We start from the raw sequence: 60,864 nt of genomic DNA on the forward strand, positions 1-60,864 counted from the left end.
TATGCCTCCCCGAAGCACGTATCTAGTGGACAAGCAAAGTCAAACGCATGAATAATTCAAACAGAAAACAATTAGTCCAATATTAAACACAAGGTTCAGACTGCCCCTACGGTTCAAAGGAGAAATGACTGGGCAGGTGTCAGAGAGGGGCAACTGGGAAGAATCAGAGGGAACAAAATCTCAGACCATGCACAGGTAAAGGGAACAGCATATTCAAGGTGTGAAAGTAGGAACAAGGAGGGCAAGTTCAAGTGGCTTTGCTTTGGCAGACACATGTGGTGCACACAGGATGTTACAGATGAGTACAGCAGAGCATAAGAAAAAACGCAGAAATTCACATAGCTTGAACACCAGTGAGGGCTTGTCCACAGGGAGCCATTGAAGGAAGTTAGAGTGGGAGGGGTGATGCAGGACCACTTGTTCCGAGAGAGAGAGAGAGAGAGAGAGAGAGAGAGAGAGAGAGAGAGAGAGAGACTTTCTTAGGCTCCAGTTCTCCAGTTCCTTTGATTGGCCCTGTCCAGCACACCCTGGTGTAAAACTTCCACCCAGGAATCAAACTTGGCAATCTCCTGAGGAGCCCCCAGGGCTGTTCTCCTGAGAGAGCTGTTTAAGACTCTCATGCTCTACCGACTGAGCTAGCCGGGCCCTGAGAGAGCTGTTTAAAACAGGACAGATACCAGGGCCCTGGATCCTAGTCATTGTGCACTCACTGTGTGCACTGAGCCAGAATGTTACAGCGAGGGTGTTCAAGGGGCAGGTGACCAAGAGGAGGTCTTGGTGGAGTGAGTGATGACTCCCTAGGGGAATCACTGTTCAGAGAAAAAAAGATGGTGGCAGTTAGTCAACTGCAAGTGACCAAGTCAGGAAATGGGCCTTGGCTTTCGAGGCAGCCCAAGACGAAAATCGGAGCTGGTTGTGCAAAGACCAGGGAACCTCAAACAGAGGAGTAGTGTGAAGCCACCCACCAGTCCCCCAAACCTCTATTCCTCCAGGCACAACGTGGAGAGGACCGCAGACTGCTGAGACGAACCTGGGGGAGCTGTGCATGTGTTTAAAGATGTTGATGTGGTCTGTGACTTCGAAGTCATTGGAGGTAACCAAGAGGGGAGAGAGAAGTAACCCAGGCATGGGTAGACATTGCAGGTCTGAATCAGCCGGCCCCTGCTGGGGATCAGTAAAGGAGGGCCAGCAAAGTCTCGGCTTTGTGCTGTCACCAGGCTGTGGAAGACCGGAGCATGATTCCACCGGAGGCCTAGGACCACTGAGGGGCACTGAGGAGCGCCGGCACCCGCGCGGCGCACGGCCTTCCCGGGGCGGGCAGGGTGGAGCCTCGGCCTTGGGGCCGGGCGGCCGCGGGAGCTCGGGTCGCTCTTCCCGTTTGTAGGTGCGCGTGCTGGCAAAGGCAGGAAGAGGAGGGAGGCGCCCGCCATGCAGGGCCCGCTGCTCCCCGCCTCGGCCTCCCGCCCGCCGCCCCCGCGGCACGGCCAGCCGCAGCCCCTGTGAGGAGGAAGAGGCGGCAGCGACGGCGGTGAACGAGGCGCCGCCCCCTCGGCGAGCTCGGCGACCTGGCGGCCCCGGCAGGACCCATGGCGGATCCCACGGCCGCACCGTCCCTGCGGGAAGGCGGCTCCCGCGCGCCGCGGGCCTCGGCGCCCTCGCCGCCGCCACCGCCGCGTTCGCGCTCGGGCTCCGAGTCGGAGGAGGCCGAGCTATCGCTGAGCCTGGCCCGCACCAAGACCCGCTCGTACGGCAGCACGGCCAGCGTGCGGGCGCCGCTGGGCGCCGGCGTCCTCGAGCGCCTCGTGGAACACCGGGTTCGCGCCGGTGACACGCTGCAGGGCATCGCGCTCAAGTACGGAGTCACGGTGAGCAGGGTGCGAGGGCGGCTCCGGGGCGGGGGCGGTCCCCGGGGTGTCCGGGCAGCTGTCCGGCTGTGGTTGCTCGGGCCCCAAGCGCTGGCTCTGTGCGCCCGGGTCCTCCCGCAACCAGAGAGCTGGGCCGCCAGGGCTCGCTTCCCAGGTAGCGCTGCCCTGCTACAGCTCAGACTTGCATCTGTGACAGGGAGGGAGGCCAGAGAGCACGAGGCAACCCCTGTATTCCCACCCTCACCTACCTGGTTTGCTGTCCCTACCACAGCATCGTGCATTTACTCAGAGCCAAAGGGCGGCTGATTGTATTCTTTTTGGAAGCAAGCTATGTGACAAGTCAGGAAGGGCACCGCTGCCCCCCTAGTCGATGGTCTGGTGCCATCAATTCGACGTCTTCATTTAGAAGTGAAATTACACCCGTGAATGTGACACCTGTCGCTAAGCAGCAGCCAGGAACTGTGTTCTAGGTGAGCTGGAAGGCCGTGTTCATTACAAATTGATAAGTGTCTGGGTCTTGGGCCTATTCTCTTTCACCTCTGGGAAGGGCATGGAAACCCGGAGGAATAAAATTGTTGCGTTAAAATGACTTATAATTAACTCTGAGCTGTGGGATGGCCTTCTTAAAGCTGGAGCTGTGGATCAATTATTAGGGTTCTTTCCCGAAGCACCTGAGTCTGCAATGGGAAGAAAGATGATCTTATCCACATCTTACTGTTAAAGTGAAACTCCTGCTGGCGCTTTACCCGAGAGGAGAGCAAGTGCAAGCTGTTTTGCATACTGAGCAGGTCCACATTTACCCCTCTCTGGCTGTTTGATCATGTAAGCATTTTGAGAGCAAAGGCAGCTGTCAGGCCCCCTTCCCTTTTGAGTGACTCTGTGACCCTCAGTTCTCCCTGTGTGCCTGCGGGGTGAGGAGTGGGCGGAAAGCAGGCTTGGGCTGGAGCTCAGGAGAGCAGACTGGGAACTATCCCCAGCTCCCCTCTGCCGAGTGCCAGGTGCTGCCATGGTCCCTTCCCACTTCATCTTCTCTGATGTGACTTTCACAGTTAACCTGGGAGTCGGGTGTCATGAATCTCCTTGTTACAGATGAGAGAGGTCAGAACACTTCCCAAGAATGATGAGTATTCGTTGAGACCAGCATGAATCAGCACAGCAATAAAATGTTTGCGTTTCTCTACAGGTTACTTACAATACCCTTTTTTTGAGGTTAGTCTTCTCAAGAGCCCTTCCAGCATCCTAGCTACTGCAGAAGGAAGGCGTTTTGCTACCTGGCTCCTATGCACCTGACGTCCTGGCTGAGGAGTCTGTGGTATCCAGGGGAGTGTTCCTGCTCCAGGGCTCTTGCCATAGCAGTCTCTCTGTATGTGGCTCATTGCCCACTGCATGTCTGATATCTGGCCTGATCCTCATAACATTATCATCGTTTTCCTTTAAGTGCCAGTAAGTGTGTTCAGGAGTGTATTTTACAACTTTTGATTTAAAGGTGTTCACTTGAGCCTGGCGCAGTAGCCTAATGCCTTGGGTCCTCACCTTGCACGCACTGGGATCCTAAATGAACGCTGGTTCATGTCCTGGCATCTCCACTTCCTATCCAGCTCCCTGCTTGTGGCCTGGGAAGGCAGTTGAGGACAGCCCAAAGGCTTGGGACCTTGCACATGCATGGGAGACCTGGAGAAAGCTCCAGGCTCCTGGCTTCAGGTCGGCTCAGCTCCGACCATTGCGGCCGCTTGGGGAGTGATCCAGTGGATGGAAGATCTTCCTCTCTGTCTCTTCTTTGCTCTGTATATCCGACTTTCCAATAAAAACAAGTGAATCTTAAAAAAAAAAGATGTCCACTGAATTATGATAAATGGGGCATCAGAGTCTGTAATGACCGGGGTCTCTCACTGATGGTGTCACAAAGAGGCTCATTCTTGGCTGTGGGAAGTTGCCCTGTGCCTTGGAGCATCTCTGATCTCTGCTGCTTTCAGGCATTGCCACGAGTGCCTCAACGGCAAACTCACCGCTGGCCAGGAACCACTGGGTTATTGCATGCATGTGTCATTGCTTGGGGTCCTGGACTGGAGTTTATGGAATTGTTGGACACTCCTCCATCAGTTACATACAGCTGGGGAAAGTGAGACTACTGGAGCAATGAAGTGATATTGATGTTTTAGCTAGTATCTGTAGGTATGAATTGGTTTTACTCATCGTAAATGAGATTTTAGGTAGACATAAAAAAGGCAGGAAAGTGTTTTTTTCCATGACTGAACAAAGAAGTTGAGCAAGTTAAGATTTTCAGATCCATAGCCAAGATCATTTACAACACCTTTTGGAATGATTTTTTTAAAAAAAAATTATTTATTTTTATTTGAAAGGCAGATTTACAGAGAGGGAGATGAGAGAGAGATATGGAGAATATTTCCCATCCACTGCTTCATTTCCCAAATGGCTGCAGTAGCTTGAGCTGGGTCAGTGCAAAGCCAGGCGCCTGAAGCTTCCTCTAGGTCCCCTACATGGGTGCATGGGCCCAAACATTGGACCATCCTCTACTGCTTTCCTAAGCACATTAGCAGGGAAGATTGGAAGCGGAGCAGCTGGGATTCAAATTGGTGCCCATATGGCATGCTGGCACTGCAGACAGAGGCTTAACCTATGCCGCAGTGCAGGGCACAACATCTTTAAATAGATTCGATGAGATGTTGAAAGGGCATAGAGACCTAAGGCAGCACACCTGAAAATTAAGTCCATGCCAGTGAGCAGTTGGTCTTATCCTTTTGTACTGGCATGAAGAGCACAGCTCTGCAGTCAGCTTGGAGGGACCCTTCTGCTGATGGCCACTCCTTAGCCACACAGCTGGGAGACCAGGTGGGACTCAGGCCCCCGCATTGGGAGCCTGGGAATTGCTGGTAGTACTTGAGGTTTTTACACCCTTTAACAAGGGTTGGAGATAGAGAACCGATGGCCAGGTAGGGTTACCAAGACCATGGGTTGGAAATCAGCACCGCTCAGGGGCTGGTATCAATATGCATCTTGGGTTGTGGAAATATATGAGTGTTTCTCAAACTTGCCTTTACAAGAGAGGAAGGATGTGGGGCAGACTCTGGATGATCGAAGATCCCAGCTGGCTTTGTGCTCATGGGAACAAAGTCCCCAGAAAAGGAGTACTGAGATCTCTGTTTTTAACAAGCATGGTCACTTGGCTCGCTCCCAGAGCCTTGTTCCACATACATGCAAGCTCACGCACATGCGTGTATGTATGTGTGTGTGTGATGTGTTGGTGTAATGCTTTCTTGTTTGCTTGGTGTAATGATTGCTTGCTGTCAATCATTGCTGAAGAAGTACCCTGCAGTTTCATTTTTTTCCTAGGGCCCCAGGCAAATGATAAAGGGCTAGTCATGGCTTTGTCTGCTGCCCCACCCTCCCCTACCCTAGTCCCTTGCCTCCAGGTCTTTGCTCTTGTGTCTCCTCTGAGGTCTTTTCTGAGTTGGTATGTCACGTTGCATCCTGTCACCATCCCCAGCACTCCTCCCCAGCTGTCTCAGTCATTCCTGCAGTTTTTTCTGTTTTCTGGCTCTGCCTTTCAGGTGCTATATTAGTGAGTCAGTAAGAATCTATGCCCTTCCATGTCAATTCCATAATGTTACAAATTGCTGTTAATGTTATATTGGGACTCTTAATTGACTGGGATGATATTCTACCAGCTCTAACTTTGGACCAGAAATGGTCTCCCCAAGAAACTGTTCAACCCATCTGGACAATAAGTAGCTGGACTCTATGTTTGGTATATGTTTGCAAGGAAAGAATCTTGATTGAATTTGAACTGTAATACTGCACCAAGGTGGAGGAATCCACCGGGGGGGGAGGGGCGTGGGATTCCCAGAGCCTATGAAACTGTCACATAATGCATAATAATTAATAAAAAAAAAGTAAAAAAAAAAAAAGAATCTATGCCCTTGGGGGATTGTATTTTAGTGGAGGCAGCCAGTCAACAAATATATCAAATATTGATAAAGGGAATGAAAAAAAGAAATTAAGCCAGGAAGGACGATAGGGAAGAAGGGGAGAGTTGACTATAGTTATAAAAAGTGTGGCCAGGCCAGGCTTCCCTGAGAAGGAGTGGGCGAGCACTGTGCAGACATCCTGGTGGCAGATCGGCCCGTGCTGCAGAGGCCCAGAGTGGAAGCGTCAGCAAGGCCTTCCAGGAGGAGTACGGCTGGTGCGTAGCATATGGTGGGGTATGGCAGAACAGGATCATTTAGGGCTTTGAAGGCTGTTGTAAGAACTTGGGCTTTTTTTTTTCCTGATTTGGAACACGCTGGAGGGGTTTGAGTGACAGGGTGTACATGATCTGACTCATGCATTAGAAAGGTTCACTCCAGGGAGGGGTGTTTGGCCTAGTGATGACGAGACCTGTGTCCCACATCAGAATGCCTGAGTTCAATTCCCAGCTCTGGCCCCTTGCCTCAGCCCCCATGCTAATGCAGACCTCTGGGAAGCAGCAAAGATGGCTCAAGTGAGTGGGTTCTTGCCACGCAGGTGGGACACCTAGATTGAGGAGCTGGCTCCTGCATCTGGTCCTGGCCTCATCCTGGCGATTGCAGGTATTTGGGGGAATGAATCAGATGAGAACTCTCTTTCTCTCTAGAATATATAATATAAAACAAGAGCTCAGTCTGTCTGCTGGTTTAGGAGTAGGCTGTAGGAGGGCAGGGAAAACAGCCCAGCCTTCTGCAGTAATATAGATGAGAAGGGAGAGCTGCTTGGACCAGTGGAGGAGAGAGAAGGAAGTGAGGAGGAGTGGCTGGGTCCTAGGTGGTATCTAGGTAGGCTGTTCATATTGTTTGTTTCAGGGTCTCTCTGTCCCTTGAGTTGGGCCTTGGGATACAGGAAGTTCCTTTATAGGAAAGAAAAATGTGGAGGTTCAGGAACTTGACCAGGTTGACATGTGGTTAGCCTTCCTTCTTCTGCCAGTCACTTGGAACATAGCTTTATGACCCTTCCCCACATGAAAAACAATAGTTGGTGTTCAATATTTGTGTGCCTGCTTTGATTGATACCTGGTTTGTTTGAGATGCTGGGGCTGCAGCTAGCTGGGACTGTCCTCTTGTTAATGAATGTTTAGCTACATGAGAGGCCAGGGACCTTTACCTTCCATGCCTGGCCTGGTGTCTGGTGGGTCCTTCACCAACGTGTGGGTCAAATTCATAAGAAAGTGTGACTGATTTGAAACCATATGCCTTGGAATTAAGCATATCCTGGCACATGGGGCCCAGGGAAGGGCTGAGAGAGGAGGTACAGCCTACTAAAGACTTGACCTTCAAGAAGGGCCTTGTGCTGCCCTTGCTGGAGCTTGGTGTTGCTTTTCTCTCCTCCGCCAGTAGTGGGGTCCTCACTGAGCACATGCAAATCTAGCTCCCCCAGAGTGCAAGGCATTTGAGGAAGTGAGTCTGGGAAACTGAAACTATTTGAGTTGGGTTGAGAAATTATTAAACAAATATGGTTCAGACCTCAGACATAAACCTGTTTGGGCTGAAATTTCCCTGACGTGTTTCCCTGGGTGTGTTTATTATGCCCCTTGAGACTTGGAGGCCCTGTCCCTAACCCTGAACTCCAGATTTGGCTGCTGCTTTTTCAGGACCCTGGCTCCTCCCAGTTGGAGTCAGTCCTCTGCAGGAAATGGACCTGGCTTGTTTGCATTGTTTGGCATCCCTTGAAAAACCTACAGGAGAACAATGTGGAAACTGAAAGTGGGAAGGAGACAGTATGCCTGGCCCATTTTTTTTTTTTTTGCATAAACTTTTTTCTCTGTTGTTGGTAGCATTTTCCTTAATAGGCCTTACCTCCCTTAGAAGAGGAGTGAGATGATTGTCTTGTTAGTAGTGAAGCTTGTTGACCTTGCTGATCCAAAGCTGGGGAACTGTGTAAATAGTGACACTGCTGGTGAAAACAATTATTTGAGAAGCGGAAAGGGAGACACATACATACGCTTGTGTGCGCATGCATGTTCTCCCCCCACCCCCGCCCACCCACACACATACCACTCTCCCATCCTCTGGTACAGTCTGCCCATAATGGCCAGGACTGGCCTAGGGCAAAGCCAGGAGCTGAGAATGCAATCCAGGTGTCCCACATGGGTAGCAGAACCCCAAATCACCTAAGCCATCATTTGTTGTTTCCCAAGATTCCAATTGGCAGGAAGCTGGAATCAAGTTCAGAGTTGGGAGTCAGACCCAGGCACTGCGCAGTGAGATGCAGGCATCTTAACTGTCCATCCCAATTGGTGTGTATGTGTGTTTTAAGATTTATTCATTTATTAAATATTTATTTATTTATATATATTTGAAAGACAGTTTACAGAGAGGAAAGATAGAGAAGGTCTACCATCCACTGGTTTATTCTCCAGATGGCTGCAACGGCTAAAGCTGAGCTGATCTGAAGCCAGGAACCAGGAACTTCTGGATCTCCTACATGGGTGCAAGATCCCAAGGACTTGGGCCGTCCTCCTTTGCTTTCCCAGGCCGTAAACAGGGAGCTGGATGGGAGGTGAAACACCTGGGATATGAACCTTATGGGATGCTGTCACCACAGGGCAGAGGATTAGTGTGCTATGCCATTGCAGTGGTCCCTTTGTTTTTACTTGGAAGTCAGAATTACGGAATAAGAGAGGTAAGAGAGATCTCCCATCCCCAATTGGCTGCAGTGGCCAGAGCTGGGCCAGACTGAAGAAGGCCATCCTGGCCTCCCACACCCCTGCACTTGGGCCATCATTCACTGCTTTCCTAGGCACATTAGCAAGGAACTGGATCCAAAGTGGAGCAGCTGGGATTGGAGGCTGGGTCCTGCAGGTAGGAACTTACAGATCCCTTCTGGCACCTATCGCAGGCCCCTGGTGGGTTTTCCAGTGCTTCCAACCAGGGTTTCTACAATGCCCTCCTTGGGTTCTGTTGATTTGCCTGAACAGCTCCCAGAATTCAAAGACACACTTAACGTTTCCCAGTTGATCAAAAAGGATGTTACAAGGAGTACAGGTGAAAAGAGGCATAAGACGAGGTCTAGGGACAGGGCATGGAGCTGGCATACCCTCTGCAAACTGGCTGCCCTTCAGGAACCTGCACATATGCAGCCAGCCAGAAGCTCCCAGCTGGTTCCTTTGGGTTTCTCTGGGGAGCCTTCGTTACACGAGGGAGACCAAAGCAGGAGCAAGCCCACAGATGAGGACTGAATGCTATTAAGCTGGGGCAACCCAGCAAAGCCTGTCTGTTCAGATTCTTCCTGGTCCCTCCCACATCAGCAATGGGGCCCTTTGAATTGGTCTTCAGATCTACTGTCAGGTCAGATCTTCTTTAGGACAAGCTCCAAGACAGGGGGAATAAAAAGGTTACATACCTTGCCTTAGGGAAGAAAAATTCTGTAGTCTCTGGCTTGTGTTGGTGGAGCAAGTTGCGGGCTGGGAACCAAGGGACAATACCCAAAAGTATGTGCCCTATAATATCACACATAGATTCTCATTTGTTTTTTTAAAGATGGCTTTATTGAGGGATAATTCCATGCCACCAAACCATCCACCTGAAGTGTACAATTCAGTGACATTTAGGAAATTTCCAGAGTTGTGCAGCCGTCACCATGATTTCAGAACAGCTCCGTCACCCTAACACCCGAGATCCTGGCATCACCCATACCCATTCCACTCCTTCACCATCCCCTGTGTCACCAGCCCACAACAACCGCTAGTCCATTCTCACATCTAGAAGCTTGCCTTTTAAAAATGATGTGTTTATTTGGAGAAAGTTGGGAGGGGGGAGCTTTCATTCCCTGATTTTCCTTAAATAGCCACAATGGCCAGTGCTGGGACAGGCTGACCCCAGGAGCCAGGTGATTCCAGGCCTCCCGGGTGGGTGGCAGGGGCCCATGGCCATCCTCGACTGCTTTTCCCAGCAGAGTGTTGAGTTGGAAGTGAAGCAACTGGGACGTGAACTGGTGCCCATACGGGATGCCAGCGTTTCAGGTAGTGGCCACACCACGAATACCGGCCCCAAATTTGCCTTTTTTGAACTATTTCTGTAATGGAATCTCGTGTACTATTCTGAGACCCTTTTTTTTTCCATCAGCTCATGGCAGTGGAAGGTCTAGCTGCCACCAACACCTACAGCATAACAGGAAATAGAGGCAGGGGTGAATCTTGGGAGAATCATTTAACATTTAAGTCTGTTTTCTGTAAAATGATAATCAAATGCAAATTTTACATACATATAGGGATCTTTTGGAAGACACACAGTGCTATATAAATAACAGTTATTGTATATCCTGAAAGGTTTTTGGAATGGATCTTTTTTTTTTTTTTTTTTTGGTTTGTTTGTTTTGTTTTTAAGGAAGAGAGATCCAGGAAAATGAACTTTGGTCTCTGATGTCCACTGTTAGTTAGGTAAACTGATGCTATGGGCTCAGTGTTTTTTTGGACAGAGTTCCTGGCCATAGCTACCAGCAGGAAGTGAAGGTGCCCTGTGGAGGAAGTTTTGTGATTTCCCTCTGAAGTAAATTCATTTTGATAAGCTGTTTTAAAGATACTGATGACTCTTTCTCTCTTATTTATTTATTTGAAAGGCAGAATTACACAGAGAGAGAGAGACAGAGGAAGAGAGAGACCAAGAGAGACAGATGTTCCATTCACTGGTTCACTCCCAAAGTGGCTCGAAGCAGCAGGGCAGGGTCAGGTAAAAGCCAGGAGTCAGGCACTCCACCTGGGTCTCACATATGGGTGGCGGGGACCCAAGCTCTTGGGCCATCTTCCGCTGCTTTCTGCTTTCCCAGACATATTCGCAGGGACCTGGATCAGAAGAAGAGCAGTTGGGACTCCATACAACGCTCCCATGCAGGTGGTAGCTTAACCAGCTGTGCCACAGCACTGGGCCCTATTGATGACTCTCGTCCACCTAGTTTCACTGTGATCCAACCTGTGGCTATCTGATTAGTTCTTTCCTTATTCTGTAACCTGTTCCTTCGTGGCCAGAGAGTGAATGTGTGTGTCATGGAGTCATGCTGGGACATCCTGCTGAAGAGAAATAGAAGAACGGTGAGGCGGTGCCATTGCCCCGGGCAAGGTCCCACTCTGGTTAGCATTGATGGGGCGTCAGGAAGCATGGAGGCGAGGTCAGGTGGGAGAGCTGTGGTGTCTCCTGGGAGTGCGGCATGCCTTGGCTTAGTTTTGTGTGAGGTGGCATTCCCAGGACAGGAGACCTTCTGGGCTCAGGTGCGAGCTCAAGGCCTTCCTTGTGGGTGAGCCTCGCTTTCCTGAAGGTGCAGCTGCAGCCGTCTCCCTAGCTGGACGTCCTGCTGCCACTGCGGCCTGTCTTGTCAGTCCCCTTTGCCGTCGCTTCTCCCTTCCCTGCTACTTGTCCCTGCTTCTCCCTCTTGCGCCTCTGGCTCTTGGTGTGGCTGTTTTCACACCTTAATTTTTACTCAGCCTTTGCTTTTCACAAAGACCAAAGTTAAGATCAAATTCATTCTCTTGTTAACTTCTTGAAAAATTTATTTGGGAGGCGGAGTGGGGAGGAAAGCCAGCAGCTGAGTAAGACAGTTCTCATTTGCTGGTTGGCACCCTGCGTGCTCTCAATAGCTGGCCCTCCACCTGGGTCTCTCACATGATGTTCGGGGCCCGTGTACGTGAGCCATCATCAGCTGCCTCCTAGGGTCAGTTATGGCAGGGATTCAAAAACTGGAGCCATTGTTTGCTGCTTCCCAGGCACCTTAGCAAGATGCTGGACTGAAAGTAGGGTAGCTGGGGCTCGTACCAGAATTCCAGTAACATTCATAGGTGTCCCAAATGGCAGAGCAAAGGTTCGCTAATAACAGATTTTCAAAAGGTTTTTTTTAAAAAAACACTAATTTAAAATATAATGAATTTGGGGCCCAGTGCGGTAGCCTAGTGGCTAAAGTCCTTTGCATGCACTGAGATCCCATATGGGCACCCATTCATGTCCTGGTGGCCCCGCTTCCCATCCAGCTCCCTGCTTATGGCCTGTAAAAGCAGTCGAAGACGGCCCAAAGCCTTGGGACCCTGAACCCGTACGGAAGACCCAGAAGAGGCTCTGGGCTCCTGGATTCAGGTCAGCTCAGCTCTGTCTGTTGCAGCCACTTGGGGAGTGAATCAGCAGATGGAAGATCTTCCTCTCTGTCTCTTCTCCTCTCTGTGTATTTGACTTTCCAATAAAAATAAATAAATCTTTAAATATATATATGTGTGTGTGTGCATATCTATATATATGTATATGTGTGTGTGTGTGTATAATGAATTTGAACTGGGCATTTGGCCTAGTGATTAGAATTCTGGTTAACACACATTCCACACGGGAGTAGCTGGTTTGACTCCCAGCTGCAGCTCCCAGTTAATGTAGGCTACCGCTAGGCTACTGCGCCAGGCCCAGAAGTGAACATATTTTTAAAAAGGAGGATATTACTACTTTCTTTCTTCTCATTTTGCTAAGTACATGTTAGAATATGTCTTTATTAATGACTTTCTTGCTCTTAGCTAAATTTAATAATAATGGTTGCTAATATTTTACAGTGCTTACTCTATGCAGGTATTATTTTAAATATAGAAATTGATCTCTATTTAATCCTTGGAACACTCATGTTCTGTGGGATAAATGATTGCAGTATACATGCAGATCAGAAAGCAGACGTGGGACCTACTGGCTAAAGTCCTCACCTTGTGCATGCCAAGATCCCATATAGGTGCTGGTTCTACTCCCAGCAACCCCACTTCCCATCCAGCTCCCTGCTTGTGGCCTGGGAAAGCAGTCGAGGACGGCCCAAAGCCTTGGGACCCCGCACGCACATGGGAGGAAGCTCCTGGCTCCTGGCTACGGATCGGCTCATCTCTGGCCATTGTGGCCACTTGGGGAGTGAATCTTTGGACGGAAGATCTTTCTCTTTGTCTCTGTTCCTCTCTCTATATCTACCTTTCCAATATAAATAAATAAAAAGAAAGCGGATGTGGAGAAGGCTGAGGGAGTGTGGCCTCAGAGCCCGTGGTTCTAATGACTACCAGCTATGACATGCATCTGTTTCCACCTTCAGACTTAAGTCCGCCCCGTCCCAGGCTGACCCGCTCAATGCTTATGATGTCTGCTTTCCCCCACGTTGGCGACACTGGCGTGCTCTGGGTCATCTCAGAGTGTGGACTGTAAGTGTCGGCAAACACCTTCATACATATGTGTATCAGCATACTGGTAGCAGTGCTGGCTGCTGATAACAAGATGGGGAGGGTGCAGCCATGCAGGAAGCTCATAGCCCAGTTAGAGATGTAATTCAGTACACTGATCAATTATGTAGCAGCGTGTCCAGGAGCCAGGGACCCTGCCCTTCCCCGCCTGCAGCCTCCCACTGCACCCAGCCTCTGATGTGGTTCCCTTGTCTCATGCTCTCCTCTGTCACAGGCCCCAGCCTGGCCTATATGACCTGTCTTCCTCTGCACGGTATGTGGATCAGCCAGGGTCCTGGTGGCACACAGATAGCATGCTCCTAGAGTATGATTCGACAGAGTTCGCTGAAGGCACAGCAGTAGAGTATGGGCAAGGCTGGGAGAACCTGGAAGTCCTGGGGAAGCATTCAGAGAGAAGCAACAGCGGGGAGAATTACCCCTAACTCTCCAGCCTGGAGGTCCAGGAAAGGGTGGACAGCACAGGAGCTTCAGAAGTGAGGCGTCCTGGTGGGGCCTGGGCAGAGGGGAGTGCAGCCTCGGAGGCTGGGTGAGGTCCATGCTGGTGCAAGCTAAGCCACCACTTGCAGTGCTGGCATCCCATATAGGCCTTGGTTAGAGTTCCTGCTGTTTCACTTCCAACCCAGCTTGCTGCTAATGGCCTCAGAAAGCAATGGAAGAGGACTGAAGTGTGTCGGTCTCTGCTGCCTACATGGGAGACCCCAGAGGAAGCTCCTAGCATCAGTGTGGCCTAACTCCTGCCATTACAGTCAACTGGGAAGTGAACCAATAGATGGAGGATGTCTTTCTCCCCTTCTCCATTTCTCCCTTTTTATGTGTCACTCTGAATTTCAAATATATAAATAAAAAATTTTTGAAGTATTCATTTATTTGAAAGATTTATATGTAGAGAAGGAGAGACAGAGATCTGGCATTTTCAGGTTCACCCTTTAAATGGCCGTAACAGCTCAGGCTGGGCGAGGGCAAAACCAGGAGCCATGAAGTCCCTCTAGGTCTCCCTCTTCGTTTCAGGGGTCCTAGCACTTGGGCCATCTTCAGCTGCTTCTTCTAGGTGCGTTAGCAGGAAGCTGGCTCAGAAATGAAGCAGCTGACTTGAACCAACATTCAAGATGCTTGTGTTACAAGTGGTGATTAATCCAGCCCAGGTCATATACTTCTTAAAAGGCCCACTTCCCAGGGTTGAGAACAGACTCAAGAAGAGTAGAGATTGGGAGGAAAGTGTAAGTTTAAAAGAATAACCCACGGAGGATAGCTTCCTGCCATTTGCGGTTACTTGCACAGTTTGTCTTGTGTACCTGTTCCCTTGACTTGTGTTAATTCATGCATCCATCCTAGAGTGACAGGAAGCTGAAACTGGCCTCAGGGGAAAATAAACCAGAGCAGAACTGGGCAGTGAGGGGCTGGCGGAGCTAGAGGTCGGGGATGCTTTGGCTTCAGGTGGAGATTCAGCCTCCCCCAGGTGGGTTTGTTGTCTGCTTCCACCAGGTGGCAGGATGGCTACCTGCTGCCCCACTAGGAAAATGTAGCCTCCTTTCCCCCTTGCAGTCTTTGCTTGTCTGCAAAGTTCTGAAGTAGGATCCAGATCAGCCACCTGTAATCTTCCAAGGGGCAGGGATGAGGTACGAGGAGGGCTCAGGGGTCCTGGAATCCTGTGTTTTGAGAGACACCATGAGCTGGATGGTGGGCAGCAAAAGGCAAGGAGGACAAACCTGAGCTTGCCAGAGATGGTATCCTCAAGGCGTTTAGCTCTCCTATGTCTACATATAAACTAGACCAGGGATCCTTGGGATTTATGTATCTTCATTTTGTCTCTAAAATGCACCTGCCTATGTTCACACTCTCTCTCTCTTGTCCTGGCCTGCTTTCCTTAAATTGGAAAGTAGGACACAAAGAGACAATTCATCTGTCTCTATGAACACGGTGTCTTTTTAGAAAATATATGCTTTATTATTTGAAATGTAGAGCAACAGAGATAGGGGTAGAGAAAGAAAGAGAGAGAGAAAGTGAGAGAAATTTTTCATCTACTGATTCATTCTCCAAATGGCCTCAGCAGTCATGCCTGAGCTAGGTTGAAGCCAGGACCAGCGACTGCATTGTGGGTGGGCAACTTCTTGTGGGTGGCAGGAGCCCAGTAGTTCTGCTGCCTTCTGAGGTACATTAGCAAGAAGGTGGATTGAAAGCAGGGCAGTCAGGACTGGAATCGATACTCTATTATGGGATGCTGGTGTCATAAGCGGCAGCTTAACTTGCTATATCACAGTGCCAGCCCCTAACGTGGTATCTTTTTTATTTTTGATATTTATTTATTGGAAAGGCAGAGTTGCAGCAAGAGACAGAGAGGAATAAAGAGAAGATTTCTGCCATTCACAAATTCATTTTTAGGTTAGACTGAAGTCAGGAGCCTGTAACTCCATGTCGGTCTCCCACATGAGTGCAGGGCTCCAAGTATGTGGGCCATCTTCCACGGTGCTCTCAGGCACATTAACAGGGAGCTGGATTGGAGGTGGAACAACCAGTATTTGAACCAACACCCATGTGGATGGGATGCCAGTCTCACGGTTGCCCACTGAACTTGCTACATCGCCATGTTTCTTTTCTTTTTTTTTTCCCTAAGGTTTATTTATTGTTATAAGAAAGGCAGGTGTATAGAGAGAAGGAGATACAGAGAGAAAGATCTTCCGTCTGCTGATTTTCATTTTCTGCAAGGCAGCAATGGCCAGAGCTGAGCTAGTCCAAAGCCAGGAGTCAAGAGTTTCCTCCAGGTCTCCTACACAGGTGCAGGTTCCTCAGGCTTTGGGCTGTCCTGGACTGCTTTTCCAGGCCACAAGCAGGGAGCAGGATGAGAAGTGGACCATCCAGAACATGAGTCGATGCCTAAAAAGGATGCTACATTTGGAGATGGCAGATTAGCCAGCTGAACCAACATGCCAGCCTCACTTTTTTCTCTTCCATCCCTCTTCTTCCTCCCTCCCTCCCTCCCTTTTTCTTCCTTCTTTCTTTCTCTCTTTCTTTCTTTCTTTCTTTCTTTCTTTCTTTCTTTCTTTCTTTCTTTCTTTCTTTCTTTCTTTCTTATCTAATTTATTCATTTGAAAGGCAGAATTACAGAGACAGAAGGGGAAAGAGAAACATCTTCTGTTACTCCCCAAACGACCATAAGAGCCAGGGCTGGGCCAGGAGCCAGGGCTGGGCCACGAGCCAGGGCCAAGATCAACATCCAGGTCTCCCACATGGGTACAGAGGCCTAAGGATGTGGGCTATCTTCTGCTGCTTTCCCAGTCACATTATCAGGGAACTGTATTGGAAGTGGTCTTATCCACTATCCTGTAGCCTTTGACCCTTTGTGCCCTAATCAACTATGTAAAGATTATCAAAATAAAATAATAATTTGAAATGTAAAAAAAAAAATAAGGTACTGCTTTTGTGGATCCAGCTGCCAAAGGAAAACAGGAGGAACTGATTTGTTTTTGGAGACTCTTTGAAGTGGGAATATAGTTTTGACCCAGAATCAATTTGGCATTAAAGGCTCCCCATAATTTGCTTTCATTACTTATGCATTTTAATCTGAACCTTGTGGGGACAATAGAGTGAGCCAGAAATTCCTGTTGGAACATCGCTGGAGCTGTAGGCACTTGTTTAAATCAGTTGTCTCTGATGCACTTTAAATTTTTCATTGCAAAGTGGAGAGGAGTCAGTACCATCTGCTACCAGGCACTTCACGATCAATCTCTCTCCATGCCCCCTTCTCTCCCTTTCCTTCTTCCTATATAGTGTCTATGTAGCATTTAAAAACTATATGTTCTCCATATAGCTCCTGTGTGTCTCACTAAGCTCGATCGAATCTTTTTCCCACAAAGGGCAGATGATTCCTGTTTTAGCTGCTAAGTGACAAGCTCATGATCATACAGGTCCTGTTGATGCCACTGGGATTTGAACCAGGTCTGTGAGGTCCAGAGGTCTGTATATTTAAGTCACTGCACAAAACTGTCTCTGTTAGATACTTCACAAGCAGAAGTGGTCAGAATGAGATGCCATGGTGCCTGTAACACACCGAGTGTGGTACGGGTCCCCAGGCTAGGAGAGCGGGGAAGTCTGCAGACACATTTACACACAGCATGCTAAGCTGGGAGTTGGCTTTTCTGTAACACACTTAGTGCTAGCGTAGAGTGAATCCTGTCTGCCCTTAGCAGTGTGTGGACTTAACATGTCACTCAGTGCTCTGGAACCTCCAGTTCCACACTTGTGACAAGGTGCTGGCCATCTCTAGATTGCAGAACTGTTGTGAAGGTTTACTGAGAATGTATGTCCGCCCTGCTCCTGTGTTGTATCCCAGCATCTTTACCACCCCCTGCCCCCAGCTGTAAGAGTCCATGGGCTATGATATGCATGAACTTTTGTTTCTTTCATTTGTACATCTTCCTGTACTCCATGGTGTGGAAAGAATGAGACTGCATGAAAAGTCTCCCCCGCCTCCTTTCCTTACCCATCCAATGTGTACCCATCCTTCAGGGCCCCCTCTGTAATCAAAGGAACCAGAATCAGAACGTACTGCTTGATGGGGGCTTTCTTCACGGGTTTTCCCCCGCCCTACACTATTCTTCCCAAGCCTGGTTGTCATTCTGTCTCCACCCAGGGAGGGTTATGCTCACAAAGCACAATTCTAGATGTCTATGCCACAATTCTAGAGGTCTGTGCCACAATTCTAGACGTCTGTGCCACAATTCTAGACGCCTGTGCCACAAGTCTTGATACCTTTGCAAGAGTAGCAAAACTAAGAATCCCCCCAAAGAAAACAGGTAATAGATATTTTAAAACAAAATGTGATCTAGTAAATATGTGCTAAAGATTCTATGGTGGTTTTTCCCTTAGGAGACTCAAGGCTGCTGATGTTAGAAGCTGACTTATAGTGGAAATAATATCGTGTGTGTGTTGCACTGGGCATGTAGTGGGAAGGAACGTTTCCTGACTTCCCTTCAGGTGCATAGAGGGATGAACCTGGAGGTGGCCGAACCCCTGGGAGGACCTTGAGGCTCAAGGAAGCACAGTGCACACCCTGCACAGGAATGCCTGCAGATCTGTGCTGTGAAATACAGTCTCCGTCACACCTGCCACATGTAACTCCTTATTTCCTCTTTTGTATTCTAGATGGAGCAGATAAAAAGAGCCAATAAACTGTTTACCAATGACTGTATATTTCTGAAGAAAACTTTGAACATCCCAATTATATCAGAGAAGCCTTTGGTGTTTAATGGCCTTAACTCCATTGATTCTCCGGAAAATGAAACTGTTGATAGCAGTTTTGCTCCGGAGGAGCTGCCAGTGGGGGTGGAGGAAGACTTCCCTCCTCCCAGTCCCCAAGAGCCCGACGTTCAGCCTGGGGAGCCCGAAGACGTGACCGCCAGGGATTTCCTGCGGAGACTTGACCAGCAGATTAAGTTATCGACACAGGCAGCCAAGAAACTAAAAGAAGAAAGCAGGTAAAAATACCCTGGGACGTACAACAGAGGCTGAAAGCTTTGTTCTTGGGATGTCTTCTGGTGGCTGTATCTCTTCTTTTTAGCTTAAAAACTGTGTTTTCATTGTAGGAAGCCAAGAAATCTAAACAGATAACTATGTGCTGCACAAAGTTTGACATGCAGCACTGCTTCTGTCTCTTCTTGAACTTTATTTTTATTCTATTTATTTGAAAGGCAGAGTGACAGATTCCATCTTCTGGTTCCCTGGAGCATGCTCATGCTAAAGCCAGGAACCTGGGACTCAGAGAAGGGAGAGGCAGAGAGGTCCTCCTGCTGGCTCACTTCCCAAATGGCTGCAGTGACCAGAGCTGGGCCAGGTTGAAGCCAGGAGCTTCATCCAAGTCTCCCAGGGGGTGTAACAACCCAGGCACTTGGACCATCTTCTGCTGCTTTTTTTCAGGCAAGCTGGACTGGAAAAGGAGTAGCCAGGACTCAAACCTGGTGCCCGTAACTTTGCTGTGCTGCTTGTGTAACATCCTTGTTCAGCTGGGGATCCCTTCCGCACACAGCAGGCATGGAAGGAGCTTCTCCTTGCGTATTCCTTTAAAATCTCTCTGGGATATCTGTCTGGGAATATCACTGCTACTTTTCCATTATTCACTGAAATTTCATGTGAACTTTTATCTTTGTTTTTTAGTTTGGCTCTGGAGCAAACTTTTTTTCTATTGAACTGGTTTCCTTCTTCCTTTTATGTTTTCTTTTTTTATTTTTTTAAAGATTTATTTATTTTTATTACAAAGTCAGATATACAGAGAGGAGGAGAGAGAGAGGAAGACCTTTTATGATTTCAAGAAGGTACAGCCTAATGTATTTCCTTTTGCCCTAATGGGAAATTAACCATTAAAATCAATGCCCAGATTTAAAGAACATTTCTTTTTTAATGATTTATTTGTTTTTATTGGAAAGGCAAATTCATAAAGAGAAGGAGATACAGAGAGAAAGATCTTCCATCTGCTGGTTCACTCCCCAAATGGCTACAATAGCCAGAGCTAAACTGATCTGAAGCCAGGAGCCAGGAGTCAGGAGCTTCTTCTGGGTCTCCCATGTGCATGCAGGATCCCAAGCCTTTAGACCATCCTTTGTTGCTTTTCCAGGCCATAAGCAGGGAGCTGGATGAAAAGTGGAGCAGCTGGTATACAAACTGGCGCTCTTATGGGATCCGGCGCTTGCAGGGGGAGGATCGGCTAATTGAGCCATCACACTGTGCCCCAGACAATATTTCTTAAGGCTAACATATTGTCTCTCTCTTCCTTCCATAGTCCTTTCTTTTTATTCCTGTTTTATTCATCTTGTTGCCCTTTGTTAGAGGCATCACAAATCCTTTTGAGAATGAGATATAACATAGCAAATTTTTTTTAAAGATTTATTCATTTTATTACAGCCAGATATACAGAGAGGAGGAGAGACAGAGAGGAAGATCCTCCGTCCGATGATTCACTCCCCAAGTGAGCCGCAATGGGCCGGTACGCGCCTATCCGATGCCGGGAACCAGGAACCTCCTCCAGGTCTCCCATATGGGTGCAGGGTCCCAATGCATTGGGCCGTCCTCAACCGCTTTCCCAGGCCACAAGCAGGGAGCTGGATGGGAAGTGGAGCTGCCGGGACCAGAACCGGCGCCCATATGGGATCCCGGGGCTCTCAAGGCGAGGACTTTAGCCGCTAGGCCACGCCGCTGGACCCAACATAGCAAATTTAAGCAAATACTAAGTAATGTTTAGTATCAGCTTAATATATTAAGATATAATCTCAGGGAAAACCTTTGATCCACAGGCTAAATTGCTACTTGGGATCCCACAGCCACTCTTGGGGTACCTGGCAGGTCAGGGCTCCTGCGCATCTGATCCAGCTTCATGCTCTGATGTGTACTGCACATCAGGGCCAAGTGTTTGGGTCTCTGCTATGCAAATGGAGACCTGGCTGGAGTTCCAAATTTCTCACTAGGCCTGGTGCAGCCCTGGATGTGCAGGCATTTCGGGAGTAGAAGATATATTTTTCAAATAAAAATGAAAATTGATAAATAAAAAATCAAATATAATCTAAATAAAGGTAAGTATATAAACAAATATCATTTATTCCAAGTTACTGAGTTAGCAGTTAGATGGAGACATAGAGGTACATATTAATAAATATCTGTGTTTTGTTTTGTTTTGTTTTTTAAATTTATTCATTAATTACATTGTATCATATGACACAGTTTCATAGGTACTGGGATTCTCCCCACCCATCCCCAAACCCTCCCCCCATGGTGGATTCCTCCACCTTGTTGCATAACCACAGTTCAAGTTCAGTTGGGATTCCCTCATTGCAAGCATATACCAAACATAGAGTCCAGCATCTTATTGTCCAGTCAAGTTCAACAGCTTCTTAGGTAGACCCTCTCTGGTTTGAAGACAGAGCCAGCGGAGTATCATCCCGATCAATTAAAAGCTGGATCCAACATACCATCAGCAAAAATTTAAAAATATGGAACGCTTCACGAATTTGCGTGTCATCCTTGCGCAGGGGCCATGCTAATCTTGTCTGTATCACTCCAATTTTAGTATATGTGCTGCCGAAGCGAGCACAATATCTGTGTTTTTTTTTAAGATTTATTTGTTTATTGCTTGAAAGGCAGAGTTACAGAGAAAGAAGAGACAAAGAGAGAGAGAGAGAGAGATCTTCCACCCAATGGTTCATTTCCCAAATGGCTGCTCTGGCCAGAACTGGGCTGGTTCAAAACTGGGAGCTAGGAGTTTCTGAGTTGCCTACGTAAGTGCAGGGACCCAAGGGCTCGGGCCATCTTCCACTGCTTTCCCAGGCACATTAGCAGGGAGTGTGACTGGAAGTGGGGTAGCCTGGTTTTGAACTGGAGCCTATGTGGGATGCTGGCATTTCACTGGAGTATTAGCATGCTGTGCCACTGTGCTGGCTTCTAAATGTTTTTATTTTACACAACTTTTTAAAAAGATTTATTATTTTTTTATTGGAAAAGCAGACAGAGAAAAGGAGATACAAAGAGAAAAATCTTTTGTCTGCTGGCTCACTCCCCATGTGGCCACAGCATCCAGAGCTGAAGTGATCTAAAGCCAGAAACTGGGAGCTCCTTCTGGGTCTCCCATGCAGGTGCAGGGTCCCAAGGCTATGGCCCATCCTCTCTTGCTTTCCCAGGCCACAAGTAGGGAGTTGGATGGGAAGTGGAGCAGCTGGTATACGAATTGGCAGTGGGTGCAAAGCAAGAATTTAGCCACTAGGCTACCACGTCAGACCCTTTACACAACTTTCTTCTTTTCTTTTTTTCCAAGATATTATTTGTTTTTATAAGAAAGGCAGGTGTACAGAGAGAAAGATCTTCTGTCGCTGATTCTCATTCTCCAGTGGCCATAATGGCCAGAGCTGAGCTGGTCCGAAGCCAGGAGCCAGAAGCTTTCTCTGACTCTCCCACACAGGTGTAGGGTCCCAGGCTTTGGGCTGACCTCTAGTACTTTCCCAGGGCACAAACCAGGGAGCTGGATGGGAAGTGGCGCCGCCAGGACATGAAGTAGCACCTGTATGGGACCCTGGCACATGCAAGGCAAGGACCTTAGTCACTAGGATCCCACGCCAGGTCCCCTTTATACAACTTTTGAGGCATACACAAAGCATTGTGAGTTGATATATTCCTGTCCTTCTTTAGCAAATGCATATGTATATTTTAAAGTTTATTTAGCACAGCGACAGAGAGACCTCCCATCTGGTAGCTCACTCTCCATATGCCCCAACCAGCTGGAGCTGAGGTGAGATGAAGCCAGAAGCCTGGAGTCAGCCCAGGCTTCACATGTGGGTGGCAGAGATCCAACTGAGCCAGCACCTGCTGCCGTCCAGAGTACGCACCTGCTGCCGTCCAGAGTACACACCAGCAGGGCATGGCATGTGAAGTGCAGCTGAGACCAGATCTCAGGCACAGCATGGGCTGTGGGCCTCTCAACTGGCACCTTACTAACAGAACCTAGTGCCTACCCTGCGAGCGGACATGCAGCTGTATGATATGTGTGTGTTTCAATGTTCAGAATATGGCTTTAGCAATGATTTACACTGTTTCTTTTTGTTCAGAGATGAAGACAGTCCCTATGCAAGTTCTCATTATCACAGTTAGGTGGCGAGGGCCAGCGCTGTCCCCTGGATTAAGCGATGGTTGGACCACAAGGAACCCAACAGCTGAAGAGTCCGACTCGTCCGTTTGGATTCCCTTGGTCTGCGAAGTTGCTCCGCCTTCTGCAGTTACGCTCATGTAGTGCCCTCTGGCTTTCCACACGTTGATGTGTTCTTTAGAGCATGATCGCAGTTGTATCCTCCAGCTCATCACTTCTGCAGGGGTGCTAGTTCTAGACGAGCTTTTGTAGGTACCGGTTGATATAAAGCATCAAAGACTATGCATATCATATATATAAGTGTGTGTGTGCATGTACACACACACACATATATATATAGCAATGTTTATCTCCTCATGAAATTCTAATTTTGTGAAAAACTTGGTGGCTGTTTTACGTGATGCTGAATCTGCTGCGTGTTTATAACTTAAGTGCTATATATGTATATTTCCATATGTATTAACATATTCTATACTAATACCAAGAACCAAATTTTGTCTATTTTGTAAAAAAATAATAAACTATAAAATTCTGAATGAGAAAATAAACTATGTTTGCATATTTGACTACTCATTTATTGCAACAAATGGGAAAATAAGATAGATTTTAAAAAGATTTTGTCTATTTGCCAGAAGCAGAGGCAGCGAGACACATAGATCGATTAGGGTTTGCCTCCAGCATGCCCTAAAGCTGGGGTTACGCCGGGCCAAAGCCAAGAGCAAGGAATTCCATCCAAGGACCCAGGAGCTTGAGCCGTGAGCCACTGTGTCCCAGGTGAGGTGCCTCAGAAGGGAGTTGGGTTGGAAGTGGTATAGCTGGGAATCAAATTGGCACTCCAGTGTAGGTTGCAGAGGCAAGCAGAGGCACAAACTCCTTATGCCCTAATGCCAACCTCCAAATTGTGCTTTTAAATTTGCTTTTGAAATAACTTCCCCCCTCCTTTAATGTTTTTGGTATTTTGAGTGCAATCTTGAAAATAAAAAGCTTCAATAAAAGGAAATAATTACAGATACTGGTAACCTTCTGGATTTCCCACGTGGGTGCAGGGGCCCGAGGCTTTGGGCCATCCTCCACTGCTTTTCCAGGCCACAAGCAGGGAGCTGGATCAGAAGTTGAGCAGCCAAGACTCAAACTGGTTCCATATGGGATGCTGGAAGCACACATGGAGAATTAGCCTGCCACTGCACCAGCCCCAATCTTTGCATTTTTGTTGACATATTTCAGACTTGGTGAAAGTATTTAATATAACTAAGAGGACAATTAAACCATACCACAATCTGAAACTTTGCTGACATTTGGATTTCATTGTTATGTCATCTTATTATAGGACATTGTGTAGTCACTGAAAGCATTTGAATTGATTTGGATTTATATCCACATAATTGTGATCTTACTGTAATGCTGTGTATAGGTTATTGTAGTAAACTTCAAGTATCATATCATATACAGTTAAGTTTTTTTTTTTTATTACAAAGTCAGATGTACAGAGAGCAGGAGAGACAGAGAGGAAGATCTTCCGTCCAGTGATTCACTCCCCAAGTGACCACAACAGTCGGTGCTGCGCCGATCCAAAGCCGGGAACCAGGAACCTCTTCCGGGTCTCATACGTGGGTACAGGGTCCAAAAGCCTTGGGCTGTCCTCCACTGCTTTCCCAGGCCACAGGCAGGGAGCTGGATGGGAAGTGGAGCTGCTGGGATTAGAACTGGCGCTCATATGGGATCCTGGGGCGTTCAAGGCGAGGACTTTAGCCGCTAGGCCACGCCGCCGGGCCCAGTTAAATTTTTTTTTGTTTTTTTGGTCTCCATTTCTATTGTACTAACATGTTAAATACACCCTTAGGCTTTCACAAAAGTTTTCTTCACTTACTGTCCCAAATATCCACATGGAGTTTGCTATTTGTAGAGCAAAATGACTTTCTGATTCCTTGTTTTCACTTTCCCTTTTTTCATTCATTTATATATGATCCTTTGGGGTGTTTTTCTTTTTTTTTTTTAAAGATTTATTTTTACGGCCCGGCATAAAAAAAAAAAATTCATGTGGTGGCTCTCCTTAAGGCATAGAGACTATGGAAATCGAGAATTTATTTCATTTGCCAAGTGGGAACTGCAGGTGGAAATGAACTCTGGGAATAGACACCTTTCACGGGCCCGGCGGCGTGGCCTAGCGGCTAAAGTCCTCGCCTTGAAAGCCCCGGGATCCCATATACGCACCGGTTCTAATCCCGGCAGCTCCACTTCCCATCCAGCTCCCTGCTTGTGGCCTGGGAAAGCAGTCAAGGATGGCCCAATGCATTGGGACACTGCACCCGCGTGGGAGACCCAGAAGAGGTTCCAGGTTTCCGGCTTCAGATCGGCGCGCACCGGCCCACTTGGGGAGTGAATCATCGGACGGAAGATCTTCCTCTCTGTCTCTCCTCTGTGTATATCTGGCTGTAATAAAATGAATAAATCTTTTAAAAAAAAAAAAGACACCTTTCACAAGGTGCTTCGATCCCAGCAGGGCTTGAAGACAGCCCTTCCATTCCTCAGGGTCTGTTCCTGTGTGAGACAGTAGGGAGGATTACTTATCAGTTCAGTCCTTTAAAGGCTTTTCCAGGGCAAGTTATCTGGTTCTAAAATGTGAATCTATGAAGAAATAAGGATTCTAGATACAAAATCTCAGCTTACATACAACTTTACTTCTCAGATTTAATGGCAAGAAAGCTACATATTAACCACTTTAAGAATAGGTTAATTATGGTAAATTAAGCACTTTCTAATATTTCTTGGGTCAAAGCAACTTGAATCACGAGTTAGGAGTGTCTTCAGTTCTGCTGTGTTTTCTCAAACAGTTGACAGAAACCCGGGGCCTTCGTCACCTCTACAGGCTGCTATAAATGCGCTTGATGGCCTTGGCTTCTTCCTGGTCAAGGATGCCTTTCTCCACATATGCGTCGGCTTGGTGGCTGATGAAGTCCCTCATCTTGGAAAGGTCATAATCTGGAAAACATGATTAGGAGTATTACGAGCAAGTATCAGGAAAGACCCATTCCATTACAGCGAGGAGCATTAACCAGGAAGAGTTTGGCCACCACTCCCCATCAAATGGGGAGGCATGTTCATTCTTGGCATTTGTGCAGCAACTGATGGCTTAAAGGAATGTTTACGTGTATGCTGTCTTATCTCACTCTTCATCACAAAGAACCAGCACATTTCATCCAATAGGGAACTGGTTCACAGATCAGGGCTTAGCAGATTTTAATGTATACAACAATCACCTTGGGCTCTTGAAGAAATGCGGGGTCTTTATTCAGTAAATCTGGGATGGGAACCCAGAATTTGTGGGATTTTAAAAATAAGATTTATTTTAATTTTTTTTATTGGAAAGGCAGATTTACTGAGAGAAGGAAATACAGAGAGAAAGATCTTCTATTTACTGGTTCACTCTCCAGATGGTTGCAACGGTCAGAGTTGAGCCAGTCTGAGGCCAGAAGCCAGAAGCTTCTTCCAGATCTCCCAGGTGGGTGCAAGGTCCCAATGATTTGGGCGATCTTCTACAGCTTTCCCAGGCCACCAGAAGGAAGCCTGATGGGAAGTGGAGCAGCTTGGACATGAACTGGCACCCAGATGGGATCCTGGTGCTTGAATGGGAGAGGATTAGCCAACTGAGCCACTTTGCCAGGACCCAGAATTTGTGTTTTAAACAAGTTCTAAGGTGATGCCCTTGTTCCTGTGCCAGAAACCATGCTTGGAGTACTTGCAGCTTAAGTGCCTTATTTAAAATCACAGAGCTGGAAAAAGTTATGGTTGTTGTGCTGCAACAGACATGGGCGTGCAGGGATCTGCCATGTTCGTTTCATTTCCTTTGGACATATGCCCAGAAATGGGGTAACTACATTAGATGGTAGTTCTAGCTACTGTTTTTTAAGGAACCCCCACACAGGTCTCTGTAACGGGTGCATTAGTTTACATCCTCAGCCACATTGTCTGAGAATTCCTCTGCACTCTCCTCAATGTTTCTGCTTTTTGAAAATAGCTCTTCTGCCTGGGGTAGGAGTCAAGCATATTTGTGCATATGGATATTCCAGTTTCCCCACACCATTTATTGCAAGAATCGCTCTCTGTCCATTCTGTTTTTGGTGCCTTTGTCAAAATGTAAGCTGGCTATAGATAGGCCCTGGCTTTGCTTCTGAGATCTCGAATCTGCTCACTGGTGTATGTGTCTGTTTTTAAGATTTATTTATTTTTATTGGAAAGGCAGATACATATAGTGAGGAGGAGAGACAGAGAGAAATATCTTCCGTCCGATGATTCACTCCCTAAGTGACCTCAATGACTGGTGCTGAGCCAATCCGAAGCCAGGAGCCAGGAGCCAGGAGCTTCCTCCGGGTATCTCACGTGGGTGCAGGGTCCCAACACTTTGTGCCGCCCTCCACTGCTTTCTCAGGCCACAAGCAGGGAGCTGGATGGGAAGCAGGGCCACTGGGATTAGGACCAGCACATATGGGATCCCGTTTTGTTCAAGGTGAGGACTTTAGCCGCTAGGCCATGGTGCCGGGCCCTAGGTGTCTGTTTTTATACCACAGCTCTTTCTGTCTGGGTTATCACAGTTCTGCAGTATTGAAATCAGGTGTTGCAATGCTCCCTGATTCCTTCTTTCTTGCTTAAGATTGTGTTAGCTATTTGGGAGTCTTTCGTGCTTCCATATGCATTTTAGGATTGTTTTTATAGTTCTATAAAGAATGCCACTAAAATTGTAATGGGAATTGCCCTGAATCTGTAAATTTCAGGTAGTATGAATATTTTAACAATAGTAGTTCTTTCAGTTCATGAACATGGGGAGGGGTTTCTATCTTTTTGTGTCTTTTTCAATTTCTTTCACCAGTATTTTGTAATTTTCTTTGTAAAAGTCTTTTGCTTCCTTGGTTAAATGTATTCCAAGGTTTCTCTCATTCTTTCTCTTTCTCATTGCTACTGTGAATAGGATTGCTTTCTTGATTTATTTTTCAGCTAGTTCATTAATGGTATATGAAATTACTAATGGCATTTGTATGTCAACTTCCTTATTCTGCAATGTTACTAAATTTGTTGATCAGCTCAGTATTTTGGTGGAGCCTTTGGGTTTTCCAGATATAGAAGCATACTGTCTGCAGACTTCTGGCAGCATCTTTCTGAAGTCCCCAAACCCCACATCTTTCCATGATTCTTTAAGTGTTACACATTATAATTGTAAATGAGCAGATTAGAACCCTGCCTGCTGTCAGGCTATAAAGAGCAGAGAGAGAAGAGATGGGGAGTATAGAAGTGCAGAGTGCTCCATGGCCATCCTTGGCCCGCCTGAACATGGTCTGAAGCTGGACCACTTCTCTCCAAGCCCCTGTGTCAAAGGGAAAGGATTCGTGAAGATCTCTACAGGCACTGTTGACTACAGCAAGGTAAGCTCATTTCCTCTGTGTCAGGAGGGGCATTTCCTCTCCTCCTTAGGACACAGCCATAGGGATATAAAGAGAGAATTCGAATGGAGCATTTCACTCCTCCATCTTACTTGCTCCTCCCCAAGCCCCAGGAAATAAGATTACCATCCCCGTTTTAGAGAACTGGACAGTGAAAGTCATCTGGTCAGGTAGTAGCAGAGTCAAGTTCTGACCCGGATCTGTCTGGTGTCAGGGCTTCGACCATTGCACAGCCGTGAAATACTGACAATAATGCATCTGTTGGTTGCCCAGCCAAGTTCACTAAATGTTTGCTTTTGATGTTCTTTTTTAAAATTTTCCCTTTGTCCCAGTAATGAATGAGACAATAACACTGAACACAGTTTGTGTGTATGTCCTGAGATGATTCCTTGACTCCTGACTGAAAGGGCTCATCACTGATACTCAGAGTTAGGTGCAGTGCCAACATCTAATGGAACAAAAGGCACACTCCCACGGACAACTGTGAAAACAGCATGGGGCGAGGGAAAAGGCCCTGGGAATTTCATCTCTGTCCTATGTGGCTGATAGAGTACACGGGCCAGCAGTCAACCTTGCTAACCTAAAACGAGGTTTGTAGTTCATAGGACTTAAAGAAGAAAAAGATTTAACAGTTCAACTCACAATAGTTAAGATATAGAATCAACCTAGATGTCTATCGAGTGATGATCTGAGAAAGAAATTGTGATGTATTCATGCTATGGACTACTACTCATCCATAAAAAAAAAAGAATGGAATTGTTTTTTTGCAACAAAATAGGTGCAAATGGAAACCATTGAAGTAAGCCAGTTAACAAATATTGTATGTTTTGTGGTAACAGAGTACAAGAAGTGGAATGCACATGAGTGAGATTGACCTCTGAGTATTGCTTACTACTTCCTCTTAGGAATAGTGTTTTTCCTACCCATTATTTGATGAAATTTTAAGTGAGTGGAAGGATCACCTTGTGATTATAAAGTAAACTGAAAGTATGTCATTGTAAAAATTAAAAAGGAAGATCAGACAGGAAGGAGAAGGGAGGGCAGGAAGAGAGGAGGGGGAGATGAAAAGCATCGGTATGCTCTTCACACTGTATATATGAAGACAATCTGTTCCCTTTGATATAAATACTAAAGTTTTAAAAATAGAAAAGGATTCACTTCTTTAAAAGACACTGTGTAAGATTTTGTCCTCTTCACTATCACTGCATTCACCCCTTCCTTTCCTAGGCTTGTGTAAGGGATTCAGGTCACTTGGGGCCCTGCCAAGCACAGGTCATCAGCAGTGGCTAAAAGAGGCCAAGGGTGGGCCTTTAGTACAGTCGTTAAGATGCTGCTCGGGACACCTCAATCCTGCATTGGAAAATAATGATGGAATCTTAGCTTTACTTCAAATTCTAGCTTCCTACTAATGTACACCCCTGAAGGCAGTGGCGATTTCTCAAGTAGTAGGGTCTTTGCATCCCATTTGGGGGATCTGGATTGAATTCCTAGCTCCTAATTTTAGCCTGGCCCCATCCCAGCTGTTAGCAGCATTTGGGGGAGTGAACCAGTAGATGGGAGCTCTTTCTGACTGCCTCTCAAATAAGCAGAAAACAAACAAATTAATTAATAAATGAATAAAATAAACCAAAGGTCAGAACCAACAGTAAGCTTCTTGCTCATAGCCGCAGCCACTGAGTAGATCCCTCCAGACTTGAGAAAGGACCAAAATTAAGCAGGACACATACAGGAATGAGGGCACTGGAGAGTGAGCCCTCTCTGTCTTTCATAGCATATTCCGGGACAAGCTCTTGGTACAGCAGACAAGCCATTACTTGGGATGCCTGTCTCTTATATTGGAATGCTTGATTTGAGTCCTGGTTCCTCTACTTCTGAACCAGTTTCCTGCTAAAGCACATCATGAGAGATGGCAGTTGATGGTTCAAGTGCTTGTGTCCCTGCAACTCAAATGGCAGCCTGACGGAGATGCAAGGTGCTTGGATTGGCGGGCCCAGCCCTGGATGCTGCAGGCATCTGGGGAGTGAACAAGTGGGTAGAGCTCTGTCTCTGAGTGTCCCTCTGTTTTTTCTAATGAAAGGCAAATTTTGAAAAAGAGTGAGCATATTCCATAGGGGCCTCACTTTTTAGAGCCAAAAGAGATTATTCAGCAAAACTTCATCATTGTAAAGTTTGCTCTAAGAGCTTTCTGTTTGCAAGGACCTTTAAGGTTCCACACTTCATTATATCCGTTATTTTAGCAACAGGAAGATTGAACTTTGGGATGTTTTTGGTTATGACAGTGGTGTGATTCATATGCTAATCAGCAAAGTCAGTAACATCAATATTCCACATCAGTGTACCACACAATTTATACTCCCTACGGGCTGACTTATATTGATTTGTAAGATGAACTTTAAACACTGCAGTCGTGGATGGCCTATTGTGACTTAGTTAGCTGCATTCTTTTCTGCCTTCATGGTACATTAAACTCAGTGTATCTTCAGTTGGTGATAGATGTGCCAAAATATGGTTCCTGTGATTTTAATAGATATGACAACCTGGGAACTCACACTATTTTGAGCCAAATAAAATGTGCAAATACTTGAAAACTGTCTCCATCTCACTCAATTTAGAAGCTCACCAGCTAACAGGGTGCTGAAAACACAGTGTCTTCCTGCCCGATATTTGTCAACTGCCTATTTTCCCGCCCGCAGACCTCGGTATTCCTGGACAAACGAATGGCTGTGGTGCCTTGAACATACCCTTCTCTTCTATCTCTTTGTGTCTCAGGGCCCTGTGTTTCCTTGGCCTCCATCTCTAAGCACTTGGCAGATCCTTCCTTACTTTTCCAGAGAAGGCTTTCCTGGTCCCCTTGTCCTGACTCTGTCTCAGTAAGAAGACCCACCGCCTCCTCCCACCTCCTTGAGCTATTGCACCTGTCAGGATCTAGGCTAACACTGAGCATGTGTTGTTGATGCTGGGAGCCCTCTGAGGGATGGGGGGGCTGCGTCTCACAGTCCTTCACACATCTGCACCTCAGAACAGGACTTGGTTCTGTGTTTGTATTACTCCACTCCGAGTGGGAGTGCTGGAGTGATTCCAATGCACCTAATACTCATGTATGCTTAGAAAAATGCCCTCGTTGAAAATACTCCAAGGGAAGAGTGGCTAACACAACATTGGCAAATGCTCATCACTATGAGAGGTGGGTGACAGGCACATAGGTATTCATTACAGTTTTTACTCTACTTTTGCTTGGGTTTTTTCCCTAATAAAAACACAAAGGAAAAAAATGCCTTCGTGTGAAAGACTGATAAAAGAGTAATGATAATAATAATCAAAGAAGTAGAAGTTTTGTCCCAAGGCACCTGTGGGGTGTCTGGAGTCTATGGAGTTGTGAGAAGTGTCAGCCCAGGCAAAACAAATGTGGGCTTTATATTACACCCTTCACAGATGGGGGAAGAGTGTAATGTGCAACCAAGAGCCATACCTTCTTTATTTCCTTTTTTCTCATGTTTCTTCAGCCACTCGATATTTTTTCTGATGGCTTCCAAATAGGCTTCTGTTTTGCCTAGAAAAAGCAGGAGAACCACATCAGATAGTCCCAAGATTTCACCATCTTAAAGATCCCACTTAATGTGCGAGATCGTAATACTAGACCTGTGGAACACTCAGGTTGTGCCCCAGAGTGGGCAGTGTGCATGCCATATATATGAGGACATGGGGGAGGGGCCGAGGAAACGGGTGGCACAAGATCCCAGGAGACAAGCTGGTAATTGTCAAGGGGCACTAGTGCCATGCAGAAACAAAGTACAGTTCTGTATCTGGGCAGAGGAGTGGATTGGCTCAGTTTACCATACAGTGGGTTCCTATGGTTGTTAGCTTGGGTCATTCCTGGTTAGGGATGATTCTTTGCACCTGAGGAGCTTCCTCAGGCCAAGGACTAAATCACAGGCAAATACGGAAAGACTCGGTCACCTTCAAAAACAGTCCTGCAAGCATTTCAAGTGCTTCCTGAGGTCACCTGCTAGTTACACTGCTTCACTCCAAACCCTTCTATCAGGATCGGCCTTGGAGGGAAGTCAGTGTAAAACGATTCAACACCAATGTCTCAGGGCAGGCTTTGTGGCTCAATGGGTTAAGCCACTGTATGGGATACCCACATCTCATATCAGAATGCCAGTTCCAGCTATTCCACCTCTGCATCAGCTTCCTGTGAAAGCATCTGAGGGGGCAGTGATTGACAACTCGAGTACATGGAACCCTGTCACCAGATACAGTTCTGGGCTCCTGGCTCCAGCCTGATCCACCCCGGCTGTCTCTGTCTCTGTCCCTCTCCCCTGCCTGCACACACACCCCTCTCTGTCTCTCTGCCTTTCAGATATAAATAAACAAGCAAATAAAGAAAGAAATGATAAAAACCTGTTTAAAAAAAAAGGAGTCTCAGCATTACCTTACTAGGCTGTGCTTCACTCAGAAAGTAATTATCCATAGAAATGGCATGGAACGTCTGAAAATATGACAATACTAGTTTCATTCATATCTTGACATTACCCATTCACATCACAGAATGAGTTTGCTACAGGTTAGAAACAAGACTGGGGGCTGGTTTTGTGGCGCAATGGGTTAAGCAACAGAAGATGACCCACGCGAGAGAGCTGGAAGAAGCTCCAGGCTCCTGGCTTTGGATCCAACTCCAGCTATTGGGATCATCTGGGGTGTGAAACAGCAGATGAAAGATCTTTCTTTTTGTTTCTCTTTCTCTCTGTAAATCTGTCTTTCCGCTAACAAGAAATAAATTTTTAAAGAAATTTTTGAGAGCCAAAAAGAGAGAGGAGGAGGGAGGGGATTCCTATTAATTGGTTCACACCCTCCCCCCCCCCGAAAAAAATGTCATCAATGGTTTGAGTGGCTGAAGGTGGAAGCCAAGAATTCAATCCAGGTCCACCCACGCAGGTGGGAGGAGGCGGCTGCGTGAGCCATCACCATTGCCTTGCACGGGCTGCGCTGGCAGGAAGCTGTAGTGAAGAGGACGGGGCAGATACGCAATGCAGACACTCTGATACGTAACACAAAAATCCTAATAGAGTCTCAACGGCTTGGCCGAATGCCCGCCCACCCCACCTCTCTCTCTGTCTCTGTCTCTCTCTCTCAATGAAAATGAAGTCTCTGCTTGAAAGACTTAAAATTTAATGAATTCTGGGTTCAAATGATAGGTATATGAGAAACAAGTGAAAACACGAATGTGCTAGCCAGGCCATATTCTTACAAAACGTGATCTGTAGAGAACTCTAGGAAACCAGTATCATTCCTGGGTTTACTGACAAGGAAACTCGGGCTTGGAGAAGCTACATGGCGTAAGCAAGGGGACACGACTGAGCAAGGGCTGGAGCCAGAATGAACCTGGAGCTGCTAAGGAGACCCGGGTCCCATTCATCTTTTAGACTAGAAGGATTTTTCTTTTCTTTTTTTTTAAATTTCATAAATGTTTATTATCTGGAGAAGCTACATTATTCCACCCAAATTTTCCAGAAATTCATAAATAGTGATAGAATCAGCTTTTCCATTTTAAAAGGCCAAAGAGCATATCTGAAATGATAAAAAACGATTTCCGCAAACTTTAGTCCAACTTCTAAAAGGTGTAGGGAAATCCTCAGGCAGCCCAGGTTCCAGCAGTGGTCATGCTGTGTCATCATGCAGAACTTCTAGACTCAATAATCCTAGTGTTGTGGTCCAAGGACAAACTGGGCCTAAATTACGCTCCTGGGCGGACTCAACTTCACGTGACTGTGAGCACTTCTGTCCCACTGGTCTTTTGCATTGATAGCTATTATCATCTCTCCTTTTCATCACCAAGGTTATTGGAAACTTACTTTCACTATAACATGATACGAGGATGTGGGCAATACAATCTATCTATCAGCACCTTTGTGATTGAAGTTTCAGTAATAGCTAATAGATATTGGTACACGTTGATGACAGAAGTCTGTCTTTTTATATATACAAGGAAGCCATTTCCTAGGTGCTGTTCATCTGAACAGACTTGTAGGTTATTACAGGTGTTTGTCTAATTGTAACATGGAGCCAGGAGGCAGTAAGAGGTTACAGACAATTCAGCAGAAACTATGAATAGCTTTCAAAAGCATGAGGAGCCCTCCCAGCATGCCGGAGATCTTCATCGTTGCTTCAGGTCTCCGCCCATCTAGTCAGACCCCTCTTTTCCTACGGAGGTACCTTAGGAAAAACAGAGGTTGGACTAGATGGAGTTAGTACCAAGTGTTGTCACTGGCAGTGGTCCTCCAGCATCTGCACATTCAAATTGGTTGCCAAGCTCTGGCTCCAGCTTCCTGTTACTGTAGACTGCAGGAGGCAACAGTGCTGACTCTGCAACTGGGTTCCTGACCCCCTCCCCCCATGGGAACCTTGTTTGTATTCCTGGCTCACAGCTTTGGCCCATTCTGTCCCAGTTACTGTGGCAACTTGAGGAGTGAACCAGCAGATGGGAGAGCTCTTTCTTTTCTTCTCTTTCTCTCTCTCCCTTCCCCTGCCCCCGGCCTCTCAAATTAAGCAAACGACTTAAAAAATTATTTAACAGAGCTTTTTTTTTCCTTTTTTTTTTAAGATTTATTTATTTTTATTGCAAAGTCAGATATACAGAGAGAAGAGACAGAGAGGGAGATCTTCCGTCCGATGATTCACTCCCCAAGTGACCGCAACGGCCAGTGCTACGCTAATCTGAAGCCAGGAGCCAGGAGCTCTTGCGGGTCTCCTACACAGGTGCAGGGTCCCAAGACTTTGTGCCGTCCTCGACTGCTTTCCCAGGCCACAAGCAGGGAGCTGGATGGGAAGTGGAGCTGCCGGGATTTGAACCGGCGCCCATTTGGGATCCGGCATGTTCAAGGCGAGGACTTTAGCCACTAGGCCACACCGCCGGGTCCAAACTTTTTCTTTTGTTTTGTTTTTAAGGATCTGTTTATTTATTTGAAAGTCAGAGTTATAGAAACAGAGTTCACTTCTCAAATGGCCGCCAACGGCCAGGCCTGGGCCAGGTTGATGTCAGGAAACTTGAACTCTTTCAGTTTCCCATGGGGGTGTCAGGGACCTGGCACTTATACAGGATGCTGGTGGGAGCCTAACGCACTGTGCTACAATACTGGCCCCTAGCAGTGCTTTTAAATTCCCAAGCCCAGGTCACTTCTCTCAACAACTTAGCATTTCTAGGAGCAGGGACCAAGCTTGTGTCAGTATTTTCTAACCACCCGAGACAATTCCAGGCGAAACAGTGTGGGAACCCCTGCCGCTGGTGCTGGGGGCTACGGACAGAGCCTGGAGCACTGGGCAGGGTGAACACCGGGCTACCACCAGGTGCTCTCTGTTCCCAGGGAAGCAGCTGCCTTCTGTTTACACGTTCATTTCCTGGGAGCTTGCAGAGCCCATCTTTTATTTACACAGCGTGTGCTGAAAGCCTACGAGAGTCCCCTTGGGAAAGCGGGACTACTTTTCCCCCATTTATGTCAGCTTCCTTTGGAAAAAAATAGCTCATTGCTGAGGTAATGTGGCACAAGCCTTAAAACATATGCTCAGGCAGATGGGAAGAGGGCCAGAGTCAAGATGTAGCCCAGCGTTCCCAGCTGTTTCCATTTTCAACACTGCATGAGAAATCTCTTTGTGCATACATGAATCTGTCCTGACTGCTCCTCCCTCCACAAAAGTATGGAGACGCGCACCATTCATCTCTTAATGATGGCATCTCCTGAAAATATCCACTCTGTCAAAAGGGGTTTAGACTCATGGGCCGGATGACTACAACTTTGGACTTCAAGACAAAGTAAATGAGACTGGTAGCAAGAATGGTCCAGGAAATGCAGATGGAAGAGCACTGGATTGGGTGTCAGGAGACACAAGTTCAAGGCCCAGCTCTTCCACTCCATCTTTGCTAAGTTACTCCCTTTTCTGGAAGATTGCTTTACTAATCTGTAAATTAAAGGGTGAATTCTGGGCCTGGCTAAATCCTCAATTTGTATGTGCCAGGATCCCATACAGATGCCAGTTTGTGTCCTGGCTGCTCCACTTCCCATCCAGGTCCCTGGTTAGGGCCTGGGAAAGCAGTGGAGGATGACCCAAAGCCTTGGGACCCTGCACCCATGTCAGAGACCCAGAAGAAGCGCCTGGATCCTTGTCCATCTGGGGAGTGAACCAGAGGATGGAAGATCTTTCTGTCTGTCTCTTGTTCTCGTGGTAAATCTGATCTGCCTTTCCAATAATAAATAAATTCTTTTTTAAAAGGTGAATTTTAAAAGGGTGAATTCTAAAAAAAAGACTCATGGCTTCTACATATGGCAAGAATTTTTCCTTGGCTATCCGTGAAAGACCCACGTTGATATGTAAGTCTCCTGGGCACATGCTAAGTTTCTGACTCATTTTGCCAACTCAGAGAGGAGAAAATTACACTCAGAACTGTTAAGACATTTCTAGAAGAATGGCTTGGGACCTGGATGCAGGCACAAACTGTCCCCTCTCTTTTGCTTAAAGAGAGACAGCATCCATATGTGTTAGTCAATTTAGTTTCAGTTTAATATTCATTAAATTTGAGAGCTTTTTTAGCATCTGTTATAAAGATATGGGAAAGATAGGGTATTTAGGTGAAATTATCTTAGAGATCCCCTTCTTTAACTTGATTTCACTATCTGGACATAAATTTGACACATGCATAGTACTGGAATGAGTTTCTGGGTGTTCTAATGTTTATCTCATCCCTTGGATGACTTCACAAAAGATTTTCCGTGACTCATAGACCAGAAGTGTAGGAATAAACATGCAACTGGCAAAAAGAGCCACTCTTAGATAATGGAATAAAGTTATAAAGTACTTTTCTTTGGCCTTCAAAGAACAATTTCTTTGAAAAATTAAGCAACTTTATAAGTATGTTGGGATTAAAATAAATTTCTATGTCATTGTCATATCCCTAAATTTAAAAATAACTATTGAATCATTCAAATGATTTCACCAATCAGTAGTCAACACTTTAAAAAAATTCATATGCAAATCCCAGTAGGATGCAAGCATTCAAATAGCCTAACAAAAACTATATTCAAAAATGAGTGTCATTTTTCACCATGGTAATTAAAGTGGGCTTTTTTTTCTTTTGTATGAAATCAGCAACCAGATGCATATAAACATGTTTTGTAAACGAAAGAGTTATAGAAACGGAAGGTATTATTATTGCTGCTATGAGTTTTAATTTTATTTGTATCAGTCACAGGACCCAGTACATGATGGGCCTCATTAATAAAGGTGAGTACATTTCAAAAACTTTGCAGAAAATGGGATTAAAAATAAGATACGTTTGGTGCCAAAAAAAAAAGTGAAGTCCATGGATAGTTTTTTTCGTCATATGCATTTTCTATGAATTATCTGAAGATCCTTGGCATTTGCTGTAGCTAGATGGGACCATCCTCTCACACTGCAAACCAAGACAGACTGCCCCCAAAACCCCTGGACACTGGGTTCTGTTCACAATCATTTCCTTAAGTGGTTTTAGTTGGGCCATTACCTCATCTGCTCTTCTACTGTGCAAGGAGCCCATGCTTGTGCCCAAGCTTGGCTCAGAGATAAATGGCTGATGTTGCACTTGGCCATTGTCTGGGTTAAAAACATTCTGGGTCACTCACTTTAGGCTTACCTGAGTCCTCAAAGGCAGTTTTGGTTCTTAGGCCCCTGCTGTAGCTGCCTCTAAGCACAGGGCCAGAATGCTATTAGAATAAATGTTTATTTATTGCTGAATAAATACTTCAGGCAAGCCAGGCAGCCTTGCCTTCACCGACATAGACACTTTCATTTTGCTTTCTACAGGCAAGTGGTTTATAGCAGAGAAAGTAAAATAGCCTTTGATCAAAGCACCAGTAAAGTCACCTTAAATGCAAACAAATGAGGCTGGCACGTTAGCACAATGGATTAAGCCTCCTGCACACTGGCTTCCTGTATTGGTCAGTTCAAGTCCAGAGGTTCTGCTTCTGATCCAACTCCCTGCAAATGCACCTAGGAAAGTGATTAGGCTTCTGCCCCCACGATGAAACCTCGAAAGAGTTCTGGCTTCTGACTTCCAGCCCAGGCAGTTGCTGACACTGGGGAGTACAGGTGAAAAACCTTTCTCTCCTTCTCTATCCCTCCCTCCCTCTCTCTAACTCTGCCTTTCAAATAAATTAATGTCTTTAAAAACAAAAGGTTATTAACTCTCCAGAATGTACCTACAAACATGAAATTCATGCTAAAGAAAAACACAATAGGGCGCGGTGATCTAGTAGCTAAAGTCCTTGCCTTGAACACTCCAGGATCCCATATGGGCACCAGTTCTAATCCCGGCAGCTACACTTCTAATCCCGGCAGCTTTGCTTCCCATCCAGCTCCCTGGGAAAGCAGTTGAGGACAACTCAAAGCTTTGGGACCCTGCACCTGCATGGGAGACCTGGAAGAGCCTCTGGCTCCTGGCTTCGAATCAGCTCAGCTCTGGCTGTTGCGGTCACTTAGGGAGTAAAGCATTGGACGGAAGATCTTTTTCTTTGTCTCTCCTCGTCTCAATATATATCTGACTTTGCAATAAAAATAAATCCTTTTTAAAACAAAGAACACAATAATCTAAAACTTCATAAGCTTCTAAGAGACAGTGTAAACTTGATAGGTTAAGCAGAAATTTCTTTTTCTAGCCCTGACTCAAAAAAAGATCCAATGGCTGCAATAAAAACTGCATACTTGCCCAATATCACCCATATAACCTGGGCTTAGGTCTGCAATTGCATTTTCTACAGAAGGACCGAGATTCCTTGAAAGGGACTGATTTAAAGTCTTTGTAAATGAAAATTGAGAGGGAGTCTTGTTGCCAGGAAGCCAAGATGATCTTTTGAGGAAGCAGAGCAGGTGTTTGGCCTGGGGGGCAGGATGCCTCTATCCCATATGTGGGTTTGAGTCCCAGCTCTGCTCCTGATTCCAGTTTCCTGCTGAAGTACATCCTGTGGGGGGAGGAGAGCAGCAGGTGATCTGCTCAAGTAACTGTATCCTTGTGACCCACATGGGAGGCCTGGGTTGAGTTCTCAGCTCCTGGTTTCAGCTTCGCTCATTCCCTCCTGGTCATTGCCAAATGTTGACATTAATCTGTGTCTGACTGTGTGAGAAAGAGACATGGGGTTGGGAACCTATAAATGAGCCAACAGTTCCTTCAAAATTAGGAGCTATCCCAAGAAGAGGATGAGTGTGGTCTCATTGTACAACAAGGAAGAAGCGGAGTTCCTTCATTCATCCCCACCAGTACTTACATGTAACAATCATTACAAACAGAGCCAAGAGCATGGTTTCAGATGATCAATTAGCTTGGTATCCAGTGAGGGGGCTCTTGCCCAGTCCCTCAGCTCCCAGGGAATAACGAATTACTGAAAGATGTAAATAAGGTTCTGATTCATGGAAGAGGTCAATATATCATAGTGACAGAACAAGAAGGTAGACTCCAACCATCTGTTCACGACCTCTGACAAACACAGCAAGTTTCAGGAGAATATGAAAAGGATATTTTGATGTCAACTTGGTACTGAAAGGAGTTTGACCCCCTGAATTATATAGTCAGATCTCACAGCCTGATCCAAAATCATAGGGACAATCACTTAGAATGTGTAACCTTGTGGAAACTTGCCCTTCAGGACACAGGAAAGCTTCAAAATCTTAGGAAGATGTAAACTTTATATCACATAGATACATTTAGGACATCTAAAGATATTTGGTAATTGGATTTGTTATTTTAATCAGATCCTTAAAAGTGCTCGTTAGTTTATAATCATTGGCTAAATAATTATGGAAATTTGGTTAAATCCATCAATTTTGACAACCATGTGAGTAAGCAGTATGTGACTATTTACAAGAGAGTTAAATAAGTCTGAAGACATTTTGTTCAATACATCTGAAAGATTACAGGTTGGACAATTAAATAGTGCACAAATCCTCATGAATATTCATCTCCAAGCCTAGAAGTTTGACACCAAAGACCATCAAGAGATGAAACCAGTTTGCCCTTCCATGAGACTCAAAACTACTGAACAGATTTCCTTTCAGATAAAGGTATCACATGCTAAATCTTAAATCTACTCCATGGATCATGCTGAGGTTCAGATGTGTAGGAGCTTGTTTTGGGGCCACCTTACCTTGGACAGTGAAAGCTCTCGCTTTCCCAATTTCACTGCCAACCACAGTTGGCACATTCATACCTTTTGGTTCATCTGCCTTTCCTCCCAGGTTGGAGCTGTCCTCCTTGGTGGAATCCTTTAAGGTTCCATATTCCTTTTCCATCTTGGCAGCTTCTTCCTTGGTGCTGTCAGTTTCCTCAGGACTCTTCTCAGACGGGGCTGTGATCAGATTGTTCAGTGTCATTATAAACCTATTTCCTATCTGTTAATTCATTCCTAATGCCAATGCAGACTTTTCTGAAAAGGTGGAGGTAGAATGGAATCTTCGTGATTGTCTAACACCCTCTTTCCCATCTGGACAGAAAAGGAACCTGAGATCAGGTGCATAAGATCACCTGCTGAGTTGACAGGAGAGCAGAAGCAAGTCCCCAGCTTCCGCATTCTAATGTAGTATTGCTTCCCTTCTGTTACTGTGTCATGGGGGCAGGCTATCTTTCTTACTTCAAGTTCTTTAGGTACTCACGTGGGTATGCCAATTCTCAAAATAAATTTGTCAAGTTTTTATCCTAAATGAGAATAACTATTAGTGCTCAAACTCACCTTGACCTTATATCTTTTTCCTAAGGCCTATTTATTCAGAGTAGCACCCAAGGATTTAGGACTCTGTGAAGCTTTCCCTGCTGTCCTCTTTTTTCCATACTCCTTTACCCTGGGGCATCCTAAAAGTAAGCAGAGACTTGGAGTTTTGCTGCTAGAAAGATATTAAGCCTTGTTCATGTCTCACTTAAAAACAGACTTAAAAATAGCTGTGTTTTGGGGTTGCCATTGTTGCAAATGAAGTTAAGCTGCTGCCTGCAATACTGGCATCCCATATGTGTACCCATTCAAGTCCCAACTGCTTCATTTCTGATCCAGCTCAGTATAAGATGAGCTAAGTTTCTGTGTCTCTGCTACCCACATGGGAGACCCACATGAAGCTCTTGGATTCTGCTTTGGTTAACCCAGCCCTGGTTGTTGCAGCCATTTGTGGGGTAAATCAGTGGATATAAATCTTTGTCTCTCCCTCAATCTTTCTCTCTTTCTGTAGCTCTTATAAATACATACATACATACATACATACATACATCTTTTTTTTTTAATAAAAAAGATGTTATTGAAAAGGTAGCTCTACAGAGAGAAGCAGAAACAGAGAGGTAGATCTTTCATCTGCTGGTTCACTCCGCAAATGGCTACAATGGTCGGAACTGAGCCAACCTGAAGCCAGGAGTGTCTTCTGAGTCTCCTACAAGGGTGCAGGATCCCAAGGTTTTGGGCATCCTCTACTGTTTTCCCAGGCCACAAGCAGGGAGCTGGATGGGCAGTGGAGCAGCCGGGACACAAACTGGTGCCCATATGGAACCCACCGCATGCAATGCATGGATTTATTCACTAGGCTACTGTGCTAGACCCCAAATAAATAATCTTTTTTAAAAAACCTATGTGCCTGTCAGTCTCCGGGTACCCCTCTGCTGTTGTTCTGTCCTCTCCTATTTCCTGGAATGTGTCCTCTCTGCTTCATCCTGATTAAATGTTCTCCATCCGTTTAAACATGTCCTTACCCTATTCAGCCATCTTGATTCTGCCATTGTCCATGCCCGCAATGATGGACATATGACTGTGTATGAAGAACTATACTTTAGTAATGATATAGAGGAACTAGGGTGGGGGGGGGAATTGGGGCGGGGATAAGGGAAATACCAGGAGCCTATGGAACTGTATCATAAAATAATAATAATAATAAAATATAAAATGTAAAAAAAAGCTGATAGAGGAAAGAATTGAGGAGGGGGTAGGGAAATCCCAGATCTTATTGAATTATACCATAAAATTCAAAATAAAAATAATAAAAAAAATCTATGTGCCATTCCAAAAATCCTATGCTGAATTAAGGTTCATAAATTTGAAGTTGATAGTCACATGAAGACAACTACAATAGATGCAGTCAATAAAACAGAAACTTTAAGCAGTGTAACAATAAACTTTTAAAAAATAACATAGTGTTAGTATAGAAAACACAGGGAAGAAGAAAGAAGTCAGTTATTATCTTATGCAAAGCACTTATAACTGAGCTGTGGCACACACACCAACTGCAGTGCAATTTGTTCTTGTTTTTCTCATTGTGGAAAGATGTTTCCAGATTATTAAAAACTGCCTGAAAATACTGTTTTAAAGAGTCATATATTACACTATTAGGAAAACATGCAGCGGGCTGACATTGTGGCAGATGCTGGCATCCTTTAACAGGTGCTGATTCGAGTCCCAGATGATCATCCAGCTCCCTGCTGATGGCCTGGGAAAGCATGGAGGAGGGCCCCAGTGTTTGAGTCCCGGCTGCCCAGTGGGAAACCTGGCAGAAGCTCTTGGTTCCTGGCTTCGACCTGGCCCAGCCCCAACTACTGGGGCCATTCAGGAAGTAAACCAGCAGGTGAAAGACCTCTGTCTCTCTTCTCTTTCTCTAATTCTGCCTTTCAATAAAATAAAATAAATTTTTTTAAAAAAGCAAATGTGTTTAATTTGCATGATAGCAACAACATCTTAAACAGTAATAATTTGCAAACTTTTCTCTATTTTTTTTCTTCATACACACATACATGCTTTGTAAGGAGATTCTTTGGCACAGCTCAGGTCTGTGGTGTTTGCTATACTGAGCAAAGTGAGGCATGGGGATGTAAAACTGAAGGAAATAAGAGAAGGAGGTAAGTCATCCTACAGAGGGGACAGCCCATCCCAGAGGAGTGTGGAGACCTGGAGGATAGAGCAGAGGTGAGGGAGAGGAAGGAGTGAACAGGTGCCTAGGGCCCACAGCAAGGGGAAACGGAAATCTGCATCGAGTGATGGAGTGAAGGATCCCAAAAGGGGATGGTAGGGAAGATGGCTCAGCTTTGGGATGGAGTCCTCTTCATGCCCACCAGCCCCCTGCTTTGAATCTTCAGCAAAGCCTTACTTTTTACTGCTCTGGGAGTCGGACTCCTGTGTCGTGAGTGGCCACAAAAATAGGCAAGGTAGATATCAATCTAGTCAATCGTATGGTTGGGCCAAAGTCTTCATTAAAGTCTACTGAAGCTTACTATTTCCCACTCAAAAGCATTAGTCTTCTAAAACTGATTAAATAAAACATACCAGGGAAAAGCTTGCTTTTATTGTCGGTTGCATTTTTTTCCAGCTTATTCTTCGTCTGAAGGGCAATCATCTCATCCAAGTTTTCTGGAGGGAGAGAAAGAAATGCAAGTTTCTTTCCAGAGAGACAGTATCAAACAATCAAAACGTTAAAACTCATCTGAATGATCACAATAGCAATTCCAAAATATGAATACTGCTCACAGGAAGCTTGGGCCTGAAACACTATTTATAGGAGATAAAGAGTTAGGGCCAGTATTAGGGTTAGGATGAAAAAGGGATGGAAGGCAAGCAATCGAGATCCGGCCATTGGGACTCCACTGCATCGCACAAACCGCTTTTCATCTCGCTGGCCACCGCTAGAAACATGTGGGTTGGGGACCTGGGGCAGTGTGTACCTCTGTAGATATCTGCTTCGTCCCTTTCATTAATCTCATTTGACAAAAACCTAGGCTCAGGGTTTTGTGGTTTCCTTTCTTCCTTTAGCTGAGTTTAGAGACACTGCTTCAGAAGGATAACTGGTTTGCACCATCACTGCGGGACGCAACAATTCCCCACATAGTCACTGATCTCGTAGAACTCGGTCAGAGCAGCCATGCAGGATTACATGCAAGACGGCTATTCCCGCCAGGACAGACAGCACTGCTAGTCCACGGGGTAGCCACAGGCCCCAAGGGCCACTGAAATGGAAAGTGGTGAAAATGAAATAATATGTATGTTTGCTTTCTCAGTTCTAGTGCTGTCACATGCAGCCAGTAGCTGCTCCGGGGACGGCGCAGATGAACAGGCATCCATCACCACACAGGTTCTGTCCGACGGGTTGGTGTGTGCGACCAAGACACTGGAAATCATCGAGGTACTCCATAAAAGAACCTTGAAGCTAAGTTATTCGTTTATTCTTTTTTTTTTTTTTTAAGATTTTTATTATTATTGGAAGGCCGGATATACAGAGAGGAGGAGAGACAGAGAGGAAGATCTTCCGTCCGATGATTCACTCCCCAAGTGAGCCGCAACGGGCCGGTGCGCGCCGATCCGATGCCGGGAACCTGGAACCTCTTCCGGGTCTCCCACGCGGGTGCAGGGTCCCAAAGCTTTGGGCCGTCCTCGACTGCTTTCCCAGGCCACAAGCAGGGAGCTTGATGGGAAGTGGAGCTGCCGGGATTAGAACCGGCGTCCATATGGGATCCCGGGGCTTTCAAGGCGAGGACTTTAGCCGCTAGGCCACGCCGCCAGGCCCTATTCGTTTATTCTTAACGATAAACTACCTACATTTAGTTTAAATGTTGGGTCTTTTTAAATGACTTATGTGATACACATATAGAATGATACATAGATCAGCAGTTAAAAGGCTGTTTAGTGACAGGGAAAAATGTTTATGATAAAATATTGAATGCTTAAAGCCATTTAGAATGTCACTTCAAGTTTGATGTTAAAAGTTATGGATATATCACCTGCCTATCTATCTATATTGACATGGAAAATTAGAGAGAAGGGTTGGCGTGGTGGCACAGTGAGCTAATCCTCCACCCTGTGACACTGGAATGCCATATGGATGCTGGTTCTCATCCCAGCTGTTCCACTTCTCATGCTGCTCCCTGCTTGTGGCCTAGGAAAGCTGCACAGGATTCCCAGTGCCTTAGGACCCCCAGAAGCCTTCAGCTGAGAGCTGCAAGGCCTGAGGCCTTGCTAGGCACATGACCTCCCATAGCTGGACAGCCGCTCCATGACAAGCTGGGGCAGGCCCAGCTCCAGCCACTGTGGCCACTTAGGGAGTGAACCAGTGGGTGGAGAATCATTCTTTCTATAAATCTGCCTTTCCAATAAAAATAAATATTTTTTTTTTAAAAAAACTCTTTAGTACCAACATTCTATACACACTGGAATAAAACTAGCTAGTCCGATTTTTAGAAAAGTGTCTCCATAGAGATTATCAGAAAACAGTAGACAGAATTTAATCACTGTGAAGTGTTTAAACTCAAGCAGAATATTTGAAGACAATGTTGCAAGATTCTGGTTAATACGTGTTTTACTTGCAAACTTGTAGTATACATCATCAAGATGAGCAAATGCTACTCAGATGACTTCAGTAGTTTGGGCACAGTTAGTGACACAATTGTCCCACAACCCTAATTACTTTACTTGTAGCAATGAAAAGTACCACAGTAAAAACAAAACAGAGGTGTCAGTGTGGTAGCTTAACAGCCTAATCCTCCACCTGCTAGTGCAGGCATCCCACTGGGGTGCTTTTTTGTGTCCCAGCTGCTCCACTTCCAATCTAGCTCCCTGCTTACGACTGGGGATAGTAGCAGAGGATGGCTCAAGTCCTCAGGCTCCTGCACCCTCATGGGAGATCCGGAAGAAACTCCTAGCTCTTGGTCTTGAATCAGCTCAGCTCCAGCTGCTGCGGCCATTTGGGGAGTGAAACAGTGAATGGAAGATATCTTCTCTCCCTGCCTCTTTTCTCTCAGTAAATCTGCCTTTCAAATAAAAGTAAATAAATCTTTCAAAAAAAAAAAGACAGGAAGAGAGCGAAAGAAGAAAAAAGGAAGGAAGGAAGGCAGGAAGGCAAGGAAAACAGGGCTCTCACCCAGATAGGACACGCCCTCTTCCGGAGATATTGTGCCGTACTTGACCATCATCTTCACAAAGTCAATCAGTGTTTTCATGATAGTAATCAGTGTTTCTTTCTCTTTCGCCTCCTTTTCTATGAAAAAGGAGAAAATAATTTGAGGACAAGTGGCAGAATACAGCTTCATCTTTCAATGCCCACATATGAAGTACAATGTAATATTTCACCCAACATTTGTAGTTAAAATCACATATTTTTTTAAAAAATCAGGCAAAAGGGGGCAATGTACAGCTATACTGAACTTCTCGGAAATGGGAGTTTGAAGCTTCTCCAACAAGTTTCATTGACGCGAAAATATTTCACTGATACAGTAGATGGTGAGGAAGGTCTTCCAACCTGAGACTCTAAACCCACAGGAAGGGTGGAAGATTAACAAGCTGTACTGAGGAGGGGAGGGAGGGAAGGAGTGAGGAGCCCTGGCTAACTCTCATTCTAAGCGACATTCACAACTCAGTGTTGTGGGCTTTTTTTTTCCCCTCTGAAACACACATTTTTTTAAATTGATAGATAAAAGTGTAAGTATTTCTTGTGTACAACACAACACCTTAAAGCACACAAGCATTGTGAAATCAGCACCTGCTCTCCTGTAACTCCGCAAGAAGGGAATATTTGGAGAGGGGGCTAAGAGATGCTGATCAAAGAATACAGAATTACAATCCAGTGTTTACCTAGAAAGGAGGTAATAGTTAGTTTGGTTTTCTATCCAGTTTATAATTTTTTAATCAGTTCAGACCCTAGGTGACAAAGACTATACTATCTAGGAAACACCCCAGCATATGTATCTGAATTAGAATTCTAGAAAAATTGTGGCAAAAATATATTGGGTGAAAGAAACCTAAAGATAGAAATACAAAGCATTTCATGCAGCGAGATTTTTAAAAACCATAAACATCCATCACAGGTTGGGAGGAAACAATAGTACAATTTATGATAGGAGCGGGAGAGCCTGGCAAAGATCTGGTAAATTAAAACTGCAGCCATCACATTAGCCGCTCAAGGTCGTGTTCATTTAATAAATATCTGGAACAGCCCAGATGCTCTTCACTGACGAATCAGTGATTCACGGGGATGATAGAGGATTCAAGCAGAGCATCTGCCAAGCGAGGGGTGAGAGGTCTCAGCATGAACCCTCGAGGGGGACTGGCCCTGCAGACAGCCACAGAGGGCTGGCGCCATCTGGCCGAGGTCTGGACTCAAAGGACGAGGGATGTTCTACAGCAACGAAAGTGCACCCACTCCAAGGTCACTTGGAGATAACAGACTGCAGTTACCGACCTCTTTATACAAAGGTTGCTTCGGGGGCTGGATCTGTAACAAGGAGAACAGCCACAGAGGCAGCGCAAGGATCTGTCTGAACAACAGCAGTCAGGAGAAGGTTGTACATTTTATGATTGTATCTTTGCAGACTTACCCCAAATTCACACAAATCCTCACTTAGTTCAATGGACTTTTGAGAGTAGAAATCAGGACTTTGCTTACAAATCACCCTGTCATTTTCTAGGTATGTTGTGGGCTCTGGGCCTCCTTTTGCCCAGTGTCCTTCACTGTAATTTATGTGAAGGTGGAAATCGAAAATATCTATAATGTGTTGAAAAATCTAAAAGGAATAAATCAGTTTGCACAGGTGGTTCCAACTAAGAGGGGAAAATATGAACAAAGTCTTTAAAGCTTTGCTGCAAATGGAAGGCTTTGCTTCCTGTTTTTGCAAAAATGTGGGTGACCCTAGATGACACTGTTTTAAGTGAAATAACACAGGAAAATACTGTGGAATCTAAAATAGTGCAAGGCATAGAAGCAGAGTGTAGAATAATGGTTGCTAAAGGTTGGGTGGAGGGGAAAATGGGGAGATACTGGTCAAGGGCACAAGGCTGCACTTACATGAGATGAGTTCTGAAGGATGCACAGCGTGGCACCTGCAGGTAACGGTCCTGTACCAGGACCAGGACTGCGGCACAGTGGGAGTGCAGGTGTGAATCCCGGCTGCCCTGCTTGCAATCCAGCTCCCTGCTAATGTGTCTGGGAAGGCAGCAGAAGGTGGCCCAAATGCTTGGGCTTCTGCACCCACATAGGAGGCTCAGATGGAGCCCTGGCTCCCGCCTTCGGCCTGGATCAGCCACAAGTATGGTGGCCACTTGGGGAGTAAACCAGTAAATGGGAGATTTCTGTCTCTCTGTCTCTCTGTCTCTGTCTGTCTGTATCTCTCTCTGACTCTGCCTTTCAAATAAATAAATGAATCTTTAAAAATTTAAAAACAATACTGTACTGCATACTTGGGATTTGCCAAGAGGGTAGATCTCAAGTGTTGTTATGGCACATGCACACAAATAAACAGAGATACACAAAGAAAGAAGAAACAAATAATTATATGTGGTGATACAGATGTTAATCAGTTTGTTTATATTGATCATTTCACAATATCTACATATATCAAAACACCAAGTTGTATACTCAAATATGTACAACTTTTATTTGCCAATTATAGCTCAAAAACACTAAAAGGAAACGCAGGGGTTGTGGTAGAAGTTGAGGCTAGAAGCGGACAGAGCCTGGTGATTGACCCCCAAATTCCACATTGGAGTGCCTAGGTTTGGCTCTCGGTTTTGGCTCCTGCCTCCAGCTTCCTGCTGCTTGCAGACCCTGGGAGGGAGCAGTGATAGCTTAAGGAACTGAATTCCTGCCACTCATGTGGGAGACTCGGACTGAGTACCTGGCCCTCAGCTCTGGTTTTGACCCAGCTATTAGTGGCATTCAGGGACTAACAGATGGGAACTCTCATTCTCTAAGCCTCTAAAATAAGTAAAATTGATTCATTTTCAAACCCACACAGGTCTTCCCAGCACCTCATACACAGCAACAGCAGATGTTCAGTATTTGTTGAATAAATAAATGAGCCCTCTGCAAGAAGATGAAATTATCCAGTAATTCCACCTTTCCTGATTAGCCTCTCCAAAATATTTTCATTACTAGTATACTTGTTTTTAAAAATTTAAGTGACTGAGATTTTTCCTAGCATGCACTGATATTGTGAAGGGCTGTCTTTGGAAACTGAAAACAGGAAGAAAAAAAGCCCACCCACATGTTTCCTAGAATGACTGTTTCCATGCCACATGGTGAGAAAGCAGAGTGCTAACCTGAATCAATACTTTTCAGAAGTGCATAGAAGTTGGGGAAATACTGGAGCTCCTCAAAGTCGTCTTCACTGTAGGTTTTAGTCCTTCTTTCCAAGCCATTCGTCAAGGTTAAGGTGTTAGATACAGTTTCATCATTTTCCCCATTAGTCAAATCATCTTGAACTGCTGCTATTGGAGTCTCCATAATCAAAAAACAAAAGATAAAACAAACAAACAAACAAAAGCATTTGTTAGAACTAGGGAGACTTCTGCCCCATTCTTTCTTTTATGGTGCCCTTGACTGTGAAACATGAGAACTCCTCCTGCTCCACAAGCTCCTGCAGGTTCAAACCCTTTTCTAGACATGTGCGACTTCAGTCATAAGGACAAGTCACCAGGACTTAAAAAAGGTGCTATGCTTGTGGGAAAACCTGCTGAGGACTGGCTGCCACTCAGGACAGCACAGACAGGGCATTCCTATGTCCTGCTCATTCAAATTCCCCTCTAGGGGTGCCCCAAAATCTCCCCTTAAAAATCTGTCCTTCACTAAGGAGGGGAGTGCTGAGTTCCCAGCACCTGGAATGGTGCCAGGCTACAGGAAAGCCTGTCGGAATGACTAACAGCAGCCCAGCAATCACACTGTGGAATTCCTGGGTTACATCATCAGGGCTGTCTGCACAAGTACACAAAGACTACTCTTGTAGACCTGACATTTTTTAGGGCTCCCCATGTTAGTAAATATCTTTTCTCCATGCAGGGGACCAGACAGAACCTGGGAGCCATCCTTAACTCTTTTTCCTTTCCCATATCCAATCCACCTTTCAGGCTCTATTTCCAAATTTTATACTAAACATGTACATTTCTCCCTTTATCCATTATTCCACGTAAGTACCAACAACCAATGCACCTCACTGGTACCCCAACCACCTCCAATCTATTCCCAACACTGTATTTTCCACACTCTAGCCAGATTTATTTTTTTCAACAGTCTGATAGTGCCAATCCCTTGTTTAAAACCTTTCTGGGCTTCCAGATGGTTCTTACAATGAAGATCAGTCTATACATTACCTGTAAGGCTGTTCATGGCTATGACAGTTTAGAGAGTAAAAAAATGGCAACAGTAGGGCCCAGCATGATGGCCTACTTCCTAAATTCTTGCCTTGCATGCACCAGGATCCCTTATGGGTGCAGGTTCATGTCCCAACTACTCCATTTCCTATCCAGCTCCTGCTTGTGGCCTGGGAAAGCAGTATAGTCTAGTCCAAAGCCTTGGGACCCTGCACCCATGTGGGAGACCCAGAAGAAGCTCCCGGCTCTGGCAGTTGCAGCACTTGGGGAGTGAACCAGCACACAGAGAAACTTTGTCTCTTCTCTCTGTAAATCTGCCTTTTCAATTAAAAAAATAAATTAATCTTAAAAAGGGGGGAGGCACGGCAAAGTTACATCTCCTGAAACATTCCAGGACATGTCCATAGCCTTGGGTTCTTGGAAAGACTTTGTATTCTCAGAAAGTCTGAAGAATGTGAGACTACTTATCCCAAGAAACCGTCCCATTCCAGGATGGGATTTTGCTTTCCTCTTACAGCTCATGCAGTAAGACGACTGTACCAAATTGTTTTATGTACATGGAATTGGAAAGACCTATTTGCCTGGTTCTGTTGTACGCTGCTAGGTAGGGAATGTAGCTCCTACCGACTGGATAATTTAAAGTGCATGATGCTTAAACTGGGTATCTGTGTTCCACACCACTACAGTTGGCTGGATAATTTGTATTGTGCACTGATGTACGCTTAGTTGAATGATTTATATCATGTACCAGTGCTCTCGTAGTTGATTGGACAATTGTTGCTTAAAAATCCCTGGACATGGCTCGTAGGGGCTGCTCCCCTTCCACTTGCAGTGATATGGGACAGTCCACTGGCCAGTTAATAAAGATTCCTGAGCATCCAAGGGTCTGCCTCCAACTCATTTCTGGGATAAATCTGATCACCTTGCAATAATGGCCTGGCCTGGGTCCACCTTGCAGCCTCTTCTCCCCATGTTCTCTTTTTGAGCCAGCAAATTGCCCTTGTGCCAGTTGCTTGCATTCTGCATTTAACCTTCTTTGTCCGTTGCCTCTGGTGCTCACAGTCTTACTCTTATTGGATGTTTAGTTCTCAGCTCAAGTGACTTCCTCAAGGAAGCCTTAACCAAGGCCAAGTCCAGAACAAGTTCCTGTATTTATGTGACCCCCCGGAACAACATTTCTTTCCTCAGAGCACTTAATGCAGTTGTAATTCAAATACATGATTATTCAAAAACCAGTTGTCTCATCCACTAGATTTTAACTTTTATGGGAGCAAGAATTGTAACTTTTAAAAAGAGCACAGTATTCCCCATGCTTGGTACATGGTTGATACTCATTAAATATTTATAGAAGGAATATTTGATTTTCATCGGTGCATTTAGATAATATGAATGAATATTTCAAGTATATGAACATTTTATGGACAGGAGAGTAAGGAGCATGAAATGGGGTAAAGGATCATAAGAACAACCATCTGAGTTTCAGTTCTGACCAGTAGGCTTAAGTAAAAACCACTTTTATCAACCTAAAAAGATTTTTCTAGTGGATGGATCTTCAAAAGCTACTTTAAAAGACACTAGCAAGTGGGAATTCGAAGTAAGGAAAGAAAAGATTTTTAGGCCTTCTAGTAAAAACAGCACAGACCTAGTTTCTGCTTGCTTGTCTCTCCAAAACAGACCCATTAACCAATACATTCTTTACTCGCATTTGAGATAGAATGTTGGAGATGATGGGCCATGGAGTTAGGTGCTCTGGTGAAGAAAATCAAAGGCAGAGTGAGCAGATCAGCTTTATCTAGCATTTTACAGAGAAGTCAGGGAAAGGAGAAAGCTCTCAGTATTTTGGTTGAAGTCAAGGAAAGGGCAGAGGCAAGGGGAGGGAAGGATGTGTGACATGCCTGGGTAAAAGCTGGCAGACAGGCCTCTGAGATCCTGGAATGGGGAAGCAGCAGGTGGAAAGCACAGCCTGGAACAGGGAACAACATTAGGCTGAGAGACGTGGGCAACACCAAAGCGGCTGTGACACAGGATCCAGTCCACCTGCTTCCTGTTTCAGGGGCTGGGAGCAGTTGATGACATTCATAATCAAGAGTCAAATACCAACGGAGCTGAGAGGTACTTGGTGACCCTGCAGTGGGACTGTACAAATTGTTAGTGTGTGATACTGGGATTTCCCATAATATCCTGTGCTGCTTTACTGAGTAGCATTGCATAAGATATAACCTTTACATACATTATAGCATGTAATCTTTAAGTTACATTCAAATAGAATTCATTTAAATTATTTATTGCTACTTTTTGAATATGTATTTTAAGTGGACTAAAAATGCTATCTACCTCATACCATCTTTGGCATCAAATAAAAACAGATACAAGTGCCCACAGAGGGACAACCAATGCACATGTACATGCACGCATACATATCACACACATACATACCACTTTCTCTGATATTTTTCCAGCCTCATTCTCAGTTCTGCTTGTATGTTTATTGAGCTCCTCCTCATAACTGTTGGCTTCCTTTGAAATTAATTGCTGCAAAGCTTCTGCCACTTCATCTTCCAATGTGTGGGCCTGGCTTTCTGTGATCTGGTATAAAGAAGGAAAAACAGATATAATCACCATTGTCATTTTTGACATTTTAAAAATACATTTTAAAAAATACATTGTAGTAAAAACTGTTGTTGGGGCCTAGTTCAATGGTCTAGTGGGTAAATCCTCACCTTGCACTTGTTGGGATCACATATGGGTGCTAGCTCGTTTCCTGCCTGCTCCACTTCCCATCCAGTTCCATGCTGTGGCCTGGAAAAGCAGTGGAGGACGGCCCAGGGTCCTGGGACCCTGCATCCATGTGGGAGACCCGGACACAGCTTCTGGCTCCTGGCTTCAGATCAGCTCAGCTTCAGTTGCTGCAGCCACTTGGGATATGAACCAGTGGAAGGAAGATCTTTCTGTCTGTCCTTCTCTCTATAAATCTGCCTTTTCAATAAAAATAAATCTTACAAAAAATACTGTAGTTGAACACATCTGCTTATAAGCGGGGTCTTCTGAACCCTCTTTTTTTTTAAGATTTATTCATTTTTCTAGGAAAGGCAGATCTACAGAGAGAAGGAGAGACAGAAAGAAAGATCTTCCATCCACTGGTTCACTCCTCAAATGGCTGCAATGATTGGAGTTGTGCTAATCTGAAGGCAGGAGCCAGTAGTTTCCTCTGGGTTTTCCATCCAGTTGCAAGGTCCCAAGGCTTTGGGCCATCCTCACATGCTTTCCCAGGCCACAAGCAGGGAGCAGCTGGGACACAAATCAGTGCCCATATAGTATGCTGGCGCTTGCAGGTGGAGAGTTGGCATGTTGCATCATCATGTCAGTCCCCTTCTGAATCCTTCTCCTGGATTACCTTCTCTTGTGCTTCTCTTATATGCTTCTGTTGAGTTGCAATTGACTGTTGGGGTAGGTTGGGGGTTGAGGGACCATGTGATGGCCCAATTGGCTAATCCTCTGCCTTTAAGTGCCAGCATCCCATGTGGGTGCCAGGCCCATCATGCAGGCTGTCAGTTCTGTCTGCCAAAGCCCATGGTACACTTACTCTGCATAATATTTGAAGAGATGCTCATCAATACCTGCAGCTCATAATTGGGCAGCCCGTGAAGCCAGTGCCTCACTAAAGCCTACAGGACTGTGTCAAGGTGAGGAGCCTAGCCAGGGAGAGCTCAACCTGCATTGCTTGGACACATCACACATCCTGCCTGGTCCTCCACTGGTCACATCCCAGCTCTCCTTCTAAGCTCACATCCAATACCTCGTGCTCTACAGTTCTTCCTTGCAGTTAATTGAATCTAAACCACTTTCCAGCACGCCGAATTGCTCTTCCAGCTCCTAAGCAGCTGGCATTAAAAGCTGTGAATGCCCCTGTCTCCTTCTCCAGAGGGATCATGAACTCCTGGAGGGAAAGAATGGTGCCTTGTACAATGCTGTCTGGCAGACTCCAAACTTTCTCTACAACTTGCTTTACTCTCACACACGACTTACAAGGCCAAGATTGAGTAGTTTGGAAACAATCTTGTCAAACACTCCTCTGTCATTTTCCTCATAAATCCTGGTGGCAATTTTGTGGACAATGTCTTCGGCAGTTAAAGGGGTGCCGTCCAGTTGATGAAGGCCATCTGGATCATCTTTGTCTAGACAAAGCAAGCACAATTTCACATCACCATGGTCACAGACCTACTCCAGCATCACATGATGTATACAACCTATACTTTGGTATTGTACACTTAGATCTTTGAGACATACTATGATGGTTTTTGGCTTACACGGGCTTTTGGCTTGAAATAAAACGACATCAGTGGAGAACCTAGGATAATAGTAGAAATTGTGAAGCCTTATAAGATCATAAGAACTGGATACAACAAAAAATTCTCTCCATTTGTCACTATCACTAGTAATATAAACATTATACTTTTATTCACATTGCATGCCATAAGAGACATATATATATTTATACATATATATATATATGCATCATGCCATAATATTCAAATCCCATTGGAAAGGCATATTTATAGAGAGGAGACACAGAGAAAAAGATCTTGCATCAGCTGGCTCACTCCCCAAATGGCTGCAATAGCCAAAGTTAAGCTGATCTGAAACAAGGAACCAGGAGCTTCTGCCAAGTTTCCCACGTGGGTGCACAGGTTTTTGGACCATCCTCCACTACTTTCTCAGGCCATAAGCATGGAGCTGGATGGGAAATAGAGCAGCCAAGACACGAATCAGTGCCCATATGGGATCCCAGCACTTGCAGGGGGAGGATTAGCCAATTGAGCCTTTGCACTGCATCTTCAAATTCCACTTCTACAGAACACATAATTTGATATTTTATGGGCAAACTTGCAGTAGATTAGCAACATCCTAGGGTGGTACCATAGTGTAGTAGGTTAAGCTTCTCCCTGAGATGCCAGAATCCTTTGTGGGCACCAGCAGAGAATGGCCCAAGTGCTTGGGACCCTGCATTTGTATGGGAGACTCAGAAGAAGCTCATGGCTTCTGGCTTCAGATTGGCACAGCTCTGGCCATTGCAGCTATTTGGAGAATGAGCTAGTGGATGGAAGATTTTTCTCTCTGTCTGTCATCTCAGCAAATTTGTTTTTCCAATCAAAATAAATAAATCTTTTAAGGGAAGAAGAGGAAGAAGGATAATGGCAATGTGTCTTACATCTAGCATTACACGGCACTAAAAATGTTATGACTTATCTGGAACAAATATTTATTTTTTAATTTGAAATGTATATTCTTACAGAGAAAGAATGAAAAACTCACTCCCAAATGGCAGCAATGGCCAGGGCTAAGCTGATCTGAAGCTGAAAGGAAGGAACTTCTTGGCCTCCCCAGTGGGTGCTCAAGCTCAAGGCCTTTGTCCATCCTCCAGTGCTTTCTCATGCCTTAAACAGAGAGCTGAATCCCAAGTGGAGCATTTGGGACACAAATCGGTCCCCAAATGGGATCCTGGTGCTTGCAGGTGGAGGATTAGCTTATTATGTCATTGTGCTGACCCTTAATGTAAAGCAGCTTAATATAATAAAACCCTATTCTCCAGAGAACAAGGAACTTAATCTTATGTACCTGAAATTTAAACTTCCAAAATGTGGTAAGAAGTCTGCAGAAAGAAGCATGTAAATCTTTGCAAGAGCGGCATGCAAGTAGGTACCCTTGGCTTTCTTAGGAACACATTTGGCCATGACTTCAGACCAAAGGTGCATCCGGAGGTCAAGGGTGAGCTGCCAGGAAACATTCCCCTACATGCACAAGAAATGCCAGGTACCTATTCACCTTCCCCCATCTCTTCCACATGGAACAGATCAAATTCACAAGGCACTTAACTCTGTCACCTCAGGGCAGAATGGATTTGCATTTTGAAATAAAGCATAGTTATCTTCTAGAGAACTTGGTCATTGAATCCCTGGCCAGAATTTGTTTAAGTAATCCTCATCATATTCGTTCCAATATTCTTTTCCACGGCTGCACTTTCCTTTCATGCCTTCTGAATTCTTAAGATTTCTTAAAAGAATCTTACAGAATTTCTCCTGTTGTCTTTTTTCCATTCTCTGTGGAGATGAGGCCTATGCAAGCTTGACATACGCAGAATAGCTCTCTCTCTTGGCGTTTGGACAAAGCTTAAGAAAATGGGGACAGTGACTGGCCACACAAGACTGGAAGTTCTCTGTCAACACATAATTCCTGAGCTGTTGGACTGGGAACGCTTTAAGCCCTGAGTCCCAGAGTAGGAAAAGAAAAGAAAAACCTACATAACATCAGCTCCCCTCCAGGACAGGCAAACCTCGGGCTCATTACCCACTTAGCAGCAGTGTCTCGCCATCATTGGGTCAGATTTTTCAGTTGGCAAGTCCCAAGCCACACTCTTGGGAGTATGTGGAATGGAAATGGCCCTGCCTATGCAGAGCCGGAAGCACTGACTTCCCTTCCCATTTACCCCTCAGGACCTGAAAAAAGGACTCATACTGGTTGCCTGCCAGAGCTGGAAAATAACTGAAATGACTGTGTTTGGCTCAGGGTCGGATACATAGCAATTACACAGTAAATGTCTGTTAGGCAAATACTCACAAGAGCTCTCAAGTGTTTGTAAAACATAAACATCCTGAATCACACATGCACACTGTAGAACACCCTGATTGGTGGCTCTTGGGGGTTTTCTGACCAGCAGGCCCCCATAACTACCAACTGCCAAGACGATGTGGCAGTGGCAGTGTCCCTTAGCACCTGCCACTGCAGACAGTCTGACTGAGCATGTCCATTAATTGTAAAGCACACAAAAACTTATATAGACAGAGCAAAAGGGGGAAGACGGAGGGACATCGCCTGACAGCCCTCCCGCCCAGCAGGCACTGTAATTGGCTAGAAAGCATGTCTATCTCTCTGTACCCTCCAATCATGTTATAGGTCACACACAGCACTAATGGCTTAGGCTGTGAGTCACATATACCAGATAGTCTGGCAGGTAACAAGAACTACACCTGACAGAGAGGACAGACTGGGGTACAAATCACCACCCTTGCCTGTATGGTCAGTGATCAGGCCAGTTTGAGGTCTCAGTGAGCCAAGACCATTGTCAAGGGGATTCCCCCACAGACATGGTGTACCACAAGCCTACGACCTGCCATCTAGGCCAAACAGGCAGAGATCCAGGGGCAATCTTCCATAGGTGGCCCCAACAGCACAAGCTTTTTGAAGGTTTGTAAAAGCAACATCCAGTCTGGGAATGCATCCTAAAGAAATTGGCCTTTGTCACCCTCTCATCTGGGATGGTTTTCCTGCCTTTGAAGTTGTTTACCCTGATGGTCCCAAATCCTCTGGTTCTACAATTTCCAGGGTCAGCAGGAAAAGCAGAAGCTCACCCATTTACCATTCTCTCCAAGGACCATGACCCAGCTTCAGATTGCTGAACTGAGTGATCAGATCCCAAACAGATCTGTCTATCTGCACATAGTCCATTTGATCAGTGAAATCAAAACATTATACTCTTAAAATGTATTAAATCAAATGCTCAGTTTCATCCAAACATTTGAATCTGTTTAGTATGCAGTTCTGCTTAGTGTCTGTTTCAGCCCAAATATTTTAGGTTAAAAGTAGAACTCAAGTTTGTTTTTTGTTTGAATTTGTTTTGTTTTTTTTTTACACTTGATCTTAGCCAAAAGGCCGAGAAGCGATTGTCGTTTCGTTTTTTGTTTGTTTTTTTTTTTTAATTGCCTAGAATAGCCAGGACTAGGATATGTGTCAAAATACAAAAAAGCATTGCACCCTTACTCCACCTCATAAATACACAACACTCTCTTGAACTCTCTCCAGGCTACAATGGCCTATGAAAGTCCACTTTAATTGGCTGTTGTTTTCTGGCAGAGAGAATCAGCAGGATTGTCTTGTTGCCATGAGACAGAAAAGAGACACAGAAAAAAGCCTGCTCTTAAGCCCTGGTCTGTAGAATGGAAAACACATTCTCTTCCTCAATGGCTGGGTACAACAATTCATTTATTCTCTCATGTATCCTTTAACTTACACACCGATTCATTCGTAAGTTCATTCAAAGAACATAAGCATTCAGGCCTTGTGGCTACAAGGTCTCCGTTCTTGTAACATTTTCAGTTTAATTTTGGAGGAAGACATTACTCATACAGTCACACTTATGAACATGAAGTTACACATTGTATTAAGTGCCCTGAAGGAAAGAAAGAGGTTCTAACAGATCATATGTACTAAATGAATCCAGAAATGTAGACAGGAACCACACCGTGCAAGGCCATGGAAGCTATATTAAGGACTTTTTCCCCCAAGAATTTGATTTTATTCAAAGTACAGAATCTACTAAAGAGTTCTCTTAACTAATAATGAGAAGCCCAAGTTAGAGAAAAGACATAGCAAAATTACTTCCATTCTCATTTACCTTGAAATTTCTGCTCCAATCCACTCTTAGTAGAATCATAATCATCAATCAGCCTTCTATTCTTGGTTGAATCAACATCTTCCACATTCAGTTTATTATCAAGTGGGGAACTTCTTATGGATTGCCTTTCGTCCTCATTTTTTCCCTTTTCCGTTATTGCTTTTAGTAGGTTCAAGTTATCGACAAAAGAATAATTGCTTTCACCTGGCTTGTTTTCTAGAAGAAAGGCCCCAAGTCCAACACAGCCATTTTAGTTAAGATTCTCACCACCTACATTGTTGAAATTAATATCAATGTTATTTCTTATTACCTGGGGGGGTTGTTTTCATCATCTTGTCTGCTTCTGCTTCAGCAATCTGTGAAATAAAGTATGTGAACCAAATGATTTCATCTCTTTGTAATTTCTTGTTCATAAAAAATCGATTTCTATGTCAAGCATTATTAAAAATGATTAAACAAGATAAAGAGCAGAGGTTCTGTAAGTATGAATTTCTTCTATAATATTGGTGAACAATAACTGGTAAATTAAGCAATCTTACAATAGAGTGGATGTGGTGTTGAGTTTACTGGGATATTGAAGACTCAGCTCTATGTTTTATACAGTACTTGATCTGTATAAGTGTTGGACACAGAAATGACCAAAATTAGAATTCTCACAGTCATTTCTCTCAATTCATGACTAATCTTCTGAACTCCATACATTCCAAGCACCTAAGATGCTACAGCATAATTATATCAAACAGTAATAACTAAAGCAAAATGAAATAGCATTAAAAGCTTTGCTTTTGACATACCTGTTCATTCAAAGGTCTTTCTGCACTTAATTCTCTATTATGTAAAGATTTGTCTAGAATAAACACACACAAATAAATATTTCATAGTGCTTTGAAAAGACAAAACAAATCTCTGGGAAAATCTTCAAAAAGAAGAAACACATATTAGGAGAATGTTTTTTCATGAATCAAAGTTTATGTTAACATCAATGATTAAGATTATACAACAACTATAATTATCAGTTATCAATGTTGCCTTGCTTATTATCATTTTCTGATTTAATATAATCACACTTCTTTTTGGGCCAGAAATCTAACTACAGTTCTAACACTTGGCTTATCAGCCATTCCCAACTACAGGGAGAGCATAATTTGGCGTGATATTATTGGCACTATAACGACTCTGACATCATCTTCTGCACATGTTATGAATAGAATATCTAAAAAAGAGTGTAAGCAACTAGAGGGAAAAAATGCAAGCCTGTTTAGATGGAAAAGATATTTTAAAATAACCCATGTTATCCCTCTATCATTTGTAAAGTAACAGAAAAAACTCGTCTTCTGTCTCTAAATTAAAACTGATTTTTCTGTCAGTATGCATGAGTATGATTTGACGAGAAAATGAGGCAAGTCGATTTACAGCCAAACTCCCTTCCTCGGCGAAATAACAGGGATCTGGGTAGAAGGAAAGTGTCCACGTACCTTGGCCGCCTCCCGGTTTGGGGAAAGCCTGAATCGGGCTGCTGTGGAGCACCAACATCAGAATCCAAGTGCCGGTCCAAAAGAACTCCATTCTCCCACGCTCGGTTTCAGACACTGCCAGGCTCCCGGAGCTGTAGCTTTTGTTATGAATGAAAAGGAGGAGTAAAAAAAAAAAAAATAGGAAGAGGCAGGAGGGCGGGAGGGCGGGAGGGCGGGGGCGGGGAGCGAGCGTGCCGGCCAATGGACTTGGGCGCGGCAGCCGAGGGACTGGAAGAGGAGGGCCCGCGGGACGCTCGGGAGCCCGGCCGGCAGGTGCAACCGAGCGCTGTCCGCCCCGTGGGTGCTGAAGTTCCTGTGACGCGCAGCTCTACTCTCGCTAGGGCAGGAGGGAAGCGCATGCTCCGTGTGAGCCAGAGGCGGGACGGGATGGCGTCAGCGACTCTCCGGGCTGCTCCGAGTCCCTGGGAAGGGACGGGGGAGGGGCGACAGGCCCTGCTGCCGCAGTCCTGGGGTTGCTGCTGCGCCCAGGCTCCTCTGGGTAAACCGGGACATCATTGCCATAACCTAGGCTGTGACCTTTCCCGCAAGGACCCAATGTCTTCTCGGCCCCGTACACCTGTGCGAGAGAGTTAGTTAACTTTACATAAAGAGTTCTGCTTTGGGATTCCTCTTCTGCTATATTTGCTTCGGAATCCGTTTTTGTCACCCCACC

The 60,864-nt window shown here is 45.2% G+C and overlaps 2 protein-coding genes and 1 non-coding gene across 4 annotated transcripts; 1 reads left to right on the plus strand and 2 right to left on the minus strand.

Moving 5' to 3' along the window:
* The first annotated feature begins 1,380 nt into the window (after window positions 1-1,380).
* Window positions 1,381-22,970, plus strand: LYSMD2 (LysM domain containing 2). Its single transcript, XM_004578074.2, has 3 exons — window positions 1,381-1,865; window positions 18,211-18,542; window positions 22,650-22,970. Exons 1-3 carry the CDS (start codon window positions 1,587-1,589, stop codon window positions 22,690-22,692), a joined length of 654 nt encoding a protein of 217 aa, XP_004578131.2. The 5' UTR covers window positions 1,381-1,586; the 3' UTR covers window positions 22,693-22,970.
* LOC118759269 (U6 spliceosomal RNA) lies at window positions 21,039-21,145 on the minus strand. The gene has a single exon (XR_004996073.2). It is a non-coding gene; the product is annotated as a U6 spliceosomal RNA (small nuclear RNA).
* A 2,375-nt stretch (window positions 22,971-25,345) lies between the features above and the next one.
* SCG3 (secretogranin III) lies at window positions 25,346-60,522 on the minus strand. Of its 2 annotated transcripts, none has more exons than XM_012928344.2 (12): window positions 60,153-60,522; window positions 59,472-59,524; window positions 58,988-59,033; window positions 58,678-58,893; window positions 54,255-54,403; window positions 52,665-52,814; window positions 49,182-49,359; window positions 46,009-46,125; window positions 43,425-43,508; window positions 40,347-40,484; window positions 31,589-31,669; window positions 25,346-25,666 (listed from the first exon to the last, which is right to left on the minus strand). In XM_012928344.2, exons 1-12 carry the CDS (start codon window positions 60,241-60,243, stop codon window positions 25,548-25,550), a joined length of 1,422 nt encoding a protein of 473 aa, XP_012783798.2. In that variant the 5' UTR covers window positions 60,244-60,522; the 3' UTR covers window positions 25,346-25,547. The 2 variants fall into 2 exon arrangements, with proteins under 2 accessions (XP_012783798.2, XP_058521326.1); XM_058665343.1 differs by having other exon boundaries at window positions 40,284-40,484.
* Window positions 60,523-60,864: the final 342 nt, after the last annotated feature.

This window comes from Ochotona princeps, chromosome 6, assembly GCF_030435755.1.
Source record: "Ochotona princeps isolate mOchPri1 chromosome 6, mOchPri1.hap1, whole genome shotgun sequence".
In the NCBI taxonomy this organism is placed as follows: domain Eukaryota; kingdom Metazoa; phylum Chordata; class Mammalia; order Lagomorpha; family Ochotonidae; genus Ochotona; species Ochotona princeps.

Bases quoted from the DNA above. Each gene is read 5' to 3' on its own strand.
- LYSMD2 (XM_004578074.2), top strand. From the start codon at position 1,587: ATGGCGGATCCCACGGCCGCACCGTCCCTGCGGGAAGGCGGCTCCCGC. The intron at 1,866-18,210 runs GTGAGCAGGGTG...TTTGTATTCTAG, and splicing joins CGCTCAAGTACGGAGTCACG to ATGGAGCAGATAAAAAGAGC. The intron at 18,543-22,649 runs GTAAAAATACCC...CTTTTTGTTCAG, and splicing joins AAACTAAAAGAAGAAAGCAG to AGATGAAGACAGTCCCTATG.
- SCG3 (XM_058665343.1), bottom strand. From the start codon at position 60,243: ATGGAGTTCTTTTGGACCGGCACTTGGATTCTGATGTTGGTGCTCCAC. The intron at 54,404-58,677 runs GTAAATGAGAAT...TGCTTTGTCTAG, and splicing joins ATTGGAGCAGAAATTTCAAG to ACAAAGATGATCCAGATGGC. The intron at 49,360-52,664 runs GTATGTATGTGT...TTGATTATGGAG, and splicing joins GAAAAATATCAGAGAAAGTG to ACTCCAATAGCAGCAGTTCA.